General features: G+C 41.1%; 2 protein-coding genes across 3 annotated transcripts in view; both read right to left on the bottom strand.

Annotated features, from left to right (window-relative positions):
* Window positions 1–2,555, bottom strand: part of LOC117967912 (transcription factor Sox-19b-like) — an 11,242-nt gene extending 8,687 nt beyond the window's left edge. Inside the window, exon 1 of the mRNA XM_059015448.1 lies at window positions 1,460–2,555. Within this exon, the coding sequence (XP_058871431.1) occupies window positions 1,460–2,103 (644 nt within the window). The 5' untranslated portion in view covers window positions 2,104–2,555. The remainder of the gene's footprint in view (window positions 1–1,459) is intronic.
* Window positions 2,556–22,708: 20,153 nt separating this feature from the next.
* Window positions 22,709–59,968, bottom strand: LOC131721940 (RNA-binding protein FXR1-like). Of its 2 annotated transcripts, none has more exons than XM_059015275.1 (17): window positions 59,431–59,968; window positions 48,889–48,941; window positions 44,018–44,111; window positions 43,165–43,236; window positions 42,563–42,711; window positions 41,542–41,635; window positions 40,713–40,829; window positions 38,782–38,952; window positions 37,404–37,482; window positions 35,619–35,767; window positions 33,338–33,424; window positions 31,373–31,595; window positions 30,200–30,379; window positions 29,544–29,747; window positions 28,238–28,336; window positions 27,028–27,149; window positions 22,709–26,738 (listed from the first exon to the last, which is right to left on the bottom strand). In XM_059015275.1, exons 1-17 carry the CDS (start codon window positions 59,479–59,481, stop codon window positions 26,628–26,630), a joined length of 2,055 nt encoding a protein of 684 aa, XP_058871258.1. In that variant the 5' UTR covers window positions 59,482–59,968; the 3' UTR covers window positions 22,709–26,627. The 2 variants fall into 2 exon arrangements, with proteins under 2 accessions (XP_058871258.1, XP_058871259.1); XM_059015276.1 differs by having other exon boundaries at window positions 35,658–35,767; window positions 59,431–59,967.
* Window positions 59,969–72,089: the final 12,121 nt, after the last annotated feature.

Raw genomic sequence — 72,089 nt, 5'->3', positions numbered from 1 at the left:
TGCAAAATATCCCGCTATTATTCACAAAACTTTAACAGTTTTAAGCAATGTTTTCTTAAAACCCATTTGTAATAATGAATCATGTTTGGGGTTTAAGCATTTTAGAGAAGGTTAGTTCATTTTCAGAGAATGTTAGACACTTAAATATACCTTAAAACAGCCCTTAATGTTTTGTGAAAAGCACCTTATTTCATATATATATATATATATATATATATATATATATATATATATATATATATATATATATATATATATATATATATATATATATATATATATAGTGTGGAGTAGTGGTTAGGAGCTCTGGACTCTTGACCGGAGGGTTGTAGGTTCAATCCCAGGTGGGGGACACTGCTGTTGTACCCTTGAGTAAGGTACTTTACCTAGATTGCTCCAGTAAAAACCCAACTGTATAAATGGGTAATTGTATGTAAAAATAATGTGATATCTGTATAATGTGAAATAATGTATAATGTGATATCTTGTAACAATTGTAAGTCGCCCTGGATAAGGGCGTCTGCTAAGAAATAAATAATAATAATATGTGTGTGTGTGTGTGTGTGTGTGTATAATGCCACGCTGTGAATAGAGTGCTTTAGAGACGTGATATTCCTTATATTTGTAGCATTTTAAAAAACTGGTAGCATCTTTGCTTAGGAAAAATTTGAACTGCTGCAACAGGTGAAAACTATCATTAGACATCCCCGCTTCTTTATAATTACACATTACAATAAAAAACCGCAAATTTACTCTACCTTCACACGGACGTAGTAATGAACTTATATCATAAACTTGATATAGAATTTGAAATACATCTACTAACATGTAACACTGAAAGGTTAAATACGGATTTAATACTTTTAAAACAGTTTATGAAAATGTAAGTTTCAACAAATCTAAAATATTAAGTATTTTAATAGCGGCCTGATTGGATTTTAAATTCTGTCACCTTGGCAGTTATAAAGTATTAATCATATATGCTGTATTGGTTTCTCCAGCAACGTTGTTGCTACCGTATAATTCTAAAATAAATACCAATTAAACACATACGCACACGAGCGGCCTAAATAAACCGAGTGCGTTTGTTGTGACAAAATTTATATAAGAAAGTGGACTGTTTTTTTGATACATGCCGTTTTCAATTGATTGCTTCAACTAAAAAAAAAGTGCGTGCAGTTTTATGAACGCTGTGTTTACTACAGTGTCAATATTACACACGTATATTTTGAACAGTCACTCAAATGTGTGCCCATCGAATGCATTTAGGTTTTGAAACTGTAATACATATAAAAATGTAAAACTGAAAAGGAAGCTGACTTGAACTAAATTATAATTCTTTAAACAAAATGTACAGTGTAAACAAAATCTAAAAACCCAAACTTTACATGTTTTCTTTTTGTTAGAAACAACAGCAAAAAAAAAAAAAAAAAAAAAAGAAAGTTTTGTCAAAACTCACCTGTAGGAATTTGCGCCGCTCATGTAACTCTGTGCTGTGGCCATGCCAGGGGGGTACTGCAGGGTCGACAGTTCGTAGCGATGTAGCTGCTGGGGGTACCCAAGGGCCTCGCTCTGCATGCCCGCGTACCCCCCAGTAGGGCCCCAGCCGTAGCTGTCCATTCTGGGACTCCCTCCGGGTCCCTGAGCCGCCGCCACCGCAAGCAGGTTGCCGGCCGAGAGAGGGTACTTGCCAGCCGGGTTGTCCTTCTTCAAGAGAGGCTTGCTCTTGCGCCTGGGCTTATACTTGTAGTCGGGGTACTCCTTCATGTGCAGCGCCCTCAGGCGCTTGGCCTCGTCGATGAAAGGTCGCTTTTCAGCGTCTGTCAGTAGCTTCCACTCGGCGCCTAGTCGTTTGCTAATCTCTGAGTTGTGCATTTTGGGGTTTTCCTGAGCCATTTTTCGTCGCTGGCCCCGGGACCACACCATGAAGGCGTTCATAGGCCGCTTAACTTTGTCCATGGGGTCGCTGCCGGGAGGGCAAGCACCCTTCGCCCCGGGATGGTTACCTCCCACGCCGCTCCCGACAGGTGACATGCCCGAGCCGGGATGATGGGACGGCGGAGGCCCCGGTGACTTTAACTCATGTTCCATCATACTGTACATGTTATTTAAAAAAAAAGCGAAAGAGCAGCGCAGAAAGTTGACCGAATTACAAAACAGATCAAACACAGAGTCAACTGAAGTCGGGAGCGGTTTGTTGGGTGCTGCACGTATTAAAATCTAGGCAAACCGCATTCATCTAGCAATTATAAATTCAGTTACTGTCAGTTCACCCGCGGGTAGAGGTGGGAACCGGATTGAAAATTACTATTATGATTATTATTATTATTATTATTATTATTATTATTATTATTATTATTATTATTACTATACTTACAGTAAGTGCCCAACAGCATCGACAAATCCTGTTTTTTTTAAAGTAACATTCGTAAATTTGCATCAGCGTTCTCAATAACAGGTTGAAAAACCAGTTCTGAAATAATCCCAAATTTTACTTCACTGCTTCACTGCTTCCTAAAATGCCAAAACAGTTAAAAAGTTATTTCACTCCTGCTGACAAAGCTAGTTTATAAGGATAATTCCTCCCCCGCTCTACCAATCCGCTCTCACCATTACGAAACGGGCGTTACAGGCGAGGACCGCATTTCCATAACTAAAGAAGGGGCGCGGTAAATAAAAAGCGCTTTATTGTTCCTGAACGACCAGTGTTTCTTTCTTTCTATAAGCAAAATCAAACAGTATTGAATCTACTGCACTGTATATTACAAAACAAACTGCTTCCAGGCTGTTCAATAGCACTACCTTGTAAACATCGCGGATTGTATTGAGCTTTTTCACATGTGCACACAACTTACTTTTCTTCTGGGACCTGACCACGAGGATTAAAAACATCCTCAAAACAAACGGCATTTTAAAGGGTCTTTCACCCCAATCTTTTTGTAATAGCCCCTTATAAACACACACACACACACACACACACACACACACACACACACACACACACACACACACACACACACACGAGTAAATGGAACAGGTCTGTGATATTTCTTTAATAAACCCCACATACACACACACAGCAGATGCTATACATTTTTTTTTAAATTGAGATTTGGGACATACAGGTGAATGACACGGAATTCAATTCTTAAAGGGATAGTCCCAAATAAATCAAAATTCTGGCGGTAAACTAGCCGTTATCGAGTTATGGCGCCGCCGTAAAGTTTTATTTAATTCAGGCTTCTGGGCAGCATGTCATTTGAGGACTAATACGTGCGGACCAACATGATGGAACGATTTAGTGATGTACCTTCAGAAAGGATCCAAAGTTAAGGGGATAATTTTTACCAGCTTCAATCTCGTACAAAATGTATAGAGGGACAGAAATTCTAGCTGCACACGGTCTTTTCGACGTTCTGAGGAGAAACAGCAATGGAGAATGAGACCTTAAGTTATATAATTACAAATTTAAAAGGGAAAAATGTATTAGACATGGACAAACATCAATGTTGAAGTCGCTGAGCACTCCTTTAAAAGGGAGACAGTGGTTACATGCTGGTGCTAATAAGAGAGAAGAAATGTGTTTTTAAACATGTAATACACAGGTTATAATTCTGTGCATGTAAAATTAGGTTTTTTAAGTAAGCTTTTAGTCATTTATATATGTGTCATCACTAATCATTAGTGCTGAAGTTAGAAATACTAAAGAAACAACACATTTGTATTTTAAAATACATTCGTATAAATGATTTATTTTCCAATAAAATGAAACCGCTTTTTATCTCTGGTGAAATTCTCCTTTTAAAATTTAGTTTGGTTAATCTGCAGGGCTCCACAGGCAAATCAAAGGGGAACACACTGTTGCAATACAAAATATCACCAATAGAGGGGGCTGTTAATGTTGTTGGGGTATTTGCTGTGGAAATAGTAGCCATAATGAACATTATTTCTGACTATCTGAAAATTTCAATTTGTCTTTTTAGTGTTTAATTTAGTTATTTTGTAGTTAGTTAACAATGTGATGAGGGATGCAACAGTGTCCCCTATGGGTAATTGTTATTAAGTCGCCACTGTTTTCCCTTGTTTTGTTCTGTACCTAAATTCAAAACTCTACGTCAGCTAGAGGAATCACATTAAGTGAAAGTTGACAAAAGTCTATATGCTAAGACTATATAATGCTTCAGTTAGACCCCACATATACTGTGTCCAGTTTTGGTCAGCTCACTACAATAAAGACATTAGAGGGAGGGGGCAGTGCAGCTCTGGTGTAGAGCTGGGAGACTGGGTGGGAGGGAAGCAGTGTGGCTCTAGTGTAAAGCTGAGGGGCTGGGAGGGAGGGAATCTGTGGTTCTACTGGTTAGAGCTGAGGGACTGGGAGGGAGGCAAGCAGTGTGGTTCTAGTGGTTAGAGCTGAGGAGGGACTGGGAGGGAGGGAAGCAGTGTGGCTCTAGTGGTTAGAGCTGAGGAGGGACTGGGAGGGAGGGATGCAGTGTGGCTGTAGTGGTTAGAGCTGAGGAGGGACTGGGAAGGAGGGAAGCAGTGTGGCTCTAGTGGTTAGAGCTGAGGAGGGACTGGGAGGGAGGGATGCAGTGTGGCTCTAGTGGTTAGAGCTGAGGAGGGACTGGGAGGGAGGGAAGCAGTGTGGCTCTAGTGGAGCTGAGGAGGGACTGGGAGGGAGGGAAGCAGTGTGGCTCTAGTGGAGCTGAGGAGGGACTGGGAGGGAGGGAAGCAGTGTGGCTCTAGTGGAGCTGAGGAGGGACTGGGAGGGAGGGAAGCAGTGTGGCTCTAGTGGAGCTGAGGAGGGACTGGGAGGGAGGGAAGCAGTGTGGCTCTAGTGGAGCTGAGGAGGGACTGGGAGGGAGGGAGGCAGTGTGGCTCTAGTGGTTAGAGCTGAGGAGGGACTGGGAGGGAGGGAAGCAGTGTGGCTCTAGTGGAGCTGAGGAGGGACTGGGAGGGAGGGAAGCAGTGTGGCTCTAGTGGTTAGAGCTGAGGAGGGACTGGGAGGGAGGGAAGCAGTGTGGCTCTAGTGGAGCTGAGGAGGGACTGGGAGGGAGGGAAGCAGTGTGGCTCTAGTGGTTAGAGCTGAGGAGGGACTGGGAGGGAGGGAAGCAGTGTGGCTCTAGTGGTTAGAGCTGAGGAGGGACTGGGAGGGAGGGAAGCAGTGTGGCTCTAGTGGTTAGAGCTGAGAATGGACTGGGAAGGAGGGAAGCTGTGTGGTTTTAGTGTAGGGACCTTGATAGAACTTGTTGAGCTTTTTTGACAGCAGAGAGAGAGAGAGAGTGTTAGGATGAAGGGGGGTTGTAAGGACTGCAGAGGGAGTGGGTGGCTGGGTTTTTTGTTGAAAAGAGAAAAGAAGAGAAGCTTGGGGGTTCGATTGTATAAAAAGGCGCCTGAATAGAATCCGAAAGCGTTGCCGGGGAAACAGAAGCAGGGAATGAAGGCCACAATTGGCAGTTTGAGTGGCGCTTGGTTGTGCTGTCATTCAAGCACGGAGGAAGTACAAAACACCTGCACGACGGACAAAACACTCGAAAGGAACCCAAGGTCCTTTTCACACAAAGAGCAAAGTTGCAGACTCTTAAGAGACAGGAGCTAAACTTTACTGCACAGAACTAGTGCCAGAATCATTGACTGCCTCCAACACAAACCTGTCAGTAACATCGATCTCCCATTGCCATTCAATTAGAGCTACCAGTGCAGTGAAAACATGGTCTGTACAGAATAGTACACAATAAGAAATGGCAATGAACATCTATATGAAAACTGGATAGGTGATAAGTAAAAAGCAGATCAGGTGCTACTATTATGGTAGTTTATTTAAATGACTGTGGAATAACTGTCTGTGTTCTCAAGATGCAAAGGTGTGACATATAGACGGATGGAAGTCCAGACAAACACACACTCTCACATATCCTCAGAATACAGCACTCTCAGTAACTTATGTTAAATCATGTTAAAAGCAGGTTTCAACACAACTGCATCCGCTGTTTTCCAGAAGCAGAAATGTAAGAGTGACACACATACGTACCACTGCCTCATTTCCTGTTGTGCTGTAGGTCAAACTCACTCCAATGACTGCAGTCAGACCATACCGTACAATGAATATTCCACTCTAGTGCTTTTGAAATCCTAATAAAAGCGACCCTTGTCATAGTTTGCTATATAGAAAGTTATCCTGACAAAAAAAATGACTTACTTTAGCCACTGGCTAGAATTATGTGGTTGTTCAGTTGCAATCATTACAAAAGTCTCCCACACCAGTTATCAAAGTAGGAATATTCAGTTGTACATAATAAGGCTGGCATTACACAGAGGGGTTCTCAGGACACTATAAACCACGAGAGCAACGCTTCAGTGATTTGTTCATGTCTAGACCCCAGATAAAATGGATTCCTTTAACTTACACATGTATTAACAGTGCAGTTGCTGTTTAAACTGTCTATTCGTGTTTTAATGTCTGAATTTGAAATATTTAAGCACTAGAAAGCAGGGTAAAGCATAGGTAAGTATTGTAAAGCACAGAGATGTATGGTATAGCATTTAAAAAAAAAAAAAAAAAAAAAAAAACATGGTTAACTATGGTAAAAACTACCTGAATCACAGCAAACTATTATCTAATATTTGTCAAATGTTTTTTTTTTTGGATAAATATCCAATACAGGCATAGGAAAAAACACGGATAACCACAGGGGTCAAAATATTGTAAACTAGCAAAATTACAGTTAACGGAAAAAATTATATTTTGTTGAAGATAAAAATAGATTGACCACTGTGATTATCGTGTTTTTTTTTATGCCTGTATTGGATGTTTATCAAAAAACTATTTGACAAATATTTCGTCAACGTGTAATGATGGCGGGAGGGGGAAGACTGCTACAGGTGGACCCCCGCGTGCATTCTTTTCCACAGTGTTTGTAATTTCTAAACTATAAATAAAGTTTTAATAAATTAAACAATAAAGATAGAAGTAATTCTCTCTGAAAAGACACTGAGAGAGTTCAGGTTGAAACGTCTTATATGTTTTCAACATTTAGCATTGCTGAGTGGGTAAAATCAAACAAAAGTTTAATTTAAAATGAAGAATGTATTAAACCTAATAACAACACACCAGACAGCAACGCTACCTTCAAACTGCAGCGTCCGACAATAGCGTTCAGTCAGCCCAAACACTAAAACATATTGCACTACTGACTAGAGACCCTTCAGCGTTGTTATTCAGAAAGCAAGCGTTTCTGAATCATTCCTTTTGTGTTTGCATCCCTCGTTTCGCTGTTTGTCTGCCTTCCAGTCTGCTTACCACGTGAGCCAAACAGAATAGATTAGAACAGCCGTTTTTTGCAGCAGTAGGAGGTTGTAAAAACGACTTGAAACGGTTTCAAAAATGCATTTGTTGCATTTGGTCGCCATTTAAATACAAATGACATAAGAAAACGTCATGTCTGTATTGATACTTTTTTTTTTTTTTTACAACATATTTTTAGTTGGCCCTGTATTTTTCAAGTTTACTTAGCGCGTGTATTGTAACTCTGCTTTCATAGCAAATGCACTACAGTAAGTTCATTATATTTTATGGCGTATCTGAATTGTACGTATAACCCTGGTGTCTAAGAAATAACTGCAACTGAGTAAAGATGCATGGTGCCCTCCCTCGTGCAGATTCGAGGTGCTAATGCTGATACGCAGTCGTCGATAGCCGCAATGAAATTCAGATGGCCACTATTTGCGAGGGATGGTTGGGAAAGTGGGGTGGCTGACTTCTGAACGTTTTAACAATAGCCTTTGGGAGGGGCGTTTGTGGCAGTCCATTCAGAAACATTAGCACCGCATTTGCACCCCCTTTATCCGAATGAGAGCGGGGGAGCCGTGTGACAGTTCGTGGGAGAGACTGACAGCGCCGCGTTTCCGCCAACACATCATTAGTGTTAATACGACCCTCCACAGTCGAGCTGTCGTTTTGGACACCGTATCAGCAATTTAGTATTGTGATTTTATGTTTGTTTTTGAGTGCAGTTGTTAATCTAAGCGTCCGTTTTTCGGACGACAAGCGTTTAATGTGATGGTCAAGAGGCTATTTTAAACAATAAGAAGAAAGTCGTGGCTCGTATTTATCGAATACTTACAGAACTAATGCCTGCTTGTTCTGTGCAGGTTATTAGAAAACACGTGATGTGAATTCAGTGGATACCGTTTTACACAAAAAAATGACATTTTGGTGTAGCTGGTTAGCTGGCCGCTTTGTTGAGGGAAATGCACCCATTACAGTTATGAAACAAGAAATAAACTACCCCAAAATGTTGGTCTATATATATATACTTCTTTATACTTCTTTATAGTCTACCTGTCTCTTATATCAGTTAATATGTCCAGCTGACCCTGTCTCTTATATCAATTATTATTATTATTATTATTATTATTATTATTATTATTATTATTATTATTATTAATGTTACAATGCAAAATCAATATTTAAATTGTGTTGTTTACAGTGAGTGCAACTTATACTACTAAAATACAATAGGAATTAAGATGCAACAAGTTATTATAGGAGTCTGTGTGGTCCAGTGGTTAAAGACAAGGGCTTGTAACCAGGAGGTCCCCGGTTCAAATCCCACCTCAGCCACTGACTCATTGTGTGACCCTGAGCAAGTCACTTAACCTCCTTGTGCTCCGTCTTTCGGGTGAGACATAGTTGTAAGTGACTCTGCAGCTGATGCATAGTTCACACACCCTAGTCTCTGTAAGTCGCCTTGGATAAAGGCGTCTGCTAAATAAACAAATAATAATAATAATTGTAAGTGACTCTGCAGCTGATGCGTAGTTCACACACCCTAGTCTTTGTAAGTAGCCTTGGATAAAGGTGTCTGCTAAATAAACAAATAATAATATCTACAATACATAACAGCAGTGCAATAGTGCAAGGATAGTGCATCAGCTGAGGATCCAGTAACTTAGTGCTTAGGTCAGGCTATGTTTAAACAGGTGGGCGGAAGGCAGGGAGCGATGGAGCAGTCCTGAAGTTCTCCGGTAGCTGGTTCCACCACAGAGGGGCTGGGGAAGAGAAGGAGCGGGCTCAGGAGGATGGGGAGTGGAGGGAAGGCATGACCAGTCAACCAGTAGAGGAGGAGCGGAGAGGGTGAGAGGGGGTGGAGGGAGACACGAGGGATTGGGGGTAGGAAGCTATCGTGCTGGATTTGATAAGCTCGATATATGCAAAAATGTAAGTGCGACATACAGGTGGAAATATGTGCGGACAGACAGACACCCCCGGTATCCCCAGAATCTAATATTCTCTTATGAAATAATGTTAATACCAAGTTTCATGTCAATTGGATGAGCAGTTCTCCATATACAGTATATGGAAATTTTGAAAGTGTGACATAAGTGTTTGACCACTTCCACTATACCCCCTGTGTGGAGGCTGAGTGTGAACCGGCACGCCACAAGCCAGCATTTTAACCACCGAGCTCGTTTGCACCTGTGGTTTTAGAGCATTTAACCTCATCTCACCGACAGGGGAATGGACAGAATCCGTAACGGCGATGTGTCACATAACATTGCCCCTTACAGTGGGATTGACTTCCTACCTACCTGCAGTGTTTCGTTAGACCCCTCGCTGAAGTTTTCAGAAGTGGAGCCCATGCTTAGATCAATGTAATTCTCAGAACACCATGTTCACACAATCTAATTGGCTGTCCACAGTAACTGATGGAATCTGATTGTACTTTTAGCGTGATGTCACTGAGAGGTCCAGGGAAGCTGCAGGTAACCAAGGAGATACTGGAATGAGGAAGTGGGAGAGAAATTAGAACTGGGGTAAGGAGCTGGGCTTTTAAAACAGCTCAAAGCACTCATACAAAACGCAATACTCCACAGCACTGGGGACTACTTGGAATGAATGCAAGCAGCATACAACAGGAAGGGAAAAGTGTAAAAATTGCATTTGAAGATGTGTCTCAATGTTTATAAGAAAGACAACAGGTGCATTGAAATGAGGAAGTGTGGCATAACTGAGGCTAACTCTCCTCTCTTTCCACTCTCCCCTCTTCCAAAACTGCACCCTCTCGCTATGATTCCCTTTCCCCCTCTCTGCTCTCCCTCCCTTTCTCTGTCTCTCCTTCCCTCTCATCCTCCTCTCTCTGCCCCAACTCTCTCCTGTCCATCTCTCTCTTTCAATATTTAGTTTATTCCCCTCTCTACCCTCATTTCTGTCCTTGTTCTCCCTCCTTTTTCCATTCTCCCCCTCTCTCCACAAATGAAGGGGAAAGAGGGGGAGATAGGGAGAGGAGGGAAAGAGAGAGGGGCAGAGAGGAGAGAACGATGGGGAGAGTTGGGAGAGAAAGAGGGAGAGTGTGAAAGTCTTTGGGTTGGCTCGCTGGTCCCTCAATAGCTTCTCTTCTCATGTAAATGCTGCTTTAGTCTGACTGTCATTCATCATGAGAAAGAATGGGCCCAGCATTCACTTTTACAAGCCTGCCATTCGCATAATCCCCCAGCCCATATTCAGAGAGCCAGCAGGGGGGAGAGGGGGGCAGGGAACAGGGGGGAAACTACTCCAGCTGGGCCACCTACACTGATGGTGAAAAATACCCCAAAATAACAGGGAGGCCTAGTGGTGAGGGACTGGAAGGGAAGCAGTATGGTCTAGTGGTTAGAGCTGAGGAGGGACTGGGAGGGAGGGAAGCAATGTGGCTCTAGTGGTTAGAGCTGAGGAGGGACTGGGAGGGAGGGAAGCAGTGTGGCTCTAGTACTTAGAGCTGAGGAGGGACTGGGAGGGAGGGAAGCAGTGTGGCTCTAGTACTTAGAGCTGAGGAGGGACTGGGAGGGAGGGAAGCAGTGTGACTCTAGTGGTTAGAGCTGAGGAGGGACTGGGAGGGAGGGAGGCAGTGTGGCTCTAGTGGAGCTGAGGAGGGACTGGGAGGGAGGGAGGCAGTGTGTCTCTAGTGGTTACAGACCTTGTAAGTACAATACAGATTTTACAAGAACAATACCATTGCTTCCTGGTACCTGGTCATTTCCTGTGCTGTGCTGTATGTCACATGGTCTCCATGCGGTTAGCCAATGGTAGTGAACCTGATCCAGGTAGTACAGCAAGTCGTACCATGAAGAAATAGCAAGCTGTAGAATTGTTTTTGAAAAATGTTCCAATTCTGAATTTTTAAAACAAACAAGCAAAAGGTTCAGAATGTCTTCAGCATTGATTTTAAAAGCTTGGCTCTCACCCATTTAAATAGTAGATATAAAAGAATGTATTAAATATATCAAATGTTAAAAAGCAGTTAAAATAATAAGATTATGAGGCATATATATACATATATATATATATATATATATATATATATATATATATATATATATATATATGCCTCATATATATATATGCCTCATATATATATAGCCAACCTCCCTGGGCGCGGCCGCAAGAGGAAAATCGACCCCAGATTGAACAGAAGGATAGTGCGAATGGTAGAAAAAGAACCAAGGATAGCTGCCAAAAAGATACAAGCTGAACTCCAAGGTGAAGGTACGTCAGTTTGTGATCGCACCATCCGTCACTTTTTGAGCGAAAGTGGGCTCCATGGCAGCAGTGTGGCGTAGTGGTCAGGGCTCTGGACTCTTGACCGGAGGGTTGTGGGTTCAATCCCCAGTGGGGGACACTGCTGTTGTACCCTTGAGCAAGGTACTTTACCTAGATTGCTCCAGTAAAAACCCAACTGTATAAATGGGTAATTGTATGTAAAAATAATGTGATATCTGTATAATGTGAAATAATGTATAATGTGATATCTTGTAACAATTGTAAGTCGCCCTGGATAAGGGCGTCTGCTAAGAAATAAATAATAATAATAATAATAAGACCCAGGAGGACTCCACTTTTGAAAGAAAAACATAAAAAAGCCAGACTGGAATTTGCTAAAATGCATATTGACAAGCCACAATCCTTCTGGGAGAATGTCCTTTCGACAGATGAGTCAAAACTGGAACTTTTTGGCAAGTCACATCAGCTCTATGTTCACAGATGAAAAAATGAAGCTTTCAAAGAAAAGAACACCATACCTACAGTGAAACATGGAGGAGGCTCGGTTATGTTTTGGGGCTGCTTTGCTGCGCCTGGCACAGGGTGCCTTGAATCTGTGCAGGGCACAATGAAATCTCAAGACTATCAAGGCATTCTGGAGCGAAACGTACTGCCCAGTGTCAGAAAGATCTGTCTCAGTCGCAGGTCATGGGTCCTCCAACAGGATAATGACCCAAAACACACAGCTAAAAGCACCCAAGAATGGATAAGAACAAAACATTGGACTATTCTGAAGTGGCCTTCTGTGAGTCCTGATCTGAATCCTATCGAACATCTATGGAAAGAGCTGAAACTTGCAGTCTGGAGAAGGCACCCATCAAACCTGAGACAGCTGGAGCAGTTTGCTCAGGAAGAGTGGGCCAAACCACCTGTTAACAGGTGCAGAAGTCTCATTGAGAGCTACAGAAAAAGGTTGATTGAAGTGATTGCCTCTAAAGGTTGTGCAACAAAATATTAGGTTAGCGGTCCCATCATTTTTGTCCATGCCATTTTTATTTGTTTTCTTATTTACAATATTATGTTGAATAAAAAATCAAAAGCAAAGTCTGATTTCTATTACATATGGAATAAACAATGGTGGATGCCAATTACTTTTGTCAGTTTCAAGTTATTTCAGAGAAAATTGTGCATTCTTCGTTTTTGTGGAGGGGTACCAACAAATTTGAGCACGTCTGTATATATATATATATATATATATATATATATATATATATATATATATATATATATGCACAATAAATTGGGACTGTAGGAAATATTGCTGGTTGGGTTAACACTGCGGTCTAATTCATTCTCATCGCTCAGACACAGGAGTTGGAGCATTGTAGCTTGAGATATCTGTCCGAATGTACACTGTTTCTCCCCCCCCTCGTTCGAGAGAGGGAGAGGGAGAGAGAAAGGCGCTCGTCCACATGTGAATAGAGCCTTTGTGTGCTGGTACAGAGAGGGCGGCTTGGAGATTGCCGCTTTCCCTAGTAAATTAGGTAGCTTTGCAGACAAAAGATACCCTGGCAGTCTTGGAGAGAAGCTGAATAGGTAAGACAGAATATGCAGAGAAGGCTTTGTCAAGGACATCTGGGAGCACAGGCTTGGGAGGGTACTTAAACTGCCCCCCCCACCCCCCTCAGAGCTCTCTGCTCTTGTATATATAGAAGATAAAAGCTGCTACACTCTCACTCTCTCCCAGACTAGCTAGCTATCTGATAAAATATAATACAACATGACATAAGAAAATATAAAACAGAAAAATATAATATGGCATTATTAATTTGTTATTTAGCAGACGCTTTTATCCAAAGCGACTTACAGAGACTAGGGGGTGAACTATGCACCAACAACTGCTGCTGATGCAGTCGCTTTCAATAGGACCTCGGTTTTATGTCTCATCTGAAGGACGGAGCACAAGGAGGTTAAGTGATTTGCTCAGGGTCACACACATGGAGTCAGTGGCTGGACCGAGATTTGAACCAGGAACCTCCAGCTATCAGCTGTTTTCTTTAACCACTGGACCACTAAACCTCCAAGATATATATAAATAGAATAACATGTCAGTGTTCTATAATGCTGTGGCTTTTTTGCTCTTTTTAACATTTTATATATCTGATGTACAGATGTGTTTCCTCTTCAGTGTTTTGGTTCCCTTCTGAATCACTTTATTAAAAGCAGACATTCTGTCTGAAAGCTCTGTGGTGTGGCGGTCCTGCAGTGGAGATTGCTGGTTGATGAAAGTTCAGAGGTTGCTTCTATAATATGATACACTAGAAGACTGCTGTTTCCTCCACCGCACCCTCAGGCTCTCTACTCCAACACTGTCTCTCATATAATATAATATAACAGGGTTCTGTAAAATACAGCAGTGTGGAGTAGTGGTTAGGGCTCTGGACTCTTGACCGGAGGGTCGTGGGTTCAATCCCAGGTGGGGGGGGACGCTGCTGCTGTACCCTTGAGCAAGGTACTTTACCTAGATTGCTCCAGTAAAAACCCAACTGTATACATGGGTAATTATATGTAAAAATAATGTGATATCTTGCCATCCAATAACTAGAAATACCTGGTGGTTGAAAAGAAGTATTATACAATATAACATAACAGAAACAATTATAATCCAATAAAATCTAATATAGCTATTTGTTGTTGTTGTTTGTTAAAAATTAATAACAAGAACGATCACAAAAAATAACAATAAGATGTAATATAATATGTTTATTGTTAAATATAAAACTTAATACTATAATGCAGCTATTGGTATTGATAAACATGAGTTAAAATAACACATAATATGATAAGATATAACATAACAGAATTATCTTCTTGTCTGTTTATTGTCAAAACTAAATGTGATTTCATGTAATATATGGCTCCGATATCACACACTGTAATAACAAGCTGTTATCCACCTGTTAGGCAGGGAGGGGCCGCGCACACAGAGCCCCACTGGAATGCCTGCAGCCCTTCATTCACACGCAGGGGGGTCGGGGGTCAGAGGTCAAGCCTAGGGGTCGAGAGGACAAAGAGGTGCCCAACGAGGGTGGGAATAAGAAAAACGATATTACTGAGATGAGGGGCAGTGATTAGAATCTCTGCATCAGCAAAACAGGTGCAGGAAAACAGAGCAAATAGCTTCCTAATTAACTCCTATTTTTTGAAAATAATATGCCCAAGTTAATTCACCAAAACTGTACTGAAAGAGAGACCTTGAGCATTATTAAGTGGTATTTAGGACCTAGCTGTCATTAGGCAGGCATATGATATGTTACTATCATGGCAAAAGATACAAATGTGACACACATGTGCATTTTAGAACAAACTTTTAACCCTGCCTAAAACATTTTCCAAATTACTCCATTTCAAAAGATACAAAATAAAAAGCTATTATAATACTAAAGGAAACTAGAAAAATGATTGCAACCTTGTATCTGCATTCACATACCTACATTACCCTTATACAAGCGTGGTAAAGCATAGGGAAGCATTGTAAAGCATAGAGGTATGGTAAAGCATAGGGAAGCATTGTAAAGCACAGAGAGGATGGTAAAGCATAGGGAAGCATTGTAAAGCACAGAGAGGTCTGGTAAAGCATAGGGAAGCATTGTAAAGCACAGAGAGGTCTGGTAAAGCATAGGGAAGCATTGTAAAACACAGGTCTGGTTAATCATATTCATAACCATGTTAACCTATGATAAATGTATAACCATGGGAAAAGCATACAGAACTGTAAATTACAGTGCAACATTGCTCTTGGCATACTTCAGCACCAGCCATTGATAGTATCAGAATCAGGGCGGTGTGGTAGAACCTTTCTCTTATACTTTTTCATGATGATTCGATTTCATGCAGGTCACTGACATGCTTGTTTTTAATGAGATATTAGCAAGTCCAAAACAGTGAGCATTCCCACATCATAACATTGTCCCAATAATGGTGACGAGTAAACTGGGACACTGAAGATCTGTAACGAGCTCCCATTACTGTGGTGGCTCAGAGCTGCAGGAGCCCAGCCAGGACACTGGCTTAACGATCTCCAATTGACACCTTGAAGCAATTTATACCTGGAAATTCATTCTGCACCCAATAATTAAAATGATGTTTGTTTTAATGCATATATATACAACAAGACTCCCCCCTTGATGTCATATAGAAGAGACAAGAATATGAGATAATATGTGGGACACAGTGCTATTCGTCCTTCTTGGGAACCTTTGAAAGGCACATATCCATGTAATAGACCACGATGTAATACATGTAAATACATTAATTCTGAAACAGAGATTAGAGGCATTAAATCTTCATTCAACATTCATGAACATTTTACATGTGCCTCTAAAGGAATAGTCTACTGCATTATCTGCAAGAAATGCAACACATTGTATATTGGGGGAAACTAAAAGGCGTTTAGCAGACCAGTTTGTAGAACGCTTCAGAAGCATTCGCATTAACACCACTGCATTTCCAGTAGCCCATCACTTCAACAGTGATGATCACACTGCTGAAGACATCACAGTCAGTGTGATCAATCAGTGCTATGGAACAAATGTTGCTCGGAAACAAAAGGAACGCAAGTTTATCTTCAAACTGGGAACTTTGGAACCTCTGGGAATGAACATTCTATTCTAATAATCATGACATCATCCACCGAATTTTTGTATAATTACAATTCTTGAATAACAAGTTTACTGCACTGTGTTTACTTTTCTATTTAAACAGCTGAAGAAGGACTTTTGCCCGAAACATCCTGAAAATAAAAGATTTTTTAATCTTTTAAATCTTTTGTTTACATTTAAATATATATATATATATATATATATATATATATATATATATATATATATATATATATATATATATATATATATAAAAATTTCATTTTCTTATTACAATTTAATTTTTTTAAGTTGCTTTCATCCGAGTTCAGGAGCTGCTCTTCGGTTCTGCTTGCCTACCCCAGATATATGTAACCTAGCCAAAGTGTCTTTATAGCAGGAGGAGACAGCACCATCTAGTGCACATCAATTTGAAGTGCTCAAGCACTGGATGGTGGTGGCTCTTACTCATATAGACATGTGTAGCTGATCTAGCCTGTGTTACACACTTCTGTGCCAAGCACCTGGAACTCAAGAGCTGTGCCTGAACTCATAGTCAAAGTAACACAGACTAAATAAATAGGATCTGAGTAATTGCAATACAAACCACTCTGCAAATATCATAAAAAGCAAAGGGGACAATACAGAAATGAATGTAACGAACCGGCCCTTCTCAAAGTGTACTGCTTTGTATCCCCTGGTAAAAGCACAGTGTAGTAAAGCACAGAGAAGAGAATGGTCCAGCCCCTTCTCAAAGTGTAGTAAAGCACAAAGAATGAACCAGCCCCTTCTCAAAGTGTAGTAAAGCACAGAGAAGATAATGAACCAGCCTCTTCTCAAAGTGTAGTAAAGCACAGAGAAGATAATGAACCAGCCCCTTCTCAAAGTGTAGTAAAGCACAGAGAAGATAATGAACCAGCCCCTTCTCAAAGTGTAGTAAAACACAGAGAAGAGAATGAACCAGCCCCCTTCTCAAAGTGTAGTAAAACACAGAGAAGATAATGAACCAGCCCCCTTCTCAAAGTGTAGTAAAACACAGAGAAGATAATGAACCAGCCCCTTCTCAAAGTGTAGTAAAGCACAGAGAAGATAATGAACCAGCCCCTTCTCAAAGTGTAGTAAAGCACAGAGAAGATAATGAACCAGCCCCTTCTCAAAGTGTAGTAAAACACAGAGAAGAGAATGAACCAGCCCCCTTCTCAAAGTGTAGTAAAACACAGAGAAGATAATGAACCAGCCCCCTTCTCAAAGTGTAGTAAAGCACAGAGAAGATAATGAACCAGCCCCTTCTCAAAGTGTAGTAAAGCACAGAGAAGATAATGAACCAGCCCCTTCTCAAAGTGTAGTAAAGCACAGAGAAGATAATGAACCAGCCCCTTCTCAAAGTGTAGTAAAACACAGAGAAGAGAATGAACCAGCCCCCTTCTCAAAGTGTAGTAAAACACAGAGAAGATAATGAACCAGCCCCCTTCTCAAAGTGTAGTAAAACACAGAGAAGATAATGAACCAGCCCCTTCTTTAAAGTTGGGTAACAGCCATTTAAAAGTGGACCAATAATAATGTTTCTAGTATTAAAGAGTAAATAGAAGGTTTCCGAAAAAATATAGCGTCACACGTCCCCACGTGTTGCTACTGTTTAAATAACGGATCTGGCATTTTTCTTTTCATTGTTAACATCCTGACAACTTTTCACACTGTTTCAAAGCTCTTTTCAAAATGACCGCTCTAGTGCACTGGGGGGTTGAGATCTGTCTGCAAAATCACTGCAGGAAGAGCAATAAAGCAGCAGGGCAGCAGTGTGGAGTAGTGGTTAGGGCTCTGGACTCTTGACCAGAGGGCAGTGGGTTCAATCCCCAGTGGGGGACACTGCTGCTGTACCCTTGAGCAAGGTACTTTACCTAGATTGCTCCAGTAAAAAAAAAAAAAAAAAAAAAAAAAAAAAACAACAAGTTCTGGCTGTGTTACCCTGTTTGACTATGTGGGCAATAATCCTTACACTATCAGTGCACTAGAGCAGACATTTTGAAAAGAGCTTTAAAACAGACTTTAAAGTTATAAGTGTAAAAAGCTGTCAGGATGTTAACAATGAAAAGAAAAATCACAGGTATGTTAAACAGTTGTAGCAACACATGGGGACGTGGAACGATATAGTTTTAAGAACCCAGTCACTTATTCTTTAATAAGAGGTAAGAAAAGGGATTTCAAAGTCCTGGTTTGCTAAAGGTAACAGAAATGTAACAGAGCTCACATGGACTGTATGAGACGTCCAGTGATACAGAAGCTTGTTGCAGCTCTAGAATGTGTTAATGAAGTCAGTTGAGGTGCTGCAGACTGGACTCACAGCACCCTCTACTGCACATACTGCAAACCTGCATATTATTATTATTATTAATTATTTATTTCTTAGCAGACGCCCTTATCCAGGACGACTTACAATTGTTACAAGATATCACATTATTTTTTACATACAATTACATTATTTCTTACACATTATTTTTTACATACAATTACCCATTTATACAGTTGGGTTTTTACTGGAGCAATCTAGGTAAAGTACCTTGCTCAAGGGTACAGCAGCAGTGTCCCCCACCTGGGATTGAACCCACAATCCTCTGGTCAAGAGTCCAGAGCCCTAACCACTACTCCACACTGCTGCCCCTTACAGATGGGATCTGAGTAATTGCATACAATACTGTCCCTTACAGATGGAGAGAGATAGATTAGAGACATACATACAAATGTTACTGTGCACATCTACAATCATTTTGATTTCACTGTGCTTGTTTCCTTATAAATGCATCATCTCTGCAGTGAATTGTGGGATTGTAGTCCTGGGTAAGATGTAACCTCTGATTAAACTTGACAAAGAAATACATTTCCCAGTATGCACAGCGGCAGCTCTTAAGGTCTACTCACTCACTCTGCTCACTCTTTCAGTGTTGTATTACAGTACATGACTGAGTGACACATGCAGAGGGTACAAAGCTTTCAGTATTTGCAGCTTCTTTGTTTATGGTGAATTGGTTATAGTTTATCAGTTCTTTTTCTAAGGCTTGTATTTAAAAAAACGGTATTGTTGTACCTATATTATTATTATGTATTTCTTAGCAGACGCCCTTATCCAGGGCGACTTAGAATTGTTACAAGATACCACATTATTTTTACACATTATTTTTTACATACAATTACCCATTTATACAGTTGGGTTTTTACTGGAGCAATCTAGGTAAAGTACCTTGCTCAAGGGTACAGCAGCAGTGTCCCCCACCTGGGATTGAACCCACAATCCTCTGGTCAAGAGTCCAGAGCCCTAACCACTACTCCACACTGCTGCCCCTTACAGATGGGATCTGAGTAATTGCATACAATACTGTCCCTTACAGATGGAGAGAGATAGATTAGAGACATACATACAAATGTTACTGTGCACATCTACAATCATTTTGATTTCACTGTGCTTGTTTCCTTATAAATGCATCATCTCTGCAGTGAATTGTGGGATTGTAGTCCTGGGTAAGATGTAACCTCTGATTAAACTTGACAAAGAAATACATTTCCCAGTATGCACAGCGGCAGCTCTTAAGGTCTACTCACTCACTCTGCTCACTCTTTCAGTGTTGTATTACAGTACATGACTGAGTGACACATGCAGAGGGTACAAAGCTTTCAGTATTTGCAGCTTCTTTGTTTATGGTGAATTGGTTATAGTTTATCAGTTCTTTTTCTAAGGCTTGTATTTAAAAAAACGGTATTGTTGTACCTATATTATTATTATGTATTTCTTAGCAGACGCCCTTATCCAGGGCGACTTAGAATTGTTACAAGATACCACATTATTTTTACACATTATTTTTTACATACAATTACCCATTTATACAGTTGGGTTTTTACTGGAGCAATCTAGTACCTTGCTCAAGGGTACAGCAGCAGTGTCCCCCACCTGGGATTGAACCCACGACCCTCCGGTCAAGAGTCCAGAGCCCTAACCACTACTCCACACTGCTACCCTATGCATTTTAGAAATACTTTTCTAAAATAAATTACTACTAAATTCATTGGCACTCAAATTGTCTACATTTTTGTAATGTTTACTTGTAGGGAAAAAAAACCAACCTGAACTACAGGTCTGCACTTTTTTGAGAATTTCACGCCTGGTTCATTTAATACATGCCTACAACAAGCATCTTAAAGGGAATTATTCAGAAAAGACACCTTGTGCTCCTCCATGAGACATTATGGAAAAGCTGGGCTTGGGGAACTGTCCTATTGCTGGAAAAACATCAAAAAAGCATTAAAATCAAATAAACATTTGATCTCACTTCAACTGTGTGAGCGATTCATCATCACGATCCTCTGCCTGCCTCTCTGCACTGAATAGAGACGCCTTCCAGCACCTTGTGGAGTCTGGCTGTCAAGACTGTGATCAGAGCGAACGGTGAACCAATATTAAACCCTGATGAAGTGTCCAGGTGTTTTGCATTTTGCAATATCCGCTCTAGGCATTACAATGCTTCCCTATGCTTTTACTGTGGGAAACTTTTCTAAGGGCAAACGTGTGAGTACTATTTGGTGCGTGTAAGTGAATGGCAGGTTTGATAATGCACGAAGCCTGCTGGTACAAGCACGATGGAGGGAATTGTTGGCTAGGCTAGGCAGCTGTACCACGCTCAGCGGTTCCTTTTCTTTTTTCTTCAATGCTTTTCCTTTTGGCAAGGCTTCACAAACAAGGGCGCCCAACATAAAGAATTCTCTCGCCCACATTGGTTTGGTTTCCGATTCGTTTAGTTTTTCATCACATCCATGAAACTTATGTTTAGTTTGATCTCGGTAAGGTTCGCAGCAAGATCTACAAAATACCATTACAAGATGCTTCTAGCTAGTTCCACACAAGGGAGTTTTGCATCATCAGAGTGAGACGATGTATTAAGTCTCACCTTCTACACCTGCCTCAGCTTCCCTGTAATGAAAACCTGAGACTCATTGCATCTCATTAACAGCAGGAATGAACTCAATCAGCCAATCACAACCCAATAATCAGCACTGAACTCAACCAGCCCATCACAATGCAATAGTCAGCAGGGAATCCCACACAGGAGTAGAAGGGGAGAGTCATAATCAAATTAGTCTTACATTGATGATGCAAAAAGCCCTTGTGTGGAAGCTTCTTTGTAATGGTCTCCAGTAGATAATGGTCTGAACCAGTAGAGATCTTTCAAACCTAGGGAGGGTCTGGTATTTACAGATCTCAAGGGTCAGGTTTAAAACCATTAGTTGTTACAACATGGAGGACAAATCAATCCTCTTCACTTGACTTTGATTCAAATGTCTTCTGTAATGACTCTTCAAACTGCAATCCTGCTATGCGGGGGCATTATGAGAAAGGATCTAAAACATACAAGCAAACAGCCAAAAGAAAAAAAATCTGTATATTTTTGTATTATACATTGGGCACTGAAATTCAACCTATTTTGATAAGGAGGCGGTCAGTAAAGAAACTGATGTGCTAAGATTAACATCAGCTATGATATCTCGATTAACCGGAGTGAGCTGTGTTTGTTTCTCTCATGATAAACTCCACGCCCCGGACCTCACAGCTTGCTATGTTTCAAAGCCTGCGGTGGATGAAAGCTGTGCTGGCCTCCATGCGTGTCAGAAAGCGTGGAGGCACACAATAACACGCCAACCCGGTTTCTGTGCGAGATCGGAACTCAGATTAGCGGCCGAGCGAGTCCTTCATCAGAGAGCATCGTTTACTCTCCACACCTGCGTGACGCAGTCTCTCCGACACACACTCACTAGCACACTTACTGAGACACAAACACACACACACACACACACGTGTGAGTTTGGGACTGTGTCTCTCAGTATGTCTTTCAATCTGCGTCTCAGTGTGTGCATCGATGCGTGTGTGTCTCAAATGTGAGTGTGTGTGTGCATGTGTGTCAGTGAGACAGACACACAAGTGTGACAAGGTGTTAGTGTGTGTATTAGTGTATGTGTTTTTCAGTGTGTGCGACTGTCTCAGTAACTGTGTGCGTCTCAGTGGGTGTGTGCGTGCGTCAGTGTCTAGTGAGATGGACACACACTGAGACACCCCTCACACACCTCAGTGACACACACACACACACACTTATACGTTACAATTTTTCTAACTGGAGCACCACGTTGTTTTGAGCAAATGATTTTGTGAATTACAGTAATTTACAGAAGTATTTCTCAATTTTTTTTGATAAGCCTTTATTGTATAACTTGCACGATGTACTGTGCAAGTGATATTTTTTTGACAGGTATCATACCGTGCACATTTCATACCAGCCCATCCCTACAACAGACCAGTTCATTTCTGAAGATAAACCTTATGGTCATTCCAAGAGGAAACTACTTCCATAGTGAATAGATTTCAGTTCTGGTGGTCACTTGTTAGCAAAATCCATTCTATCGATCCCTTTTACTTTCAGTTTAGTGTTACTATGGTATGATTGTTTGATGTGGCTACACAAAGTTTAAAGTCAGAGAAAAAAAAAAAAAAACAGGAGAGTGACACACCAGACAATTGAGAAACAGCCTTTTTCATTTTATTGAATTTCCATTGAGATCAGAGTCTTATTGCCAATAACAGTGGGACAACTCTGTACAACAATTCTCCCCACTCCCTAGCATTACAGCTTGTACAACACACAGGCAGCACTGCAGCCAAACTGAGAACGCCACACTCAGGCCATGGGCTCCTTCGCCCTGCCCAGTCCACCTCCACACTGGCTCCCTTTAGAAGAGTGCCAAACAAGGCTTTAACATCAAACACATTCCCTTGAATTAACACTAGCAACATTATCACTCTCCCAAAACTTTAAAATCAGTTTCTTCCCTCTTAAAACCCAAACATAATCACTGGTCCCCTCTTCAAAGGAGTGCTAACCAAGGCTTTGCAATCACATTCATTCCCTGCAATTAGCATTGGCAATACCGCAGCTCCCCTTTCAAAGCATGCTACCCAAGGCGTTAAAATCCTTTTTTCTTTTCTCTTACTAACGCTGGCAACATTTTCACTGTTCCCCTTGAAAGAGTGGGAATCAAAATCCATTGTCTTATCAGTTATTAGTATGATAAACATACATCACTGGTCCCCCTACAAAAAGGAAAGAACGGTTTTAATTAATTTCCTAGGTCTTATTAACACTGGCAAAACAATGCTGAAGATCATTTTTCTTCTCAGTGTGTGTTAATAAGAGGTATGAAAATGTTTAAGCCTCAGTCAGCACTCTTAAAGGGGGCAGGATATTGTAATGCAATGCAGTTGTTAAAGGGGACCCTTATCATATCATAAACATTTACTATTCCTAATGTGGGGTAACACAAATGGAGGTATCCCATAATGCTCCACAGCCTGGGTGTCTCTTGCGAATTGTAGCTTCCAGTCAACACTCCATTCTCCCTTCACTGTTAATGAGTGCAGTAAGCAGCAAGGCTCATGATTATTTGGAACCATTTTTTTTTTTTTTTTTTTTATTTTTAAATACTGTACAGTGAATAAATAGACAAAAAGAAGGAACCCCGATTTCTCTCTGCCCCTCGTAAACACCATCCTTTTCCTTTGCTTCCTCCCAAACAACTCCCAGTAAACCAGTAGGGCCTGGTTTGAACTGGTAACCAGTTAACAGCACATTACTAACCCCTTCATGGCTCAGACAAAAGATAATGCATCGCCTCTTACATTTTTTAATCCATACGATTCCAGGCACCATTTACAGCAATCTGCTACTGGACACATGATCTGTAACACGCTTCTCAAATACAAGCAGTCTTCAAACCACTTTCTTACCTCTATTAAAACTCTGTATATTATTTTCTTGTTCCTTTCTCTCCTTAACAAAAAAAAACAAAAAAAACACACACATCACAATAGATTGATTTACCTCCTCACTTCCTATGCTGTAGGTCAGACTCACTCCAAATCAGCAAATCAGACCTACAGCACAGGAGGTGCTAGGTACCAGCAATCAGTCACTGTGCTTCAAAAATAATCTTGTTTCTAAAAAAAAATATATAATAATAAAAAAAAAGAACCAAAAAAGCTCTTCAGTGCAGCAGAATGCTTCCAGTATGCAGGACTTTGTCTCTCACCATCCACATCTGTGGTAACAGTGAAGATAGTCCGAATTATTTCCCTGATTGATTTAGTATAGTCTTGATTACTGCCTGCCTCGGTCTTGGCATTGTAGCAATATGTAACCATGGATACATTTATGCATTCTCTCTGGCCAAACTAGCGACTCTCAGAACTGTGCGACCTCTGATGAACTAATAAAAGGACTAATTAAAATACAAATCTTTCTTTATTCCTGTCCGTTGCCAATCATTGTGTTTAAACCTGCTTTGTGAAAAATAAGAGAAATCCATCAGCTAAGTGCAGCATTTACAAGAGAGAAAACGTTAGCATCGGATTTTATTTTTCATGTGAACATTTTAAACTGGAAGCTAGGCGTAATTTAAACAGGAATATAAAAGAAAGCATTTTAATTTTGGTTTCCTAAGGGAGTTTACAGTTTCATCTAGGAAGACCCTGTGCAAAAATAGAGAGAAATAATCTTTAACCTATAAATATTTTACTGTCACATCTTCAGAATTAGTGGCGATGCAATATCTTTGGCGTAACGGCATGAAATGGGAAGATGTCAGAATTGCGAGTTTCAAATGTCTCTAGACAGAACCAAATAATCAATACCTGATCAGAGCTGTTTAGAAGAGAAATCTTTGGAGGAATACTGTTTAAATCAAATCTGATCAAATGCATTTTCAGTGTTTACTCACAATCTTCAAAAATGAAAAAAAAAAAGTAATGCATATATATCTAGTAAAGGGATTTAGTTGCAAATACTAGACATAAGAAATGACTCCCGGTTTTTTTCTGAGCTTTCGTGAACCTTATTTTACAAGTTATTGTCCCCCATCCCAAAGAAAATAAATTAATCAAGTAGTATAAACTTTGTATTGCTTCCTCATGAAACATCGGAGGTACCCTTGTATTGAGGGGAAAACAAAAGTGACTGAAAATGTAACTTTCCTGGACAGGCTGCTATTTATTTCCAATGTATTTTGATAGCTGAAATCTCTTGCTTTCATGGATTCGGTTTGCAATTTTTACCTTCCTTGCAGACAAAAACCACCGTACTAAAAAGAATAAGAACAATAATATTCTTTCGGTTTTAGGCAGTAAACTGGCAGAAACGTATCAACTAAAACTGATATGATAAGATTGCATTGGAATAACTAATGACGCAATTCAAAATGTAGTCATCTATGCAATACATTTTCATGAGTGAAGTGTGACTATTACATGTCATCACACATTTATTCAATCTGCAGCAGAAGGGGTTAAAAAAATTCTAAAAGTGGCAAAGAAATGTGTCTAAAGCTAGATCAATGATTTCAGGAAGCCTTTCAATATCATATGCAAGATTTGTATGTAGATTTCTATACATTAGTGGTTTTTAGGAGAGACCAGTGTAGTGGATCATATCAAAGACATTATTTCAGTGCCTTTAATAGGGAGTGTAGTGTTGTATAATGTAGTAACAGGCAATTTAAGAGACTTTCTGTAGCAGGTAAACTGCTTAAACATTTTTTAATGTAACTGGTTATTGTTAGGAAACCAGTCACCCTACTGCAAACTGGTCTGTACTGGGAGTTTAATGGAAAAAGGATTTCTCTCAAACAATTTTAAATTCTGTCGGACACTTCAAAAATTGTGTTAGGAGTAATGCTTCGAATAATCCTGTTCTTTTTTTTGGCACGAGCTTTTTAAACAAACTGCCACGCGCAACACACTTTACAAACCCCCAATCCTACTCCATCCGTCTGTCTTTCTGTCTTTCTTTTTGGCCTGTGCAATCTCTTGCCAGAACCCCTGCCCACCCCCCCACCCCCCCCCCAAAAAAAAGAAAAAGTAATTTGCAAATTCAAGGCACAATGTCTCATTTCAAGATATATTTTTTTCAAATTTTTTATTTTAATTTCGGAATTATTTTTTCTTTTTTGCGTCAAAACCAAAAGGAGGTTCGGACATCAGTTGTATTTTTTATTTTCTATAGCCTCCGCTTCCCTTGATTTAGCGCTGTCAAGCGGTTAGCCCCCATTCCCTCCACACTCACCTCCTAAGGGAGCGTGGCTAAAAAGTCCGGTCCGGTAAAAAACGTCACATTATGTTTAAGTATTTTAAACACCAAAACATATCCATCAGCTCTTTTGGCAAGCTAGTTAAATAAGCACTAGTACTGATAGATAAGATAGAGATCGCTAAAGGTTTGTTTCTTATAGATAGATATTTAGATATAGTGGAACATGGTTGTGTACGTGTAAGTAGTTGTGTTTCGTATCGTTTCATGTTTAATTGTTTTATTCCATTAACCCTAATGCAAGCAGGACTGTAAGGTCGCCAAGGAGACAGGGTTGTGGGGTCGCGACCCCGTGCTGTTTTAGGAGACCCCGTTGACCAGAGCTGGCTGCTCAGTTTTAGGGACGTCATCGCTGCGGCCTTTCTTAGAGCTCTCCGCTAGCTTGTCACTGCTTCTACTGTCCCCATTTTCCTGAAAAAAACAACACAAAATCAAATGAGATTGAGGATGAAACAGAGTGCTCACTCATGCTTTAAAATTGTGCCGACTAGAATTTTGGTTCTTAGTGTGGGCAATTATCTAAACTCAGATTTTCTCCCTAATTTATAATGTCAAATTACATTCCCTCAATAAAAGCTCAGGAGAACTGCAGGTCAGTGTGCATCCTCCGATCCCCCAAGGAGCTCCACAGCGGATGTGAGCTACCGCCCCCTGGAGGACAAGCCCTGCAGGTGTTTGAGCTCACTGCCTGGTGTCTCACCTGGGGCTTGCCTGCTGCAGTCGAGGCCGGGGTCTCTCCTAGGCTCCTCTCCACCGGCCCTTTCTGAGGAAGGGTCTGTCGGCTCTGAGACTCTGCACGAGAGATGTAGTCTGCGACCGTCACTGAGAGAGGGGGGAGACAGGGAGTGGTTAGCAGAGCCATCAGTCTGTAAGTTAATACTGTGAAGCTTAGGCTGCTCAGACTGTGCCAAATGATTTCAGTTATAATAAACAGAATGATACATTAACTCATTACAACTCAAAAGACTAAAGATTACCTATAATATGGTTTGTCGGATGATGAACTCCACACAGTGTGAGCTCCCCCAGTCTCCATGTTGCTTGAAACAAACCAATCTTACCCAGAGATCATTGATATCATCCTTTTCGGCCCCAGTGTCCCTCCTCCATAAAACCCCACGTCATATCCTAATCATCGTCCACATTTCCAAAAATAAGACATTAAAGGAAAGAGGGGGGAGGAGGGTGGGATATCAGTGTGTGGAGTTCATCATCCTGAGAAGAAACCATATTCCAGGTAATCTTCATATTCCTACCTGTATGATGAACTCCACACACAGCGAACCATCCCAAAGGATTAAGACAAGAGGGTGGTAGGTTAGATGTTAGCAGAGGAAGCCACAGATAACACACATTGCGTAAAGCAGGCAGAGAGCAAGACACACTCAAGTTATGCTGCTAATAAAGGTCTCGGGGGGGGGGGGGGGGGGGGGACCCAGGTAGCAGCGTGGCAGATTTCCTGTATTGGGCAGATTTCAGTTTTGCCTCTACAGTAGCCATGCCTTTCCCTGTGGGCTTTGATGGTCCCTGAAGATGGTTTCTTTATTTAAAACACTATACGCTGTGCTCACAAGCGTTGGTCCACTACCCCTATGAAAACAGGAGACATTTGGACAATGATTATGATAGGACGTGGGGTTTTATGGAGGAGGGACTCACGCTTTGGCACTGAAAAGGATCAGTGACCTGCCCAAGCAACAGGGAGACTGGAGGTTCACTGTGTGTGGAATCCATCATACGAGGTGACTTAAGAACTATGCTGCAAATACAAAATGCTACAGAACAAAAAGAAAATTGGTGAATAGACTATGAATATAAAAGCTATACAGTAAAAAAAGAAAAAAAAAGTCTCAAAAGGAATAAGAAACAAGAGAAGCTGGTGAAAGGCCGCGACAGCCCATAATACTCACCGGATTGGCGGTCTCTGCTGGCAGAGCCCCCGTCCACATGGCTGCCACGGTTACGACGGCGGCGGCTGCGGTTTCGACGCTGGGGTTTGCTGTCCTCTTCTGAGAGGAGCATCACACAGTGAGCAACACAGAACGTACTTTATATCTGTGCATTAGGAAAATCACTACTGTACAGCAACTTACTAAACCTATGCTATGCAGGTTTGACAATGCGAGTGTGAAGTGATATTAAATAAAATCACAAGGATAGTCCTCCTATTCATTTCAATGGATATTGTGATGTCAGAGCTGTGAACCTACTTTTTAATTCTTAATTTCAATAGCCATTGTATAATTGCAATATTGCACTCCAGAGAGCCTCAGCTAGGGTTGCCACCTGGCCCCATAATTCCAGGACACTGGGAGTCAGAACAGGATTTTGAAGTTGCCTTTAAAATCAACATGTGAATTGAGCGCTAAACCTTTGCTAAATTGATTCTGTTGATTAATTATCTCGAGGAAGCATGACAACACAATAAAAGCTTTTAACAAATTAAATAAATAAGGACCATCATCAATATTTATTTTATTAATAGTTTTAAAAATATATATTTTAAAGTTTCTTTACAGTTTCTAATAGTACATTGCCTTCTCCCACTCAAATCATTAATACTGACCAGCTGTTCACTATTCCTGACACCAGACAGCGTGAACACCTGATCAGTGTTATTATTATTTAATTGGGGGAGTCAGTGTAAATTAGGGCCATATATTACTAATTAACAGGATATAAATAGCAGCTTTTAAATATTGAGAACTGAAACTCTAATTTTACAAAATAAATATCGTGAATAAACCTACACACGTTTATTCAAGATGCGTTTATTTTATTTTGTAAGATTCGTATTATCACAATGATTCGGAGAATTAAGAATTTAGCACTCAGTTCACGTGTTTATTTCCTTCAGTTTAAGCGCAACTTAACCCTGTCCCGTCCCAAAGTGTTCCTGAATTACGGGGCCAGGTGGCAACCCTAGCCTCAACGCCCCACACTGACACACAGCCTGTCGTGCTATATAGCTTCTGAAATTTGTGTAACTAAACTCTACATTCCTAAAAACTGTGATCGCTATTTAGTAATACAGAACATACTTTAAATCTGTACTTTTGAAACATATATAGTACTTCCTAAACCTCTGCTTCTTAAAGCGATATTAAAGTAGGAATCAGTTGACTTGACTATGTGGGTGTGAGAATAACCTAAGCGATCTCATCAGGAGCTGGTGTGCATGGCTTTGCATTCTACAGCGAGACGAGCTGCCCTCACCCAGGCCGTTCTCGCTGACGGACAGGCAGTCCGACTCGGCCGCTCCGTCCATCACACTTGGCTCCTGGTCGGTGCGGCGGCGACGAGACTTGCGGCGCCTCTCCGCGCTGGCCTGGCTCTCGCTGGCGTCTGTGTCAGCCGTCTGGTCAGTCTCCACTGCACTGTCCAGCAGGGAGTAGGGGTTACTGTCCGGGTCCCTCAGCACTGAGAGAGACACACAGGGGGTCACAATCACACGGGCTGGAGAACGGTTTTCAATTCAAAGTAAACACTGGAGAAGAAGGTCCCCTGCCAACACTAGTTTCCTTTGATTTAGTTCTGTCTTGAGTGTTTTGTGTATTAGTTTTTATATCTGTTTGATTGTATCGTGACCTGTGTCCAGGACAACACTAGAAATAAGACACTGGTATCTGTGTGTTTTATCCCTACAAAAAAAACACACCTCACGGGTCTCCATTTTCTACCTATACAATATTTTGCAGAACTATTAGGTTTTAACACTGAAGGCAATAGCCAAAACGTTTGTCTTAGCTATTTCTAGTGTTCTCTCAATACAGATAGTCAATAATTTCAGCTAGCTGCTTCTGGGTTGACACTGTCGTGTCACTGACGTGTTGCAGACTCCAGTGCTGATATAAGGTATATGGGTGTCTCACCGGAGCTGATGGTGCTGTTATGTGGGCGGTTAACTGGTCCTCCCCGACCCCTCCCTGGGGGTGTGGCTCCTCGACCCCTCCCTCCTCGTCTGGGTCTCTCCTCTCCTGCTCCGCGAGGACGCTGCTCCCTCTCACTCACCTCCTCAGACTCGGAGGCATTGGACAGCTCAGAGTTTGTACCTGAACCGCATACACACACGCTGTTAGTGACACTATCTCAGCATAGCAGTGGTGACAGGCCCTATTCACAAAGCTTCTACTCCAGAGTCTGTTCTTATCAGAGAATTATTGTTTTTTTTTTTTGTTTTTTTTTTTTTTAATTTAAAAAATAAAAGCAAAGATTAAAACCCAAGCGATATCATTGTAAGAACCTATGCATACATTAGGTGCTGTAGATCTACCAGGTCCTGTAGTGTCGAGCTTCAACATTGCCATGTGTATAGTACAGAGAGGCTCTGCCAGTGTAACACTATGCTATAGTTCTGCTGGGTTTGAGGTGCTGTCCTGTGAGCTGTGCCCCGTACACAGGACAGCAAGCCTCAGGAAACTGAACCAACTTTACCCGTTATACAGTTACAATCAGGGAGGCACCGATCGGATTGGAATCTGTGCCGATTAACAAAATCCCAAATCTGTAGTCTGCGTTTCACCGTCATTACCACCAACGACTATGTTAAACGGAAATGCAATTATTAAAAAGCAGATTAAGCTTGAACACGCAGATTTATAAATGTATGCCTTTATAAAATGCAGGTTTTAGTGCAACATGACCTCTAACAGCACTGTTTAGTAACTCTGCTTACCAATGTATTGTACTTCAGTAAACATGTTATTGATTTACCAGTATTTTGCTAAATTCACTTCTGGCAGAATGTATAACCTATCAAAATACATACAAGAAGTAAAATGTGTGATGTATTCAGTTTAAAGCTTAACTCATTTTTCAAGTGTCAACTTACAATTTCAAGTGATGGTTTACAACTGTATTATTGAGAACGAAAAAAATATACTGGTATTGGTATCACAATGGGTGTACAAAAGTTGTAGCAGTTGCAGCAGGTTTTATACTGCAGTTACAGATTAGCAGTAATATTCCACTAGATTGCCTTCCCCAATTTGAAAGCAGTGCATTAATCTCCGAGTCTAGACCCCCCGATTCAGAAGTTCTCGTACCGTATCCCGAGTTGTGGTTCGGGGCAGTGCGCCGGCCCCTGCCCCGCCCCCCGTAGGTGCGTGTCCCGTGGAGGGATGAGTTGCTTTCGTCAGTCAGGTAGCCCCTCTCCCTGTCCCCTCCTGCCCCTCTCTCCCCCCGGCTCGGGGGTGCGCGGAACCCCACTCCGATCTGACGCAGCTGCTCATCAATCTGCAAACGCTCCAGACGTAGCTGCTCCACTTCCTGAGACAGACACAGGACACGAGTCAGTCACCCAGACCCTTTAAAAAAGAGCCGCTTCAAGTTTCATGACTCTGTACGGACAGGCTGAACTATTTCCCGTCCCGTGGAGATAAAACAAAGAATAAATATCCTATGCGATCTATAGCATTTTACTATACATTTAACTGAATAACAAAGTTTAATACATTTACAGAGCCTGATTTGCACCATCTTTTGTAAAGTAAAATAAAACAGTTTTAGACATCACTGGAATTGTAAACCATGCCCTTCATTAGTTAGCGGTAGAAACAGATATACATCTTGCAGTTACAGAACTTTGTGGGTGAATTTTTAACACTAACCGTTTAAAGTATGGACACAATTTCACACAATCACATTATGCTGCAAAAAATCTTGCATAACTTAAATGCGTAATCAAAATAAAAGGTATATTTTAAAAGAAACCAAGTCATGTAGACAAACACTGAGGCTAGTGCATTATACAGTGACAAGCTGAAATGTGTCGGGCTTGGGTTTTATATAGGTTTTACTAGAAACCATGAAGGCACTTCATTGAATAACTAGAGTGTGTTTTTCTTTAAATTAAATACAAGAGTGTCTTTATTTCACTCTGCTTCACATCGTAGTCCTCTTGCTCACCCAAAGTGCTCATCAGAAACACTTCTACCATAAGTGACACGGTCAGAGGTACATATTAACATACATCTTAATCCAAGCAACAGATGTCATTCCTAATGATTGCAATCATAAAAAAAAAAAACATAAGGGAGGGGTAAAATAAATCTAAATCAACGGCTGGAACAACTCGGTGGTGATTGCAAAACTATTTGATAGCGGTGGTCCTTTTGTTTGATAGTTCTCATCAAGTCTTTCCAGGGAAAGCATTTTTATTTGTATATATATTTTTATATAAATAAAATTTAGGTTCCATAAACCCAGCTCCCGGCTCCCAGTTCTGCACAGCCAGCAGTCCCTCCCTCTCTCAGGCACAGCACTCCGGTATGCGACACATGCTCCCGTCAACAGCTGCAAGCGAAGGGAGCGGGTATTTTGGGAGTCTGAGGCCCACGTTTCTGTAATCTACACCCCAGACTCGGGCTACACCATTCATGCTCCGCTCCAGCGCTATTTATAAAACCCTGAGTAAGCAATGAAAAAGGAGCACATATTCTCAGCAAATTCTGGAACAGGTGGGAGGCAGGTACAGCCTTACTCTTACAGAAACTCCAATTTAAAAGTGGAGTGAACTAAAGAGACTTTTCTAATTCCAGAAGCTTGATTGCCGTCGTACCAGGTTTTATATCGCTGTCACAGAAGCACTGACCCGTGTACAATACAGCGAGGCTGCCACGCACGCAGCACGTAACGCCAGCAAAAGACAATATATATAGTAGACCCTGAACTTCATAATCATCGGAAATTTCTTTGTATCAGATAGAAATTACATCACATTAAAATAAGCTATTCCGTTTAATTATTCCTATTTAACTCTACATTATAAAATATAGTACAGGGTGCTGTGTAAGATCCAAGCTGATTTACACCTACTCAAGGTCAGCAGCCCCAAAGCCACCCTGACTTCAATTATAGGGTGGAGATCAGCTTACATATTACATTTAGTTGCTGTAATTCTGCTGGTATTTAATGACAATGTGAGTTAATCACACTTGCCTGCTAAGTTATGAATGCTCTATCAAATGTGTCTAGCATATAAAGCGTGCGTGTGGCTGGGTGGCACTGACCTGCAGGTAGGCAAGGTGGTACTCCAGTAGAGCCTGGGCATTGCTGATGTTCTCCTTGGTGCCCACGAAGATAAACGGTACCATACCCTGTGGGCAGACACAGAGAATTCGGAAGCACACTTAGCATACTGTTTCTTTGTAAAGAAATGGATGAACAGAAGACATTCAAAACATCACAGTAAAGCACCACCCGAAACATCAGCTCGGTTTCTTTGAGCTCCAATAGCACTGACAAAGGCACGAGCCAAAACACTTGCCTGCTTGACTCAGTTTCTTCTAGTTTCACCTCAATAGCAATGACGAAGGTTTGTCTACTTCATTCAGTTTCTTCTAATTTCAGCAACACTGATGAAGGCACTAACCAGAAACGTATCAGTGTTAGAGGTAAAACTAGATGAAACCAAGCAGAAAAAAGTGACATCATAACCCAGCAGTTCTCTCTTTTTAAATGGGCCGTAATTTGAATACATTTCTTAAGTGCAGGAAAAAAAACGGGTCCCGCAAAATCCCACCTGTACGATTTAATACTGCAGTTAAGAGTGCTGAATTATATAAAAGGTGAAATTTGACAGGAATACAGAAAGGAAAAAAAAAACTTAAGCCTAAATTAAATTCATGTTTCTGGCAGCACCATACCTATGCTTTATAATGGCCACAGTTCTGTCAATTTAATCCAGGCCCTGGTAATGTAACAAATGTCGTATGTTTTTAAATTCTGGGTGGCTACCTCTAATCAAGTTGAGTATTTCACACACACGGTTTACTGTGTCAGTCATACAAAGAGTGCAAGAGAAAGCACACTCTGAACTTGAATAGACGAAGCCACCGAACACATAATATCTTATAAAAGTCAATAAACCTAACTTAAAAAAAAAAAAAGATGAAAACCTGATATTAACGTACTTAATCTGCTTACATAGAACCTATAGTGGTTAACGAATGAGATCTACACTCAGCGAGATTGTAAGTGTAGTTGTTGCCAATAGGTTCCAATGGGGAAGTGACTTACACTAAACACAAAAAAAACATTCACATTTCATTTCAAGCTACATAACCTTCAATGTTCCTTCAATGGAAATCCATGCAACCTGCAGGTCTGTTATTGCAGGAGTTAAAAGCGCCTATTCACCCTCAACACAGTCTTTAAAGAGTGAGTAGCGGGGTTCTGAAAAATATATCACACATCCCCACGTGTTGCCACAACTGTTTACATAACGTACCTGTAATTTTACTTTTCATTGTTAACATCCTGACAACGGTTTACACTTCTAACTTTCAAGACTGTTTCAAAGTTCTTTTCAAAATGGCTGCTCTAGTGCACTCAGGTTTGTGATCTGTCCTGTAAATCACTTTTCTGTTCCGTACCACATCATGGATCGTTATTGCTGTGTTACCGTTTGACAATGTGTTCAATAATCCTTACGCTATCAGTGCACTAGAGCAGACATTTTGAAAAGAGCTTTGAAACAGACTTTAAAGTTATAAGTGTAAATAGTTGTCAGGATGTTAATGAAAAGAAAAATGACAGGCACGTTATTTCAACAGTTGTAGCAGCACGTGGAACGCTATATTTTTCGGAACCCCACTGCTTACTCTCAGTGAGGTTACTTGCACTTCCTAGGTCATGACAACTCAGCAGGGTCTTCAGGGTCACTGGCTGCCAAGCATTTCAGTCAGTAGCAGCTCGTTGGTTAAGGACAGAAAAGAGGGTGATGAAGGGTGGGGACAATTTCACATTGCCGAAGTGAAACGACCTAGGAAGTGCATGTATAACAGCAATAATGTTAACAAAATCAAAAGAGGAAAGAACATGGATTTGGTTAGCAGTGTACTCATTGAAACACAATGCTCAGGACATGCGCTTCTATTAGATTTGCTTGGAAATTACGATTAGAACGTCAAGCAACATTCACATTTATTACTAAGCATTGTATATTTGTAGGTTGACTCAAGTAATCCATTGCAAGTTAGTGATGATTAGTTATTAATAGTTCATGCTCACACACACACACGTTTATGGATTGACCTGTCTTCTGTAGAAATACTAAAATAAATTACATTCAGTAAAATTCAGTTGAACTTCCAGCTGAAAGATTTGTCATTTAAATTTCTTTTAGTATTTTTACATGCATTCATTATGGCGTGTTAAATAGTTATGGATGGTTATTGGGCTTCTACTTCAACTCTCCCACACACAACGTGCCTATATTTGTGCACAAGCCCTCCAGTATATGAATGATAATGCGGTAATGAAAGGGATTGCTCTGTATCTGTATCTGACCTCTTCTTTAGGGCAGCCGCCTGCTGCAAGCCTGCCTACCTCCTCACGGGGGAGTTTTTTGTCATTGTCTCCTTCAATTCGGACGCGCACCACCCCAGACTTATCCACGATCTCCTGGATCACTTTCCCGTTCTTCCCAATCACCTTGCCTGTAAGGGAGAAGCATGTTCAAAATAAATCTTACTGTGCCAATTTTTTTTTAACCCTTTATTTAATCCACAACTTTGTCCACTACAACAGCTCTACAACAGCCCAGGAGAAGTGAAGACCAGTGGGCTTCCTCCGATCCCCAAGTGAATCGCCCAGGAGCTCCACAGCGGATGTGAGCTTCCGCCCCCTGGAGGACAAAGGCCAGCCCTGCAGGTGTCTGCATTGAGCTCAGTGGGTCAGTAGGGGCTGCTGTAGCGCAGTGAGGAGAAACAGTCCCTTCTGGTTTTGCCACACCACGCAGCCGTGCCTTTACCAGGGGAGACCCTTGGGGACCCTTTCCTTTAATCTTTTAATTGAATCACTTTCTAATTTCAACAGTAAAATCCACAGCATTATATTGTTCTTCCATATTTGAAATTCAGATATTGTTAATACCAACATGTTTCAATTGCTAAGAGGTGGAATCTCAACAGTAGTTTGCAATGGCGTTCTGAATGCTTATCAGTTGAATTGGAAGTGTTTTAAAAGGAGATTGGATTTATCTTGAATTCTGCACTCCAGGTTAACTATGACCCTTTTCCTTTGTTGGTACACCCCTCACGTTTTCACTGTGTGTTAATGTATGTACCAGAAGAAACCTAACAAATCCAATGACAAAAGTTAGTAAGTAGTATAGGAAAGAGAACGCCACTTTCCACACTGCAGAGCGCTCTAGCAGTACAGGAAAGAGAACTCCACTCTCCACACTGCAGAGCGCTCTAGCAGTACAGGAAAGAGAACTCCACTCTCCACACTGCAGAGCGCTCTAGCAGTATAGGAAAGAGAACTCCACTCTCCACACTGCAGAGCGCTCTAGCAGTACAGGAAAGAGAACTCCACTCTCCACACTGCAGAGCGCTCTAGCAGTATAGGAAAGAGAACTCCGCTCTCCACACTGCAGAGCGCTCTAGCAGTACAGGAAAGAGAACTCCACTCTCCACACTGCAGAGCGCTCTAGCAGTATAGGAAAGAGAACTCCACTCTCCACACTGCAGAGCGCTCTAGCAGTATAGGAAAGAGAACTCTACTCTCCACACTGCAGAGCGCTCTAGCAGTATAGGAAAGAGAACTCCGCTCTCCACACTGCAGAGCGCTCTAGCAGTATAGGAAAGAGAACTCCGCTCTCCACACTGCAGAGCGCTCTAGCAGTATAGGAAAGAGAACTCCACTCTCCACACTGCAGAGCGCTCTAGCAGTATAGGAGAGAACTCCACTCTCCACACTGCAGAGCGCTCTAGCAGTATAGGAAAGAGAACTCCACTCGCCACACTGCAGAGCGCTCTAGCAGTATAGGAAAGAGAGCTCCACTCGCCACACTGCAGAGCGCTCTAGCAGTATAGGAAAGAGAGCTCCACTCTCCACACTGCAGAGCGCTCTAGCAGTATAGGAAAGAGAACTCCACTCTCCACACTGCAGAGCGCTTCAAAACAGCAGACCAGTACACTAATCTTATATCTATGCTTATTTTTGTTTTATTTTACAGTACTTTTATTGGTTCTCCTAGGGCAGTCAATGGAACAATGTAATATGATGTTTTTTGCAGCATGGCAGCAAACAGGTTTACAGGAGATTGAGTGAAGTGAGGGATTCACCTACCGACAAGGGTGCGGGGCACTTGGACAAAATCCTCTCCAAACTCCAGATAAACTCGAGCCTGCTTCACTGCTTCGGGGGTCTGAGACAAACACACAGAGGGTAAATGAACAGGAATGACTTTCACAGTAGTGTGACCTTGCCATAGGCGTCTGATACTCATACATGTGCCTTCATAGACCCTGATTAGCACCTGGACTACCTAATGTTACCTTAGGTCAGGTAGTCCAAGGTTAGTGTTAATCGAGGTCTGTAAAAGCAGGTGTTTATGTCCCAACAGAGTGTGAGTTTGTATATCTACGTACTGCAGATTTTTCTCTTTGTTGTGTAAGACATCTGAATTTGAACTAATGAAGCTAAATATAAACTATTACCTTTATTATATAAAATAACAGCTTTAAAAAAAATCAAGGCAAAGGACGGAGTCATTTATTTTAATATTCATATTTTTCTTGAGAATGTTATGTTTTCTAGTTTTAGTGTAACTGAAAACAAGTGTTAGGAAATGTGAATCTATGTTCTATATATAAAAACAATGATGATTAAGTGAAATAATATCAACGTGAATTAGATTGCATTGGAAATACATTTGCATTGACTATGCGTTGCCCATGGTAGTGCAGACAGCAGGCCTGTATTAGAGATGACTAACACTGCCTGCCCTACTCAAATGAGGGGTCACCCTCGCAGCTCAGACAAACTAATCCCTGAGGAGATGCAGGGCTCACACTTTCTGCTGCTTATGTGCCGGTCAAGTTACAGATGAACTCCCTTATAAAATAGTCATTCTTAAATAAGAATGCAGTTTTTATCCCAGTTGATTACAGCAATGAGCTAGGAAGACAGACTGAAACAACTGAATCTATTTAGCTTGGAAAAAAGAATTGGGGGAGGGGGCTGATTGAAAACTCCCTGTTAATATTTTTACAGACTTCAAAAGTTAACCCAAACCAATACTTTAAAGGAAGCACAGAAACCAGGATTGGGTTACCTAGTAATAAAGTTGACGCTTAATCACTGGGATCCTTTAAGATCCGACTTGACAAAGTTTTAGGATCTATCGGCTACTGGGAACTGGAGGAGCTTAGATGGGCTGAACGGTCTCCTCTCGTTTCTTATGTTCTTATGATCACCTATGGAGCTTTCCATGTTGTACGGTCAGATCAATACAGTCCCTTCTATAGTATGCCAAAGAGGCTTACAAACTCAATCATAATTTCTATAGAACTGGTTGGAGATGCATTGAAATACAAGAAAAAGGAGGAGAGAATTCAGTCTTGCTGACTTTGGGGTTGTGATGCTGTACACAAGGAAAATGTGCCTAAACAAAACAGGAAGCAGCAGCCTGTGAGTGTCCCTGCATCCAGGGCTGGGCTCCCACCTCTCCGTAGATGCGGAAGGTGCAACTCTCTTCCTCCAGCTCGATGGCCGTCACCCCTGGCACTTTCCTGGCCTGCTGGATGTTGGCTCCGTGCGTGCCGATCGCCAGGCCCATCAGGTCCTCCCGAACATGAAACTCCTCCTGGAATGCCGAGGCCAGCTGCTTACTCGTCTGAGACACACAGAGACAGAGAGAATCAGGGACACCCCAGCCACGGCTGCAAAACTAGAGCCATCAGTATTAGAACAAACAAGACAGACCACCGACACACAGCCACCGAAAGCACAGGAGTTACTGACAAACACCCAGGCTAGTGCCGTTTAGGCATAGAACGGATTTGCTATGGATTGATAAACCATGATGCTTCCTTTACAGGATATATCGTATCATAATAGGGGTATGTTTCATTTGTATCGTGATATAAAACCGCAGCACAGCTCATTACAGTTCACAAAGTGGTTCTTGAACGAAGAATACGTGTGTTTTATAGTACATAGGTCTCCCTAACTCACATATGTGTATCTCTTAATCATTAAATCATCATTTGATCTTATCAGGTATCATACAAGCAGCCCATCAGATGTATCGTGATCCATATCTTCTCACAGTCTGCATATAGTGATATGAATGGTTCTGTGACAGTGTCTTCTTACATCCTTACATCAGTTATCAGGGCAGCAGTGTGGAGTAGTGGTTAGGGCTCTGGACTCTTGACCGGAGGGTCGTGGGTTCAATCCCTGGTGGGTAACACTGCTGCTGTACTTGTTTGTAAAAATAATGTGATATCTTGTAACAATTGTAAGTCGCCCTGGATAAGGGCGTCTGCTAAGAAATAAATAATAATAATAATAATAATAATAATAGTAGTTATCTGTTGTTGGAAAAGCCCTTGAAATGAGCTCCAAGGTCATCAAAATGGGCATTTTTTGCTAGCAGGCATGTTCTCAGCACCATGCGAGGGTTTGGTGGTCCAGTGGTTAGAGTAAAGGGGCTTGCAACCAGGAGGTTCCCAGTTCAGTCCCAGCTCAGCCACTGACTCACTGTGTGTGACCCTGAGCAAGTCACTGAGCCTCCATGTGTTCCGTCCTCAGGACGAGATGTAAAACCGAGGTCCTATTGTAAGTGACTCTGCAGCAGCAGTTGTAGATGCATAGTTCACACCCTAGTCTCTGCAAGTCGCTTTGGATAAAAGCATCTGCTAAATGACTAAATAATAATAATAATAATAATAATAACAATAATAATAAGGGGTATGAGTTAAACAGCTCATCCGGAACCCTTTTATCCATTACATGCCCTTGAAATACAGCTACTTCAGCTGTAGCCACAGAATGGTAGGGTATGGAATGGTCTACCTAATCATGTTTATGAGCCAGAATCTCTTGGATCCTTTAAGAACCAGCTTGACAAAGTTCTGAGATCAAACAGCTACTAGGAACCGGATGAGCACCGATGAGTCGAAAGGTGTGGCCTCATTTGAAAATGTTCTTATGTTCATATGTGAAAGTGTAAGAGTGACGTAGGAGTGTAAGGACAGAGGAAGGAATCTCCAAACAGACAAACAGCAGTACACCTCACAGCGACATTTTTACTTATTTATATTAAAATTAACAGCACGTATTAAAAAAAAACAAAAAATGTTCAACTAATAAAGCATATGAACTAAACAAAGGAGTCTGATACAAGGTTCAGTTATTGGCTCAGCTGCAATATAATAATAACAATCCTGCCCGAGATAGAGGAGAGCAGTGAAACACATCAACAGCAATGCAAACCTATCACAAGACAGCCGGCTATGCCAAGAGATTCAGCCATCTTCATGCCAGGACATTTCTAATTAAAAAGCATCTCATGTTTCTAATAATTCAAAAGGGGTTCTAAAGGAAATTCCATGTTCTCTCTGTGCTGAGGAGTGTTTTAGTGATTTTTACCTCTAAATGTTTGGTTGCCTCTTCGTTTCGGGACATGAGCATGAGTTTGGTTCGAATGCTTCGGAAATGCATGTCACTCAGGAGGGACGCTCGCTTCACTGTAGACTCATTCGTGGACTGGGGGGGGAATGATCAGAACAGAGAGATCTTACCAGTCAGAAACGCAGAGGCACTAAACTAACCCTAAAACAAAAATAAAGCCACTGTCATAATCCCCCCTCCCCTTCTGAACAACATTACAAAAAAATATAGCAGCCGCATTTCCCTGACAACTCAAACTCACCAGAGACAGTATGTGCACATTTTAGAGGTTTTGTGTGTAAATCAAGAGTTGTTAAATATTTGCCTAACGATTTCGCATTAACCAAAAACATGCAGGCCACATGTGATAGCCTTAGTGTTTATAGCTGTAAGTGTATAGTGTTGGCCAATTGATTTCATAGTCAACATTACTTGACTGTTTTTTTTCATATACTATTAATGTACACATACAGCCTTATACAGAAATGCTGCAGTAATTCAGAAAACTTTAGAGGGCTTCTTACGATGGCTTTTTATGATTGATTAGAAACATTCCCCAACATGTTCCAGTTTAATACTAACATTTAGGAAATTGTGAATGGAAACTAACACACCTAAAATGAAATGACAAAAACTGCATAGGAAAGCCAGGCAGAGATTTCTCTTTGTGGACACCAAACCAACACATTTCATGAAATGAGCCCCCCTTCTCTTGAATATAGACACCGTTATGCCGTAGGGCAGATTTTAAGTTGCTGCTGTACGAGGTGGGGAGCCAGTGCTTTTCAATGTGGAGGTCCACACTCACCAGGACAATGAGCTCATGGCTGGGGGCGCTGTAGAAGATACAGTTTGCTCCAATAGCTTTCCTGAAGTCTTTGTGTATGGAGTCGTTTGCACAGCTGTAAAGAGAGAAGACACAGGGTGAGGGTTCAGACACTTGGGGTTACAAGCTTGGATGTGCGCACACTTCAGTTTAGTGCCAACTGTTTAGCCATTCCCTGAAACTAAATTGAGAGACCAGCTACTAAATTAATGTGTTGTTCCATGAAGTTTATTTTACTACACTGTTTTTTTTGTGTTGTTTTAAATGTAGAGTTATTACACACTTTCTGAATGTTAGTTTCACTTTTTCTTCAGCAGCAGTTAATATACGATTCCAGATCCCTGTAAGAGGAACAAGGTAGTTTGGATTCGTCACATTGCTTTCAAATAACCTGAAGTGTGAATGGGCCTTTAAAACACACTCCCTGTGCAAAATGCTAGAGACAATTCATCAATTATTGATCTTTATGGACTTTATTTCACAAGCCTCAATTAAACATTTACTGTTCAATTAAATCGTCCCGACAGCATACCTGGAGCCTCACACCCAGCGTATATATATTATATGTTCACATGCATGTTTCCAGTTTTATTTTATGAAAAGTCTTTATAAAAACATTCTCTCAATGCATATGTAAAATACTACGTATAATATGCACATGCATGTTTTCAGCTTTAGAAGCACCAATCATTGACAAATCAAAGACAAACGTTTTAACTAGAAGTCTTCTCCAATTTCTTCTTGAAGACCTTGAAAAAGACTTCTAGTTGAAACACACATCACTGAATTAGATACGGATGGTGTTTTCAGTTCTCTTTGAAAGCATCTGAAGAGTTTACACCTTTTTTCTTTCTGATTTTGAATAATAAAAGTGTTCAATCTATCAATCGCTGTTGATCGTTAAATGTCCGATACTCGATTAGGAAATTGATTTGCCGACGCAGACAAGCACCCAGACAGCAGCGGCGGGGCTGGCTGGTTTGTGATGCTCGGACAGACTCACGTCTCCCGCAGGTCCTCTGGCACCGGGATGGTCACTTTGTGGAAGCTGCCGGAGCTCGCAGAGCTGTTGGGGTTGAGCGGTCGGATTCGTTCCAGAGTCACAATCTCATTGTAGGTGGCGTCACAGGCGGCGTATTCGATTACATAAAACTGGAGGAACAAGAGAAGGAGAGAGGGGGTCTGAAACAAGAACAAACATCCAGCCGCCATGACTGGAAAATACAAAGCTAGAGCCATCAGTGCCTTTAGACATTACCATCACTACAGGCACAACTAAAATTGTAACTAATAAACAGATGCCTTCATATACCCCCAAGTTCTGATACTATCAAGGTACCAAAGTTTCAGAAGGAAATTAATAACTTGTGCTAAAGAATGTTCTTAAGTTTCATCACAATTGGACTAATTCCCTAGATATAAACCCCTTAATTGCAGGACATCTAGGGCTGGAAGAGTTTAAAACAGTAAACATAATTAATAAAGATTCAGTTATTATTTTTACTTCCTCTGAGCCTTAGCATGATGTGCTACATAGGACTTGCACAGTTCCTCACAAAAAATCTAATGGAGGGGTTTATAGGGGCTCAAACAGTTCTAACTTACCTCTCCCTTCATCATTCGAACCCGGGCCAGCCACCAGCCACAGGGCTCGTGCTCATTGGCTCTGGAGTACACCTGAAAACGAGAGGCAGGACAAGGAATCAGAAACAAGTAAACCAGAACTGCAACAAAGTCTTTTAAAAGTAACAAACTGAAATGATGGAGCCCATGTAAGGACGATGGCACTGGCTGCAGACAAACAGACAGGCAGGCAGGCAACCTCAATCAAATTGTGCCGAATTGTGGGGTACGTTTTCTTACACCAGTTAAACTAGCACAGCAAGGCAAGATTTACTTTAGCATGCAATGCCAACCAATTGTTACATTTTAAACAGAGTCAACATGTGGTCTTGTGGTCTGCTAAGAAATAAATTATTATTATTGTTTCTTTGATGGGGAATCTAAAGCTGCCGTATAGATGGAGATCAACGGGCAACCTCTGTTCACACTGTCAAACCAATCTTTTTACCAAATCCAATGGATGTTAACAAGCTATTGAACCCTGGAGGCCCAGCCTGGGAAGTCTCTGTCTGGACTTATTTGGCGCCTGACCAGTAGGGGGTCTCTGTAGCACAAAGATCAGGTGAACTAACCCCAGCCAGTATCCCTCCCTAAACCAATAGCCAACTCCCCCCTTTGGGTCCCCAGCCAAGACTGGCAAACTTAGCATGAACAGGATTGGAATCTCGCTTGTGTGCAGCACCCTGCACGCCAAGCAGCATTGCCTTTAATAATGGAGACATGGGAAGCTTTTTCAAAATCTTACTGGGTAAATCTCTACTCTTATGGTGAGAGGTTTGTTTTCGCGGTGCATTACTGAAATGAATGTCAGCCACTCATGGTAAAGGTAACCTACCTCCACCTCCTCTCCCTCGATGATATCTTTGTTATAGTCAGCAGGGGGCGGTAGTCGCACATCACTGAAGGGAAGTTGTCTCTCAGGCTGCCAGCTGTCAAACACACAAAGGGTTAATCTCAAGAAGTAATAACACCACTCACTGTAAATATAAAATTATTATAAAATCAGGAAAAGTAGATCACCACGACCTACATCCACTGTATACTAGGGGTAGCACCGAGCAGGGGAAGAGAAAAGCGAGTTGACCTCAGAGAGCCTGGTAGTCGAGTAATCGCACGTAATGTGATTGAGTAATTGGAGTGTGCAGAGCAGTTGCAGCTACAATCCATTAACAAATAAATTACGTTTTAGAACATTGATAAATATTTCTTAAATTCCAAGCAGTTTTTAAATAGTGCACAAACAGGTAAGAGACATTATCATATAGCATTTTTTTGGTTTTTTTTTTTTTTTTTAAAGCGTCAACTAGTCGAACTATTCTTACCTGAACTATCTGACTCACATTAATACTCTTTCTACCACCGCTGTGTGCACACATAAAAAAAAAAACAATAGTTTTGACACATGCCTCCATACATCCTCAGATCCTGAAACTCTCATTATCTTGTGTTAAGCTAATTCTAATTACATGTCATCACAATTAAGCTCTTCAGTAGAGATATACAAAAATGTAGGAGGAACTTGCAGAAGGAAGGACATAGATGTCTATATGCCCTCAGATTCTGATAGACTTAGTAAGCACGGCCCTGCGAAAATCGCGTAAATTTTCTTTAATTCACGGCAGTGTCACGGGTAAAGTATCGTATTTTGCGGAATGTGCACAGAACTATTATATAAATGATGTGTACAGATTATTATTCTTTTTTTAAACATCAAATAGAGATAAATGCACTGACATCATCAAAATCAACGTAAAAGTTATTCAAGCACTTTACAATAGCTTGTGAAACGGTGTTGTAATTAACAGCCTGTAGGTAAAGTGTATCTGCAAGGACAGCGTTCAGTTCTAGTAAGTCAGATGCATGTTCACCATTTAGGTCTTGCAAAACCAATACAATGTGTAACCCATACTGATCTTGGGCATCAGTCGACTCGTCAGTGTGACCACTGACAAGCAACCAGACTGTTTTACCAATTCCATAATCTCCTGCTTGTGATACTTGGCAACTTTAGGCAAGTATTCATGTCTCAGCTGGGCTGAATCACTCCACCATGTGCTACACTCAGTCTGAAGAATCTATGTAACTCTTAGTTGTCCAATTTTTCCAGAGGGTTATTTGAGCAAACAAACACCTCTGTCAGGAGAAACTTTAATGTACGTATTTTAATTTCCCATCTAGATTGCATATAGTCACATGACAATCACTGCACAGCACTATGTGCATGGCGAACAGTACACACAAGCACGCAGCAGAGCTGTACAGTTTCGTTAATGTGATTTATTTTGTATGAAATACAAAATTATGAAATTTTTATTTCTTAAGAATATTGTAAAAATCGCAGTATTGGGCTAATTTCAGCCTATGAAATCGCAATTTACACAGGGCCTTATTAATAAGAAATGTCCTTTAAGTTAACAATAACGTTTTCTCAAACACATGTTACAGTAAGTAGCTAGTTGGTTTTTTAACTTGCCTCTAACCGCAAATTAATTGATTTTATTGAACATGTAACGTTAGTGTAAATTGCATGAGCAGCTTCAATAAATGTGTTCAATTGTTTAATTGTGGTGGCAATTCTATCCGGAGAGCATCATAACATGTATTAAAATCCTATTACTTGAAATGTTATATGGTCAACAATACACATATCAAAACAGTGCAATCCTGTCAAGTTAAGGGTTAAGTTTCTATTAATGTAAGACTTATTTCTGCTTCGCACAGTCCCGCCCCAATCAGACAAATACAGCAAATCAGCAAGCTGTATAGATCTGATTGATGGAAACGATCCTCACAGGAAGTAATTCTCACCCCCAAACAGCTGTGTGCTTTTAGTAAGTTAGCAAAACAATTACATTCCTTTAGTGACAGATCACACAATTTACACTCACGTTATAAGTTCAATAAAATAAATTAATTTGCGGTTGGAGAGGAGAGTTAAAAAACCTGACCTGGCTTAAAGTGTCTGTAAATTCTGGAGCCAGTTGGCAACCCTGCCTCCAGGTGACCAAGGATGTGCAGCATTAACTGAAAGCATGGCTTGCAAACATAGATTTTAACCTACTGTAGTACCAGATCTGTTCTAAAATATTATAAAAAAACAAAAAGAAAAAAGAAAAACTGCACATTGAGACCTATACAATGAATAGAAGTGGAGAACAAAGTTTTACTGGCCCAGAAAATGACCATGTTCATGCAACAGAATTTAGACGTGACTATCAAAGAGACACAAAAGGGAACTGACTTATTATGTCTGAAATAAAGAACACATTCTGCTGCATGGAACAGTTTGTTTTACTGCAACATGTTATGAATTCTACTTTTTCTGCTAATTCAAAAGGAAGGAATATTTGAACACTACACAGCGCTGCTATTGAGCTGCAGTACAATCCCTATAAAAGAGAACTGGTATTGCATTATTGATGGTCAGTATTGAGGGGTTTGTACACAATGTTGCTGGAGCGCTCTGCAATGTGAAGTAGGGCTGGCAGAGAGACAGAGGTTTCCAAGGAATTCAAGAGAACCCCCTTCCCCCTCTCTGGGTTATTTTTAGGGAAGCACTCTCGGAAAGTCTGAGCCAAGCAGATAAGGAGAATACATTTTTAACTGGGGGATGGAGGAGAGAAGAAGGAGGTTGCATTTTTTTTTTATGGTGGGATAAATATTCGAATAGTTGAACAAACAGTCGTGAAATGTTTGTTTTCGTTCAGAACACAGTTTATGAACTACTGCACAAGAAAGAGTTTAACTCTCCTTTCTTTAATGACTGCTGGAGAGCCACCAGGTTTTTACTAGCGAGAGATGTTATTCACTGTAATACAGTATACATTTGTTTTACAGACAATTTAAAATTGTAATTTTGAAAGAATAAATCAAACCTGAAAAGCCATGTTAATCACAGCACTAATTATCAATTTCAGCACAATGAATGCAACATAGATAAAAAGTCATAGATAAAATGACGCTTATCAAGTATTGTTTGTACCCTAACTCAGTCTTGAGTGATGGTGCGTGGCTTGCTTTGAGATGTCCACTGTCTGAGGACATGGTTAAGACCACTGACCAATCTCATTTCAACCCGAACTCTCCTCCAGAGGTGAAAGGCATGAAATAGCAAGGAATTGGACGGATCCTTCATTAACCATAGAACAACTCCTCAGATAAACACCCTTGACTCCAGTATCTGCAGCCATAGCTTTAGACATAGCATCTCCGTCTTGTGTGTTGGGCATGACCTACTTCTGTTTCATTAGTCACCAGGAACGAAGAGGTTGATTGTGAAACACTAGAACACAACTGCTTGGGTTGAAATGCTTTGGATATAACGGAGGTGCGTCATACTTCACACTTGCATGTTTCCATAGATTCGGAAAACCACATATCCAATTGCCATTAAATCTGGAATGAACAATATTTAGTTTACGTTTGAGAGATTCTGGGGATATAGGGGGGGAGTGCCTGTCTGTCTGTTCACCCGTCTGTCTGTCTGTCTGTCTTACACCTGGAATAAACTTCAGAACTACTTGCAATGTAGAGCAATATTTTCAAAGCATTTCCTCCATTCTGTAACTTCTATTAAATCACGTTAATGTTGCAAAACCAAAACACCTGGACATTTATAACGTGGTTGTTTGGTTCTAGTGTTGTAAACTTAGACAGGTGTTTAACCTCTTTAAAAAAAAGGGAGTTAAAGACGAGAGTAAACATTTACAAAATACGGCGGTTAGTCTCTTAACTCTATCCCCAGAATCTTACCGTTTGTAAGTTTGTCAATGTATTAAATTGACTGATGGACCATGCCTCTAAACCGTGCACACTGAATACTCAAACACTGTGAATGGCAGGTGGCCAGCACTAAACCTCTGGCACTTCCCCCTCTTTCTGGTGTGTGTCTGTTCTGGTGGGGTCTGGGGGATTTTAAGTGCTGGACACCAGGAAAACAAACAAACCACACCACATCAAAACTAATGCCAGACACTGTTTGTTTTAAGTCTTACAGCTGCTTGGCCATGCTTGATCAGCTGATAAAAGCTCCCCAACCTGCACCTTTGGGGGAAGTGGCTAAAAGGTGCTCAAGTAAAACTGGACAAGTCTTGCTTAAAGGTTTACAGAGATGGTTTGGAGAGCTTGCAGCTGTAGCGTTAGGTTGGACCACTTCCTCCCATAGCTGCCATGCTACAGACAGACAGGAGACAGGCGACGCAGCAGTATACTGTAATCTCCCTTTAATCATTTCAGTTCATTTTGAAATATCCATTAAAAATCATCAACTTTATTATTTTTTTTACATGGGCAGTGGTTAAAACAGGGCAGTGTTTTACAGGATAAGACTACCAATTCTCATACCAATGATCAAACATGAACCAACATCACAAAACATTAGGTCTTATCATTCGGAAACCAAAATCAATATGGCGGCCATCTCTGGACACAGCCCCCCTTTTATTATCTATATATCACTTCCTGTTGCACAGGAAGTCATTTCATACCAGGAAGTAGCAGCAACATTTACTTCTTCAGGAATATCTGCATATTCCAAATTGAAGAATATAAAATTTCAATCGATCTTCAACTGGGAGAATGCTAGATAAGAGTAAAGGAAGTTATGATCTGGGTCCAGTCGTAAGGTCACATTTGGTTAGTTCCTAGACCTGTCACAATAGCAGGGTTTCACTGTATGCTGTATCAAAGGTAAAGAAAGTGACTTACTTGTTTTCAAAAACAATTGTGACTGAATCTTCATTGATGTCTTTAATAAATCCCTAGAAAACAAAAAAGACAAACAATGCTTGTCAGAAACATACATAGATATAAGCAGCACATTGTAAGGAAAGGTACACTAATGTTACGATACACTAGTCACGACACACGTGATGGTCCCGAGAGCGACACACAGCTGTCACTCAGGCACTGCCAGGACTCAGACCTGTCAAGGGCTCCGGTTTCACAAGCGCCGAGAACAAGGGAAAGCTTCTATTTATATCCCACTGCATTTGGGATAGAAAGTAGGAGACGGTGGGGGGAGGGTGTCAACTGGGACAGCTGGACAGACACTGTACAACTGTCACAGCCAGGGAAGTTAAAATACTTTGATATGTGAAATAACTTCAGATGCTGGTTTTGTGCTCTCTGCAGTAGCAATTAAAAGTAGCTTTTGGGTTTATTTTAATTCACCCACTAAAACCTAGATTTTTTTCAAACATAACACTGAACATTATTTCCTTTATGATGAGGATATGCTTGCTGATCACGCGACGGTCAAACATGTGCACACTGTGCAGGCTTGGGTTCCCCAAGGAGAACACCCAATACATCGTGCAAGACGACTCCATTGCTTAGCTGTCCAATTTTTATCTCAATTAACAAATACAAGGACAAATCACATTTCTATTACCAGCTAACCTTTTGTCTTAAGAGTCAAAGTAACAGCGAGCATGGAAAGGGACAGTGCAGCTCAGAGACGACACACTGTTTAAGAGGACTGTCATCTCAGAATCTGTTTAATCTGTGGAGGATTAAAAAGAATGTTTACCAACAGTGACTTCTCCAAGTTTAAAAATCGCACTACACTGTGCTAAATTGCAACAGGACAGCAGTGGGAAAGGGGCAGCGACGCAGGAGATCACTGCAACACAGCTCTGTGGCATGGCTTTGGAAGGGTATACAAAAACAGTCGACTAGTCAACTACTGATTTTGCAAACTGGACTACCCCTCCAATCAACTAGCTGTTTCAGCCCTATAAAGAAGTGCATAGTACAATCAATACAAAAGATAAATGTGCACAGAAATAATTTGATGATATCTGAAAGGAAGAGATGCAAGCAAAAAGCGTTACTGTATTTGGAAGACACTGAATATGTGTCTTGATATTTTACTTACATAAATTTTGAAATGTATTTTTGTTTACGACTGTAAGTCGCCCTGGATAAGGGTGTCTGCTAAGAAATAAATAATAATAATAAATTCATAGGCATACATTTACCTAGAACACATATGAAGGCCAATTGTTGAAAAAAAAATGGTTTTGCTCTGCGTTTGTACCCACTTAAATGTTTTCGAACTATGGAGCTACAAAACGCAAAATACCAGAAGTTGGTACATCATGTGTAGGGTGTTTCTTATTCTAAGAGATGTCATCTTGTGCAGTGTGGGTTCTGTCTGCTCAAACTGTGCGAAATTAATCCTGTTATAATGAGACAGCTGCACATGGGGTATTACAGTAACTCGGTGGATTAGTATTTATAATTTTTTTTTTTTTTTTAATTGTGGTGTATGCTCCAAGCATGGGATGACAGCTATACTGGAATCTCTTCCTTCTCATACATGACTTATAATAAACACAGGTAACAGGCTGCACTGATTCTGGAGGGCCATGCTCCCTGCACTGGTGTCTGCATGAAGGTGACGTGGTGTTCCTGCTTCCCTGCAGCTGCTCGCAACTCAATCAAGACCGCCCTGCTTCACTGTGCAAGCAGGTGAGTCAGCTGCTGAAGCCCACGATTTACTCCAGACCAGGGTCAGCTCATTAAACAGGCACCGGTCAAGATGAAATAGCACAGGAAGAATTGAGGACCTTTGAGGAGTAAAAGAGTAGACACAAAACCTAGGGGTCACTGTATATGGATGAATCTTGATACTTTCTTTACATGACATATTGTAATACAGGCACGTATCGGTTGTATTGTGATGCAAAACCACAACACGCATCACTGTAGTTAACCAACGGTATGGATACACCTCAAACTAAAACATTTCACGGTAAAACAAAATATATATAAACAACCCACCTAGAATACTGTACACTAGTCTGGTGACTAGGAAAGGCAGTACTGCACTCGAGTCCCTCACTAACACAGACACCATGCGTTCAGATCTGCCGGACACAATGCATGCCCCTCCACAATAATCAAATAAGTGTGACACTAGCTGAACTGCGTGATCCAAAGAGACACGGGGGGGGGGGGGGGGGGGGGGAACACGAGTAAAAGAGGGGATAAAATCTCACTCAGAGATTATTATTATTATTATTTGTTTATTTAGCAGACGCCTTTATCCAAGGCGACTTACAGAGACTAGGGTGTGTGAACTATGCATCAGCTGCAGAGTCACTTACAATTACATCTCACCCGAAAGACGGAGCACAAGGAGGTGAAGTGACTTGCTCAGGGTCACACAATGAGTCAGTGGCTGAGGTGGGATTTGAACCGGGGACCTCCTGGTTACAAGCCCTTTTCTTTAACCACTGGACCACACAGCCTCCTATTTTGTGCATTTGATTTTGCTGTGTTATATGGTTATTGTCTATTTTGGGTTACTATTAATGATTTGATTTATCTGTTTATAGTTTTCTTTGCGCTACCTTGCTGTAGTTAATGTATTGTATTTTATTACTATTTGATTGTAGTGTGATTTGTGTTCACTAATGAGTTATTTTCAGACTCCACGGGATTTGCAGTGGGTGTGTCTGCCCCCTTGTGTTTCCTATTTCGCAGAGAATAATTAATCTAGTTTAATTGGTCTATTGGTAAGGTTTAAGATTGCTAACTGCTCTGTTTTAATTAACTATATTAATAAATTGTTTGCTCCGAGTTGCCGTTCCTGGTGTCTTTGTGACGTGACTTCATACACTCTCCCTTATTCTATAAATATATCTAACTACCGGACCCTCCGGTTAAACAATTAAACTAACAGCGAGCAAACATTTTGAAAAGGGTGCAAAGCATTCAGAAATACTGCTGGACTCCTGGTTCGAAACGCAGTCTGCCTCACACCAACAGATAACAAAAGTAGCAGGTTGGCTATGTGTTTTACAGTGGGTAGCAGTGTGGAGTAGTGGTTAGGGCTCTGGACTCTTGACCGGAGGTTCGTGGGTTCAATCCCAGGTGGGGGACACTGCTGCTGTACCCTTGAGCAAGGTACTTTACCTAGATTGCTCCAGTAAAATCGCAACTGTATAAAAGGGTGATTGTATGTAAAAAAATAACGTGATATCTTGTAACAATTGTAAGTTGCCATGGATAAGGGGCATCTGCTAAGAAATAGATAATAACTTACAGCCACACATTCACTAAAATTGTCTATGTAACTTCAAAAATGATTGATTATTTCTGTTAAAAGTGTGTGCAGTGTATAGTATCATAATGTGTTAATGCAGCACCATGATCTCTATTTTGTGTCAAGGCTTCGGTACATGAAAATGAGCTAAATGAATTTAGTTTCAATTTAAAATAATATTTTACTATTTCTGCATTGTACAGTAATGTGCACAGGGAATGCAGCAGCATGATTTATTTTGTGTTACCAGTAGCCTGCAGGATAAAGTAAAAAGAAAGTGCTCTAGGTATTGGTTTGATTTTGCTACCATCTTGTATGAGTTATATTTTTACATAATGTAATGTTATTTCAGCACAATGATTTATACATTTAAAATAAACTGAGCACTATAAATGTGTGTGTGATTTTTTTTTTTCTTCAAAATCTGACTGCTCATTTTTCCAATGGACTACTGCATAGTGAAACGGGCTAAACCAAGCACTTGAGTGCTAAGTTGCTAACCAATCCATTTTCTTAGATATTATCTTACATTACTGGTCTTTTTATTGTGAGAAACTTTGATTCTTTTTATGTTCATTACAGATGTGCAAATATTTCAGATTCTGTACAAATCTATGACTCTTGCATCCAGGTAGCTTTGATGTAGATTTGGGATGCAACGGTGATGATTTTCCTAGACCAAAACCGAACCAAAACCGACATCTGCATAAAAGTCCAAACCAATTGATACCGATAAAAGATAACACCGAACTTGTACAATGAAATAGCATTGGCAGTCTCATCACTAAGCCAGTGACGTTTTCAGCAGTTCATTGCACAATTCGCTGCGTGTAGACGGTTCATATTAACATCCCTTTATTTTTTATGGTAACATAAATCAAATGTTATGACAAGACTTACCCGATTGCCCTCAGGAGGGATAACCGTGGCTTCATACTTAATCTGGGTGTTCAGATGTCTAGGGCTGTTTTGTTTAAGAATGGTATGTTCCATTCCCTTGGCTGCACAAAGGCAGTTCGGTTTTAATCTTTCATATCTTTTTTTTTTTTACTGAAAACCAATTTGACGTCAAAAACACAAAGAATTGATAAACAACGAAACCGATCATAACGGACTTGCATCCCCATTGCAGAGCGTGTGGGCTTGTAGCAGCTACACCTCTGGAGTTTAATGACAACTTTGCAATACTAAATGGAAGAAACTTAAATTCAATGACAAACATTTCTAGTTAAAAAATGTAAGTTTCTTTTAGCATTACTAAATTCAGCACTATTGAGTATGAGTTTAATGGAAATGTAGGGCTACTGATTTTCCGAGATCTTGGAATCGCGGAATTAGGCATTGGGAATGGAATTAGGCATTTTGGAAATTGAATTTTGTAGTGTTGCCTTTTTCATCTCGCAATTCCAGTTTTCTGGTGTTTTTTTTGCACTACAACCCCGCCATGTTGAGTTAATTCATCATGTGACTTCTCACGCGTCTCTGCTGAAACTCATCCTGGCGGCTGCAGCCAGGTTGTTTCAGCAAAAGACAGAGCTAAAACATTTTCTGATAATCTATAGGAGGATGATAGGATGCAATTCTGCAAATGTTGCTGTCATTCGATTGATCATGTACGAGTCAATACCATTAAGATCATATTGCCAGTCAAACACATAGAGCAGGGTTTCCCAACCCTGGTCCTGAGGACCCCCCTGTGTCTGCTGGTTTTCATTCCAACTGAGCTCTCAATTACTGAACTAGACCCTTAACTGAACGACTAATGTAATAATGTGCTTAATTAGACCTTTTTAATTGTTCTCAGCTCTTCCAAAGTTGCCGATTTCAAGTTGCTGATAAAATTGTAGAGTCAACTTAATCTCCAACTGCTTAAAAGCTGAAAACAATTAAAAAAGATCTAAATAGTCCATTAAGGGTTCAATTAAGTAATTGAGAACTCGGTTGGAATGAAAATCAGAAGACACAGGGGGTCCCCCAGGACCACGACTGGGAAACCCTGACGTAGAGAACAAGAAAGCAAAAAGACAGCAAAATGCAAAAGCACTACATTCTTCAAAGCTGAAAAACTCAGCTCCAAGGAGGAGGGGCTTTCCCAGAGTAAGCTAAATTAAATTGCATATTTAATTATTGTCTAGTTTATTTCTTTTCACTCTACCTGCATTTAAAGCTATAATTATCAATGTTAAACCATGACAGTTTCTAATTTTAATTATATTATCTGACGATGAAGAAACAAGCTCAAAGCTATTTTTCTAGCTCTACCTTAAAGGTAATTGATGGCTTTACTATGTAAAGGATGTAGTCGCTACACTACACACTGTTTCATAAAGACATTCTGTCTGGAGACATCTCTGCAAATAAGGCAGACTTGGCAAAGAAACAATTGGGAGGATTAATTAAAGGGTGCTATTTAAATGACAATCCGGTGACACGCAGCAGTGAACCGGTTTAGAGCAACGAGTCCGTCAACATGCCTTTTTTTTTATCAAAGTGTTTCATATTTTATCCTGGTTACTGTAATGCCAGTAAAACCCTAAACTTCGTTGGTGGAGTCCTGCAAATAGGATTACTCTCACATGACACTGCTGGACTGTCACTAAACTGTTTAATATTGTTATTGTAATGCCAGCAATAAGCTGAACAGGTCTTTTTAAAATAACCTTCGTTTGTGGACTGAACTACAGCGTCACTGGAAGGCTGTCAATGATTCCCACACAACAGTGTTGGATTTTATTTTCTGAACTGTTGTAAGATAAGTTTTCCTGCTTATTTTAATGCCAGCAATGAGCCAAGTGATGCTTACAAACATTACGTCTGAAGTGTCTTCAGGTGTTTACTATTACAGTCTGATTGAAAATCTTGGCTTTAAATGAAAAAAATAATTATTTTTATTATTTATCCAGGGCGACTTGCAATTGTTACAAGATACCACATTATTTTTACATACAATTACATTATTTTTTACAAATTATTTTTACATACAATTCCCCATTTATACAGTTGGGTTTTTACTGGAGCAATCTAGGTAAAGTACCTTGCTCAAGGGTACAGCAGCAGTGTCCCCCACCTGGGATTGAACCCACGACCCTCCGGTCAGGAGTCCAGAGCCCTAACCACTACTCCACACTGCTTTTACTTAATTTTAAGTATCAACATTATATGTATGTTCAATTGCCAGGTTTAATTATCAATAAACTGATAAAAAGCATGGGGGAAAAAAATAAATAAAAAGACTTACTAGTCCCCAGAATGGAAAATTGATCCGTAAGCCTACAAATGGAGCAGAGAAGGTTCTGGACAGGGTGTGAGAAATGGACGGTGCGTTTGGAAGGGAGGAACAGACTCCTCCAGTTCTCAATATTAAAAGTGAAAATACTGTAGGTGCTGTTCTTCCAAATGCTGATCTAATACTTGGTTTTGTAACCGGCCAGTGTGTTTTAGCTGTTGCTTTGCTTTTTATGTCATCTGCCTTAGATGGGCTGGACAGAGCTGAAAGAGCGTGTCATTTAAACTGCAGGCATCACAAAACTAAACAGCAAAAATCACTCTAAAAAAAAAAAAAAACACGTCGTATTGTTTCACCTTTAATGGAACTACCACTGGAGGTTTATTAACACTACGCAAATTATCCTCCCCCCCTCCATGTGTATCAAATTCAGTGTAGGCTTATTCTGAGCGATTTCTTCTTCCGTTCTCCAGGTAGTTGTAATGTCACTGTGCTGGTGACTAATCCTTATGGGAATATGCAATTCATTTCATCTGGGGCTTTTCTCAGACCTTTAACATGTAAAACACATGATCTTGAACACAGTGGGTTTGAATTTTGAAACCTAGATTTATACAACAGAGACTGCGGCTTTGAAGAAAACGTGTAGGCTTCGTATTCTAGTCATTTAATTATTAAACAGGAATAACCTCAAAAAACTATGCAGCCCCACATTTCTGAGAAAAACCACAACCAGACATCAGACATGATGCAACAGCCATGTGATTTCCCATACAAATTATTCTATAACATATATAGGGAATACTGTGCAATTTGATTTACTTGCGATTGGCAATGGAAAATGACTGGCATGTTTGACATAGAGAACATGATTTCACCCCCCCTCTCTCCCTATCTCAATCTGTTCCTCGTCAATCACTGTACAGAGCAGAGGCAGGACTAGTTATCAAGGGGTGTGAATACCACAAGCCTCAGGGCAGTGTGGCAGCTCCTTATTTGGGGCTAAGAGAGAGGGGCAGGGGTAGCACAGAGAGAGAGACAGATGGGGCTGTTCATTCATTCAGAACCTCCCAAGTCAGTCCTCAAAAGTCACTAGCTCAAGGGAAAATGGTTTAGCTCTAGAGTAGAGAGTAATAGGGGTTGCATTCCAACGTCACCTAGGGCTTTTCTGAATGATTATTATAAAATTTAAACTTGAACACACTGTCGATGTTTCTAACCAATCAAAGCTATAAGTCACTATGTGTGTGTAAGTTTGTGTGCAGCACCACAAGAGACTGAATATTAAATCTGAAATAAAATTGGCCTACACCGAACGCTTACTACCACGGAGACATTAAGGCAAACAAGCGGACCTGCACGTTTAAGAGTTTAACACTTCAACTCTAAACTAGCAACACCCATAGCCTCAACGAATTATCTTAATGTTGGAAAGCCAATTAAAATGATTGATCTAGTTCCCTCAAAAGGTCCCCCTCCCTTGTGGGGCTGCAGGATTTAGTTCTTTTTCATGCACGCAACACCTCTCTCGCCACTACTTCCTCCAACGCACTTCCCAATTTGGTCCACTTGACCTGGAATGATCCATTAGCTGCAATGCATTTAAACAAACACTTTTAATATATATATATATATATATATATATATATATATATATATATATATATATATATAATTTGGAAATAAGTAAATTTAGAAGTTTAAGTAATTAGTTTCATTCTCCACCCCATTCTTGTATTCTTTACTTGAACTGCACACTTTGAGAACGCTGCATTCATGTTGAACAAGACCATAAAAGGCAAAGTTTGCCACAAAACCATCCACTGTTAATCTGATGTGGTGAAACTACTCTCTTCCGTATTCACTGTCGATTATAAATCCTCATCTGTGGTGGAATCATCTCAACGACATGTGTGTGCAGCAGATGCAGGTCATGGTGATCACTTCATAAAGTTACTGATAGCTCCAGTCTTGCACAGCGCTGTTCAAATGGCAGATCAGCCTCCACAGCATTAATACCTCACACCTTAGCCTGCAGGGTTACTAATAGGAGCTGCTCACACAGCAATGAGGAAGGAACAATGTATTTTTATAAAAAAAAAAACCCCTCCTGATCATTTCATTAATATACTTCATTGAGGGAGTTCTGAACCCCAGGACTGGATGCAGCAGCAGCAGGGCTAATGTGGGTTTCTAACTGATGGAAACATTGATCAAACCCCTCAATACAAGTGTTACTTAATGGCATACTTTTCATGTCGAGTTGCAGCCCAAAAGTGTTACAGAACACCCTGCAAAGATCACAATTTCTTGTGCTAAAGAATGACCTAACCAAGTTCTTTCACAATTGGATAAGCTCAATTGGATGTAAACAGTGTGTACAAATGTAAGTGTGGCTCTAGTGCTTAGAGCCGAGGGACTGGGAGGGAGGGAAGCAGTGTGGCTCTAGTGGTTAGAGCTGAGGAGGGACTGGGAGGGAGGGAAGCAGTGTGGCTCTAGTGTTGAGCCGAGGGACTGGGAGAGAGGGAAGCAGTGTGGCTCTAGTGGTTAGAGCTGAGGAGGGACTGGGAGGGAGGGAAGCAGTGTGGCTCTAGTGGAGCTGAGGAGGGACTGGGAGAGAGGGAAGCAGTGTGGCTCTAGTGGTTAGAGCTGAGAGACTGAGAAGAAGGAGGCAGTGTGGCTCTAGTGTTGAGAGGTGAGGGTCTGGGAGGGAGGGAAGCAGTGTGGCTGCAGTGTTGATCCCAGGGACTGGAAGGGAGGGAGGGAAGCAGTGTGGCTGCAGTGTTGAGCCCAGGGACTGGGAGGGAGCGAGGGAAGCAGTGTTGAGCTCAGGGACTGGGAGGGAGGGAAGCAGTGTTGAGCTCAGGGACTGGGAGGGAGGGAGGGAGGGAAGCAGTGTTGAGCTCAGGGACTGGGAGGGAGGGAGGGAAGCAGTGTTGAGCTCAGGGACTGGGAGGGAGGGAGGGAGGGAAGCAGTGTTGAGCCCAGGGACTGGGAGGGAGGGAAGCAGTGTGGCTCTAGTGTTGAGCACAGGGACTGGGAGGGAGGGAGGGAGGGAAGCAGTGTGGCTCTAGTGTTGAGCCCAGGGACTGGGAGGAAGGGAAGCAGTGTGGCTCTAGTGTTGAGCCCAGGGACTGGGAGGGAGGGAGGGAGGCTCTAGTGGTCAGAGCAGAGGGACTGGGAGGGTTACTAAGAAACCTCTCTAAATGTGTTTGATGCAGATCAAAATACTGCTGGGGAGCAGTAGCTTACAATAGCATACAATATTATATTATTGGTGGGCTGGGGAAAACATGCCGAAACACTACACTAAAAATATACTGAGTATTTATAGGATCGGTCTACTATCAGTACACTACCGTGTTAAAAATCACTAAATAAAGCCATCTATACCGTACAGTCCTTGTGTGGTCGTTAAAGGTCTGTCTAAACCTTCCACGGAGTTATTTCACTGTAATGCAATACAACAGATAAGATGGATAAACTAAAGGCGACCCAGTAATTTCTATTGTATTGCAGTAACAGAAAGTATCGCATTTTGTGATAAAAAAAACAAAAAAACATCGTCTTTCAAATGGTGGACACCTGACCCGTCACAATTCATTTTAAATCGACTGCATTTCCAGGTTTCGCCGAGTTATCGATTGCGTTTCAAAAACAACACACTAAAATCAAGACTGCTGACAACCACACAGTTCCTCTGTGGTCATAAACGACATATTTTAATTTCGCTGAAACTGTCAGTAACAGAGGCCCGGTTAGCGAGTGCCACATTTCGCATTGTTTACAACAAACAGGAGCATTATTTATAACGCCCAGGTTTCTGCAGGGCAATAAAAGTGCAACGAGTCCCATCCCGCAATGTATAAAAAAACACAGCATGGGCCTTCCATTGCTATTTTCGCTTGTCCAGGACACCAAATATTGGAAAGAGTGACAAAAAAAAATACAGACCCTCCGCTTTCCTCACCTTATAAAAGGCCCCGTTGGACCCGCGGACCTCCACTGTGAGTCCGTCCATGTTCGCCGCCTCTCTGCTCCTCTGCAGTTCCCTGACCGCCCCGGCTCCGTCTGTGTCGGGGGGCACCCCCAGCTTAGCCGGCCCGCCGCCGCTGCTGTTGGGTCGCTTGCGGACTTCCAGTGTCGCTGGGGAAGGCGCCGCTGTAGCCACCGCTTAAAACGCTTCTCCGCCCGGCCGCTTTATTATGAAAGGAAACGCACAGCTACACGACCACCGGAAAGCGGCGCTTCCACCTCGTTGTTAGGACTAATGCTCCAGCAGTCGTTATTAAAGGACATGTATTTTTTTTTTATATAAACTGTAATAAAATAAAAAAGGACCGGAAACCCTTCTCCAAAGCTCTGTTTGCGGCAGTAAATAATAAACGGGTTGTGACTCCTTAATTTTTGGAATCGGTTTCTTTTAATTGTAACACCGGTCCTGTAGCTGTTAATGCCCCTGCTGAGCCGCACGCTAGAGACTCGCACTAACTGACCCGGGGACCCCCCCCCCCCCTTCAGCAGGAGAGAATCCCCGCCAGAAAAACCCGCCCAACACCGCAATGCCGGTCTTCAATTGGCTAATCGCCCCGCCGTTCATTCAAGACCTTTTTCGCGATTGGCTGGCTGCGCTGGCTGTCAACCTGAATCGAAATTTGGAGGCTTACGCCCACCTGGCCTGCATGATAACTTCGACCCCGCCCAAATAAAGAATTAGCAATGCCTATTGGCTCGCCTCCGATGTGTCCGTCATCTCGATTGAGACACGCCTCCTAAACCAGAACCCCGGACCCCTGTAGTAACTATTGGCCAGTCCCGCCGTATTTTTATTCTTAGTCCCGCCTAGTATGCTTTTCTATTGGATGCATATGGTGACAGTCATAAAACTGCAAGGATGTTTTGGTTTATTTTGCTGTCAGTCACGTTTCTTCTGCTGCGCTGTCTCCGCCTAAACTTGAGTCGTTAATGCCATTTTAGTCCATTCATTTATTTTATTTATAATTCATACTTCTTTTAACCTTCATATTACGCTAAGAATTTGCCTACGTATTGGTTATGCTTTATTTTCATCTAATTTGTGATTGAAAAGTAAGCCACGCAGGTCAGGTGCAGCAGTGAAAAATGTCCCCTTTTTAAATTTTTGATAAAAAGGTTAAACATTACATTTCTTTCTTTCTTTCTTTCTTTCTTTCTTTCTTTCTTTCTTTCCTCTTTTCTTCCCCTGTGTTTTTTTTTTTTTGACAGGGTGTGTTGCACAGTTGTAATAACCTCATGGCGTTGTGGGATTCACAGTTGTGACTCTTGCTCCTAGCTGGTGTGAGGAGAGCAGGTGATATAAATAGGATGAGGGGACAGCTGGACGATCACCTCCTAGGGTCCTGAGACCTGCCGGTGTCAATCACAGCTGAGAAAGTGGAGGGGAAGGTCAAAGCAGGCTCTGCATTTAAATCATATCTATCTATCTATCTATCTATCTATCTATCTATCTATCTATCTCTATCTATCTATCTATCTATCTATCTATCTATCTATATAAATATCTATCTATCTATCTATCTAAATCCCACACAGTGCTATTTTTTAGAAACTGTTGCCAGTGTTTGACAAAGTGGTAAATTGGTGCAAGGCTAAACAGGTTGTGATATGTATTTCTCATTTTTGTCAACTATGTAATTTCTGACTGACAGACATTTTTTCTCCATTCGAATACATGTAAAAAAAGAGAAATTGATATTAGTCCCAGCACTACATTTACAGCATTACACTTCAGCCATCAACACCAGACAGAAGGATATCTACATCATCAGATGGAAGGAAACGCAAATGGATGGAGACACAGACGGATCACATTAGTTTACTGTAAAGCTACGTCTTAGCTGGTGCTTATCTTGGCGAGAGCCGAGTTCAAATCAGCATGAAGTTTTAACATCTACTCTCGTGTAATGGAAATCATTATATATATATATATATATATATATATATATATATATATATATATATCCTTATTTCAATGTATTTTACTGTACAGTCAACTACGTTGTATATTATCAGTGCACCAAGATTGAGAATTGACCATAAAACACTCTGTATCAATAATAATAATAATAATAATAATAATAATAATAATAATAATAATAATACAGATATCAAAATGTTACAGTCCTCCTAGAATTATTAGGCATATTATATAAACACATGTATGCAATCAATGAAAAACAAATATTAAATGGATTTTGTACATAAAAGTTAAATCTGATAAACATCAATTTACCACAAAAGCTCTTCAATTGCTTTTTCTTGCAATTTTTTCGTCTTAGTTTCATTTTGGTAAAGTTGTCTCACAAATCTTCAGTAATTAGCCATATTCAAAAAAGTGATTGTATTTTGGCAAAAGTGACATATAAACCCCAACATCTACCAAATAATAATACTAAGTGTTGCACAATGAACACCTGTCCAGTACATGTGAATCCTTCGCAGATCATTGTTGGGTCTGTGGTTGTGGTTCTTGGTCAATGGTACTTTGAGAGAGGCGGAAACAGAGACTATTTTGGCTTATTTATGATTAACAGATTTACTTCAAATGTAATAAGAACCAAGTTCCTACCTAGCTGTTTAATTCTAAAAAATATATATATATTAAAATTAAAAGTTCTACCGATCATAAGTTCTACTTCTGTCATGAAAAACTCAAAAACAGAGTATCAGCTGGGCATTCTATGACCTTGACCTGGAGGTCAAAAGTCAAAGGTTTTCCACAATGACTTCCAAAACCAACTTAGTTTGTCAGCTATGGAGTGTGAAAAATGAAAGCATCATTTTAGTACCCACTCCCCACTCTGCGGGCTGCAGATAATTTCAGGAAGCATACACAGCATACACAGCGTGATCTTATTACCTTGGTGTCTCAACAGAGCTCTCAAAATCATGACTTACTTGTCCCCCCCTGCAACACTCTGCCCTCTAGTGGATGTAAGGAATACTACATTTATCTGTATGGTATTTCTAGTGCAGTGTGTTGCTCGGGGATAGGTTAATGGTTGCAATCTGGTGAAGCAACTGCAATACTGCCACATTTCCAGCTGCCCCATGAAACCAGTGTGTAAAACTCATCTCGTTCCCAGTATCACCCTGCAGTCTACAATCCAATCTGCATTCATTACGCACAAACCTGAATGCATCACAAGTCTGTATATTTGTTATATATTAGTGAATTCAATATTTCCCTGACAGTATAATATATTCACAGCACTCACGCTCTGCCTACACGTCGATTTAAAACCCGCCTCTCGTCCTTCTCATTGGACTCTCGACAGACACAGACTGTCCCAATTGAACTGGATCTGCTGCTGATGGATGCATTGTGCTTACACGTTGTGCATATTGCAATTCTGCAAAATCCTTTTAAATCTCGAATTTCTGAAGTGAGGTGGTTTGACCACCAGGGGGTGCGGTCGTGTAATCTCAGTCTGAAACTGATTTTGTACAGAGACCAAATAAGCATGTTTTGCTGTGTAACTCGAAACATAGTCCTGTTGCACTGATTACAAAATGTATTTTCAATCTACCGTCTACTATACTGTACAACACATTGTAATATTAATAAGAACGTGGTAAACGTTGTTCTGTGGGCTCGACTGGGCTTCTTTATATGTCTAAATATTTCAATAATGTACAGCAACTTACTGACACGGGAACTTTTTCCAAAGTGATATTAAGAGGCGTGGAAATTAGTTGAATGGCTGATGCGCTATTAACCAGAGTGTGATAATAATCCAAATGCAGTGTTCTGTTTTTTGATAAGTTTGTGCTGCTTTGACCATGATGTCAGCTCGTCAGTTTTAGCTGCCTGTCATGGACCTACGTCATCTAGGATAGATCTACCCAAGTGTCTTTATATTAGTAAGAACCAGCGCCAGTCTAAAAACAGAGAAACAGATTCTGTAACATTGCTTTGTCACCACCAGGGGGCAGTTCCATGATAAAACTATATGTAAAACACACGTCTATTTTTCAACAAGAAGATATTTTAAATTATGTGTTTCTGATTCCAGATCATCATCTTCTCCTCCTCCTCCTCCTCATTCTTCTTCTGTTAATATTTTTTTTTAGGTAAAACGTATAGCATATACAGCATGGTTTTCCAATATTAAAGTTAAATATATTGGTTACCACTTTGATCTCTTTTAAAATACGCAGAGATTTCATGACCTGATCAGTTTGAGAAACTGTGTTGCAACCTTGCAATGCTGTCTTGAATTACAGGCTGAATTTTTTTTTTTTCAATAAGTTCCTCCAGGGGCGCAGCAGCTAGGGGTGCTGGGGGTGTGGTTTGAAGTGCACTGCTGTCATTGGTGGAATGGGACCACAGTGTGCTAACTATACCCTTCCCAAAAAATCTTCAGTGGAAATACAGACTGGCAGTGAGAGGTACCACAACTTAAAAAAAGACAATAGTCAGGTTTATTTTAAAATTGTATTGAAAAAAAATACATATTAAAATATTCATTTGTGAGGAAAAGATTAACATAGATATGATTAACAGTTAAATATTAAACACAAAGAATTGAAATATAAATACAGAAAAAGTGAGTACCCGATAGTAAGAGATCCTAAGATTGGCCAGGCTGTCTATATACAGCTATGGCCAAAATTTTGCATCACCTAGAATTTTCTGATTGAGACATAACAAAACAAAAAAACTATATGAACATAATTTAGATATTTTATTCACCATCATATAAGAACACATTGAAAAGGATCCTACGGATTAGCAAACCTGCAACACCTTTACAGATTTCACGATCTTTCAATAAAGAACCTGCTGCAAAATACATTATTCTTAAAGGGGAGTCATTTATTACAGTATTTTATAAGCCCTTGAAAAAAATCATATTCAGAAACTTAAAGACCCTTAATAAATTCAATGACAAACGTTTTCATGAGCAGCCTTTCACAATGTCTTCAACCAAAGACATTTACTCTAAACGCTGGCATTGAAAGTTTTTTTAAGAAAGTATTTCTACAGAAACTGCACACCAATATGGGGAAAAGCATTGAACTAAATAAAAATTATATATATATATATTAGACAAGTTTTAACATGTTTAATTTTAAAAGAAGCTTTAAACAGTTATTACAAAGCCACACAAACATTGTAGTATACCTCCTATATATATATATATATAGAGGAGGAAGCCCCGCCCCTTCACCGGGCTAGTGGGATGGGGATTGGTGGATTGGTGTTGATTATTCTTTTGCACATGTTTTGTAGGTCCTGACGGAGTTTCTTATGCAGCTCTGCAGACAGAGAGAAAGAGAGAGAGAGAAAGTGTTACAAAGTCTTAATCTCAATAGTAGCTGACAAAGATAACCCTAACCAATACTGCACAAAAACCAAGATAACTAACCAATACAGCACAAAAACCAAGATAACTAACCAATACTGCACAAAAACCAAGATAACCCTAACCAACACAGCACAGAAACCAAGATAACTAACCAACACAGCACAGAAACCAAGATAACTAACCAACACAGCACAGAAACCATGATAACTAACCAACACAGCACAGAAACCAAGATAACTAACCAACACAGCACAGAAACCAAGATAACTAACCAACACAGCACAGAAACCAAGATAACTAACCAACACAGCACAGAAACCAAGATAACTAACCAACACAGCACAGAAACCAAGATAACTAACCAATACAGCACAGAAACCAAGATAACTAACCAATACAGCACAGAAACCAAGATAACTAACCAATACAGCACAGCCTTGACCAGACTGCACCCAGCTACCTCCAGACCCTCATCTCTCCCTACACCCCCACTCGACCTCTCCGCTCCGCCAGCACAGAAGACTGGCTGTACCTCCTCTACGCTCCCCTGCCTCCAGAGCCCGCTCCTTCTCCAACCTCGCTCCGCAGTGGTGGAATGACCTTCCTACAGATGTCTATCAACTATCAACACTGTTATCTGCTCTTGAGCTGCCCCGATATCAAATCGTACTGTGTTTTGTATTTGCTCTTATTACGACTGAAGTCATTGTATTTTGTAGCTTTGCTCTTAATTGTACTGTAATTCTTGATATGTATTTTTTGTATATAACTGTAAGTCGCCCTGGGTAAGGGTGTTTGCTAAGAAATAAATAAAAATAATAATAATAATAATAATAATAATAATAATAATAATAATAATAATAATAATAATAATAATAATAATAAACCAATAGAGCAAAGAAACCAAGATAACTCTAACCAACACAGCACAGAAACCAGGACCAGAGGGCACACAGTTGGAGATTAAGTGGAGACAGACTCAGGACAGAGGGAAAGAGACACTTCTTCACACAGAGAGTGGGGAGAGGATGGAATGGGATACCTAGTCATGCTGTTGAGGCTGAATCACTGGGATCCTTTAAGACCCGACTTGACAAAGTCTTGAGATCAATCATCTGCTCAGAACTGGATAAGGTCACATGTGTGGAATAGCCTCCGCTCATTCATGAATTCTATTATATTCTTAAGCTTGTAAAAAAACACTGGGATTTGCCTGGTGAACCAGTATACATCACACCAGGAAGAACAAATACATTAGATTGTTACCTGAGCACAAAATCCCCCCTGGCAGATTACCTCACCGTTATAAAAACCTAAAGCACAGGCAGATCCTGACCAGCTCCAGAGTTAGTGACACAGCCTGCAGACTGAAACAGGCAGAGACAAATTAAATCCCAGAGAGGCTGGACTCAGTAGCCAGTGCGACGGAGAGATTGAATCAGAGACAAGCTGACGAGCATGGCAGGTTTTACCATGTTTTTTCCATGGCTATACTAGTTGTTTTAGGATGCTTTGCCATACCTCTTTGTGCTTTCACTGTGCTTGATTACACTTTGCTCTGCTTTTACTATGGGACGATGCGACACTTTTGCTCACTCACCATGCCTGTGTTTCTTACAGAGACATTCCATCATTTTCAGCTTCTCTTGATTGGACCGCGGTGGGAACGTCTTTCGACACGAAAGCTGCTTATTGGGCAACACTGGAGAGAGAGAGAGAGAGAGAGAGAGAGAGAGAGAGAGAGAGAGAAAGAGAGAGAGAGAGAGAGAGAGAAAGAGAGAGAGAGAGAGAGAGAGAGAGAGAGAGAGAGAGAATCTTATTCATTTTGTGCTTCTGTTTGCTACATGGGTCTCAAATATGGTTTTGAAAGTGTTCTACCAAGCAAGTGCTTTTAATAAGTTAAAGAAAGTTCTCAGTTTGCTTGCATTGTCTTCAGGAAGTATGTTACCGCTTTATTTCCTTGGTCACCCCAGCAGTGTTTTCTGGATCATGTTATTGGCTGAAATCGCGTCAGTCAATGGGGGAAGCCGCTGGCTGGTTAATGACAGGAAAGAAACCAGCGAAGTCGTGGGAACAATTTCACCTTCCAGATGACCCAGGAAATGCAAGACAGTTTAAAAGCAAGGCTTGCAAACAGAACTTTATTTAACCTAGTGTAGTACCAGAGATCATGTTTGAAAATGAAGATACAAAATTTCCTATAACATGTGTTTCTTTCAAAACTGCACATTTGAGACTGCTATAGTTAATGGAAATAAACAACAGGTAAGATATATGGATTTATATTCTTAGCTACAATCACAAGTACAAAATGTGAATCATTTTCACAACACATGTATAACTTTAAAATATCATAAAAGTGTCTATTTGGTAGGAGGTGTGACGAAGTGCCCGCCCCTGTGTGTATTTTCTGTGATATGTTACGTGTTGTGTGTAAATGTTGGTGTATTGTAGTTGGTACACTGGATAAACGGGTCTGTGTTTCACATGTTATTTAAAATGTATAATTGTATTTAGGCACGGGGATTGCACATCACGTGCAGATAAAATGTGTATAATGTGTGTCACGGGATTGCACTTAATTAATTCACGTGCAGTTGTACCGAGATTCCAATTGAATGATTGACTAGCAATCGAGTCTCGGTACAACTGCATAAAAACAGCATTCTTCACTCACTCGGGGTTGGGTGTTCGGTGAGTAGAGAACGGGAGAGAGAGAAGGAGAAAAGAGATAAAGTTAAAGTAAATTGATAAGTGTTCTTACTCACCGTGTTTGTCTGTTCGTTTACTGTTTAGTCTGTTTTGTTTATATATTTATTTTAGCGTAAGTGCCGTGTCCTGTGTTTTTGGTTTTTTTGTTATTAAACTAGAAACTGCAGTGGGAAGAGGCAGAGGCAGCTCCTGGCGGTGGACTGGTCTCGTGGCCTTTAGGCGAAGCCACTCCTCCCCATCCTCCACCTCTCCCTGATCGAGGGCCTTCAAAAAGAGAGGGTCTTCATAGGGGCAAACTTCCCGGAGGTGCCCATACTCCATGCAGGAGGCACACCGTGGAGCCCCTCCTTCCTTCAACTCCTCCTGGTGATTACGCCATGGCTGCCTTTCTTCCCATCCCATTTTTTTTTTTTTAAATGAATTTTCCACCCGCCGTATCCCTGGTCTGACGCTTGGAGGCGCTGTTGTCCCACTTCTGACACCAATGTAGCGTTCCTGGTTCCCCGCAGACAGGCGAATCACACAGGGCGAGGAAATCCACACACAGGCGGAGGGCGGGCGCGAACCCGGGACCTCTCGCACTGAAGCATAGCGCCGATACAGCTGAACAAAAAGAAATGGCTCCTTTGCAAGGAGCGTATATCGGGCTTATGTCTCCGTGCGTGATTACATCACCTACCAGCCCTGCTGCTGCCTTCCCCCGTGCACGCTACACTCTCCCCTGCCAGCCTCAAGTCCGCCCCGGACTTGCTCACCAGGCTACAGTCCGACGAGTGCGTGCTGGGGTACCTGCGCCCACTTCTGACACCACGTGTCACAAAGACGGCCGGAGTGGGCGGAGTCAGACCAGAAACAGGAAAATAAACAGAGAGAGAGGTGGAGTTTGGTGAAGCTGAGCGAATGCTTTCGCTCAGCATTTAATAAATAAACAGAACAGAACATAAACGCTGGTAACAAACAAAAACACAGGACACGGCACTTACGCCAAAATAAATATATAAACAAAACAGACTAAACAGTAAAGGAACAGACAAACACGATGTGTAAGAACACTTATCAATTTACTTTAACTTTAGCTCTTTTCTCCTTCTCTCTCTCCCGTTCTCTACTCACCGAACACCCAACCCCGAGTGAGTGAAGAATGCTGTTTTTATGCAGTTGTACCGAGACTCGATTGCTAGTCAATCATTCAATTGGAATCTCGGTACAACTGCACGTGAATTAATTAAGTGCAATCCCGTGACACACATTATACACATTTTATCTGCACGTGATGTGATGTGCAATCCCCGTGCCTAAATACAATTATACATTTTAAATAACATGTGAAACACAGACCCGTTTATCCCGTGTACCAACTACAATACACCAACATTTACACACAACACGTAACATATAACAGAAAATACACACAGGGGCGGGCACTTCGTCACAGGAGGTCAAACAAAAAAATCAATTTAACATTTTTTTTTTCATAAGGAAGCATTTTTTATACTGAAAAAAAGCAATACAATAGCTTTTCAACTTTTAGTTTTCCTATTTTAAAATCAAAACTGCATTTTCGCTTTGTCCTTTTTTCAGTTGTATTGATTGCTCTGTGTTTACAAACTGGCTTTTTATCTTACAAAAAAAAAACATTAAATTAAACCATATTATTTATATTTTATCTTAGTTCTTCTAATCTTACAATTAAAACCACATTTTAATCTGTTTTTTAATTTCTGTTTTTATCAAATTCTGTATTTAATTTAACAATTGAACTTGTTGTGATGAAAGGCTCTATAGAAGTGTGAGTGGGTGCTGTTGGCAGCACACTCCTACAGGGAAGGGAGTTTTGATGTGGACCCAGTTTGAGACTGAGTGGGCACTCACCCTCACAGCTGCACTCATTATTGCGGGGGGGCCACTGCTGGGGTCGGATTCGCTTCACACACTCAACTAGAGAGAGAGAGAGAGAGAGAGAGAGAGAGAGAGAGAGAGAGAGAGAGAGAGAGAGAGAGAGAGAGAGAGAGAGAGAGAGAATACGTTTGCTAAAACATCTTTCTGGTTTGTGGACTTATTTTTTATTCCCATATTGATCCAGTGGGGGTGCTACATGATGTTTCACATCTATCTCTCTGGCTCCTTTCCCTCAGCCTTCACATCACCCCCATTCTTAAGAAACCTTCTCTTGACCCTTCTCACCCTTTCAAACTCAACCTCTCTAAATCTGACCTTCTCTACTTTCCTTCTGCTTCCTCTCCCTCCTGTGACCCTCCATCTCAGTCTCCCTTACCTCTATCACTCTCTCTACATCTCCTTCTGCTAAAAGCCTGGGTGTTACTCTTGACCCCTCCCTCTCCTTGTCTCAACACTTCTCCTCCCTGTCACACACTTGCTGCTTCTTTCTTAGCAACATCAAAGGAATCTGTCCTTTCCTCACTACTTACTCCACCCAATTCCTGGTCCAAGCTCTTGTACTCTCCAGATTGTACCACTGTAACTGTCCCCTTGCTGGTCTCCCTGCTTCTGTAATCCGCCCCCTTTAGCTCATTCAAAATTCTGCTGCTCGTCTTGATTTCTCCCAACCTCGCTACTCTCATGCTACCCCTCTGCTTCGCACCCTCCACTCGCTCCCTATCTCCTCATTCAATTCAAGACAATTGTTCTTGCCTATCACTCTCTTCACCACCTACCTCCAATCCCTCTTTTCTCCCTACACCCCCTCTCACCCTCTCCGCTCCTCCTCTACTGGTTGACTGGTCATGCCTTCCACTCTCCATTCTCCGAGCCCGCTCCTTCTCATCCCTAGCCCCCCTGGGGTGGAACCAGTTGCCGGAGAAATTCAGGACTGCTCCGTCTCTCACTGCCTCTCGCCGCCTTCTCAAGACCCCCCTGTTCAGACTGCGCTTGTAGATCTCCTGATCCGCCCCTCCTGCTCTGCACTGGACTCGCCTGACCTCAGCACCACGTTACTGGATCCTCAGCTGATGCGCTATCCTTGCACTATTGCACTGCTAATCTGTCACTGCAGATATAACTTGTTGTAATCCTAACTTGTTGCATCCTAGTTCATATTGTATTCTAGTACTATAATTTGCACTTACTGTAAATAAACTTGTAATAACTTGTTATAAATATTAATCTTGCATTGTAGCCCTGTACTGCCCTGTAACACCTGTAAGTCGCCTTAGATAAAGGCATCTGCCAAATAACTAAAACAATAATAATAATAGTAATCATAATAATAATATGAGATGTCCATTTAACATCTTAATAGATAACTTACAGATGTCTTTAAACAGTTACTCACAGACAGAACATGCCACCCTTAGCAGTATTAGTTAATATAGCATAGGATAATACAGTACAATATACAGCACAATATAGTGAGTTATACAAAAGTACAATTTAGTGCAGTCTCCTTCTGTCCTACCTGTATGATCAGAGCAAACCGCTGCGAGAACGACAATCAGCAACAACACAGAGAGCAGCCTCGACATGATGCAGAACCCAAGGAGCAGCAGGATGCCCCTTCACACCCTGCCGTCCTCTTTAATAGACCCGCTGCCCACAGGATCCCCGCCCCCGATGACAGCGTACCCGCCTCCTGATCCAGAGAGAGTCTGGAGTCAGATCCCCCTCTCCTCTCCACGCTGGCTTCACATCGTTTACATTCCTGTCTCTGCCAGAGATAAGCTGGGACAAGCTGTGGGGCACACATTTCGTTTTGAGATAAATGTGATATCCAGGTTTTAAAAACAAAGTTTGGGAACCAGAACAGGCAGTTTGGCCCATCAAGGCTCAGCCGTTCCCAGCTCCCCATTCACCCGACTCGGGGATTTCACTGGATGGGATCTTTCTGAAAGTGTCTGAGTTACTGTACCTGGTGGGTTATTCCATGCATTTATAACTCTCTGCATAAAAGGGCTTCCTAACATCTGTCCTAAGCTGTTATTCAACTTCCATTTCTGCCTTCTCAAACTCATCTGTGTGATTAGGGTTAGACTTGGGTTAGCAGCTAGGATTTCATAAACGTCAACCAAGACTGAAAAGTATTTTAACTAGTCCTCATAGCTCATTGAGTCCTGGGATCAGCCTAGTACCATCTTGAATGTCCTTTTTTTTCATGAGGTGACTAGAGCTGTACACAGTTTAGATGGGTCTAACTAGAGCATTGCATTATATGGTTGTTAATAAGCAGCCTTAGGGAAAGGCAAGCGAGGCAGCCACCTAGGGCCTTCACTGTTTAGGGGACCCCACTCTCAACCATAATGCCGTGAAATTTAATGTGTTCGTTACGCGTAAAACGCTCAGGGGTGCACATTTGGTTTACCTCATATAGCGTCAGCAACATTCAAATCTGGCGCCGGGCAGATATTGTTTATTTTTTTCAACTGTTTTTCTTTTTAATTCCTTATTAACCATAGAGGCGGATATTTTCTCATTGGGTCTGGGCTAGTCACATGACCCGCCCACACTCATCCACATCACGGGAGAGAAGCTTCTTGCTTGTCGTGTGGGAAAGCGACAGTAAACAGCGCGCTTTTATACAGTTATCAATTCAATCTTTGTTCAGCAAGTCAAA

Source organism: Acipenser ruthenus, chromosome 50 (genome assembly GCF_902713425.1).
Source record: "Acipenser ruthenus chromosome 50, fAciRut3.2 maternal haplotype, whole genome shotgun sequence".
NCBI lineage: Eukaryota > Metazoa > Chordata > Actinopteri > Acipenseriformes > Acipenseridae > Acipenser > Acipenser ruthenus.
The sequence above is the reverse complement of the archived record's forward strand: the minus strand, read 5'-3'. Positions and strand labels throughout refer to the sequence as shown.

What these genes read in the sequence shown, in the direction of transcription:
- LOC131721940 (XM_059015275.1), bottom strand. Translation starts at nt 59,481, where the DNA reads ATGGACGGACTCACAGTGGAGGTCCGCGGGTCCAACGGGGCCTTTTAT. An exon ending in AGTGCCCCGCACCCTTGTCG is followed by an intron (nt 35,768 to 37,403) that starts GTAGGTGAATCC and finishes TCTCCCTTACAG; the next exon opens with GCAAGGTGATTGGGAAGAAC. An exon ending in GCGGCTGCCCTAAAGAAGAG is followed by an intron (nt 33,425 to 35,618) that starts GTCAGATACAGA and finishes GTCTGCCCACAG; the next exon opens with GGTATGGTACCGTTTATCTT.